Source organism: Emys orbicularis, chromosome 4 (genome assembly GCF_028017835.1).
Source record: "Emys orbicularis isolate rEmyOrb1 chromosome 4, rEmyOrb1.hap1, whole genome shotgun sequence".
In the NCBI taxonomy this organism is placed as follows: Eukaryota; Metazoa; Chordata; order Testudines; family Emydidae; genus Emys; species Emys orbicularis.
Window position 1 is genome coordinate 137,244,438 of NC_088686.1, and position 71,527 is coordinate 137,315,964.

Below are 71,527 nucleotides of genomic sequence, written 5' to 3' on the forward strand. Positions count from 1 at the left end.
CCTGAGAGGATCCGCCGTGGCAAAGGTGCCCCTCAACAAGGCGGACAGCACCATCCGGCGGCTGGTCAAGGAATGGCTGTCCCTGCCCCGGAGAGCCAGCAATGAGCTCATCTACATTAAGCACAGGCACGGTGGTGCCGGCGTCCCCCGTATGGGAGACCTATGTGACATCGCGGTCATCACGCACGCCTTCCGCCTCCTGACATGCCCGGACACCAAGGTGAAGAACGTCGCGACGACCGCCCTGCACGCCGCCACCGAGAAACGAATCGGCAGACCTCCCTCCGACCGAGATGTGGCCACCTTCCTGAGCGGCTCCCTGGACGGCGACTTCGCCCGGGACAGGGGCGACTTCGCTTCACTATGGTCCCGCGCCCGCAATGCCATGCGCCGCCTGGGGAAGCGACTGGGCTGCCGCTGGGAATGGAACGAGGAACGTCAGGAGCTGGGAGTCCTGATACCGCGGATCGGAACGGAGGACAACACCATCGTCGCCCCCGGAGCCAGAGGCGTGCTGGAGAGATCCCTGAAGGCCGCCGTCCACGCGCTCTACGTGGACACCCTGAAGAAAAAACCGGACCAGGGTAAGGCCTTCGAAGTAACCAGCAAGTGGGACTCCAGCAACCACTTCCTCCCCACGGGCAGCTTCACCCGGTTCGCCGACTGGCGGTTCATACACCGCGCCCGGCTGAATTGCGTCCCCCTCAACGGTGCCATCCGCCACGGGAACCGGGACAAGCGCTGCAGGAAGTGCGGGTATGTCACCGAAACCCTGCCCCACGTCCTATGCAGTTGCAAGCCCCACGCCAGAGCCTGGCAACTGCGACACAACGCCGTCCAGGACCGCCTGGTGAAGGCCATCGACCCGCGCCTGGGGGAAGTCACCGTTAACCGCACCGTCCCCGGCACCGACAGCCCGCTGCGCCCAGACATCGTCGTCACGGACGAGGTCGGTAAAAAGATCATCCTGGTCGACGTAACGATCCCGTTCGAGAACAGGACCCCGGCCTTCCGTGTAGCCCGAGCCCGCAAGCTTGAAAAATACGCCCCCCTGGCTGACACCCTGCGGTCAAAGGGCTACGAGGTTCACACAGACGCTCTGCTTGTCGGGGCCCTGGGTGCCTGGGACCCGTGCAACGAGCGAGTGCTGAAGACCTGTGGAGTGGGCCGTCACTACGCACGGCTCATGAGACGCCTAATGGTCTCAGACACTATCCGCTGGTCCCGGGACATCTACACGGAACACATCACCGGCCACCGCCAATACCAGGAGTGAGCCGACCAGACCTCGCCCACCTGCAAGGGAGAAGGGACTCACTAACCCTCCCCCCCCCTCCCCCCCCCGGGCCTGAGCCCCGAACCCACCCAACCTCACCGGCCGCCGCCAATTCCGAGAGCGAGCCGGGGAGACCCCACCCACCTACATGGGGGAAGGGTCCTTACCCCCTGAGCCCCAACCCCACCGGCCAGTTCCAATACCGAGAATGAGCCAGGGAGACTTCACCCACCCGCAAGGGGGAAGGGACCCTTAAACCCCCTCCTACGGGACCTTACCCCCGGAGCCCTGAACCCACCCAACCTCACCGGCCACCGACAACTCAGTGAGTGAGCCGGGGAGACCTCGCCCACCTGCAAGGGAGAAGGGACCCATATCCCCCCCGAACCCTGAACCAGCCCAACCCCACCGGCCACCGCCGATAACGAGAGTGAGCCGGTGGGACCTCGCCCACCCGCAAGGGGAAAGGGGCCTGTATACCCCCCCCCCCCGATGGGCCTTATCCCTTGAGCCCTGAACCCACCCAACCTCACCGGCCACCGCCAATGCCAAGAGTGAGCCGGGGAGACCTCACCCACCCACAAGGGGGAAGGGACCTATTAACCCCTCCCCCCCGCTGGGCCTCTTTCGCTGAACCCCGAACCTACCCAACCTAACCGAATCCCACCACGTGAGGGTCGCCCCATCACCATTACCCAGCCCACCTACTCGTACCCATGACTATTTGTACCCCCTATGCGGATGATTGACCCTCACCGCTTACCAACTGTGTCTTGATCTCGCCCACCGCTTACCCCCCCCATTGGAGACATCACAGTCTGTATGTATTATGTGTGCTGCCAACCCTGACATAACAACATCCCCCCCATACTCTGTATGTTCCCCCAATGACCGACAACTGACTCTTCAAATCTTTTGTACCGTTTATTTTTAAATATTCTCTAATAAAATTTAAATCTGTGAATTGGGCAAAAGCGAGAGTCAAGTGTGGGACGCCCTCTATAGGACGGCGGATGAGTTATTTACTTGGGATGCTGAATCCCCTGTTTACTTAAATTGCCAAGCTGTGAAAGTTCAAAACTAGGGCGTCAGACCCCAAATCATCCTGGGACTGGCCCCAGTGGATTCCAAACTGGTTTTGGTCTCAGTGCGGGGGTAGGCGTTGCTGTGTGCTGTTCCACCCGCCCTGTGTGTCTCCCTAGAGGTGGCTGCAATTAAGCGACGGGAGAAGCGGCTCCCGGCTCTGCAGACTGCCGGCCAGGTACAGGGCATGCAGCAGCAGGGACCCTTGCACAATGCAGAGCAGAGCAGGCTCACGCGGGGCTGTGACTCTACCAGCCGTGGGCCCCGCCCCCTGCGCTGCGAGCCCCGGTCACGCGCCTGCAGAGCATTCGCGCGCCTAAGAAATTTGACCCTCCTGAGCCGCAGTCCGGCGGCGCTACTAGCGTCTGTCACGTGGGTGGGGTTGCACAGGAGGAGCTGAGAGGGGCGGGCGGAAGAGAGAGAGACTGAGACCCCCCTCCCCCCCACCGGACGGCAGCGCAGCCGAGCAGCATGGAGGGGACGCTGGAGCAGCACCTGGAGGACACGTACGTGCCGCGGCCGGGGGCATTGATCGGAGGGAGGGGAACGCGGGGAGCACTGGGGGCACCAACGGGGGGCCGCATTGGCCGGGGGGGGGCACTAGCTGGAGGGAGGGGGAACGCGGGGAGCACGGGGGTTGTATTGGTGGGGGAAGGAGGAACGCTGGGGTGGGGGGGCATTGATCGGAGGAGGGGAACGCGGGGAACACTGGGGTCACCAGGAGCGGGGGCGGGGAGGAGGAGGAACGTTGGGGTGGGGGGCTCTGGCCGGAGGGAAGGGGAACGCGGGGAGCACGGGGAACACTAGCAGCGTGGGGGCGCACTGGCCGGGGGAGGAGGAGGAACGCTGGGGGGGCACTGGCCGGAGGGAGGGGGAACGCGGGGAGCATTGGGGACACTAGCAGCGGGGGGGGGAGGAACGAGCACTGGGGATGTTGGAGGCACTGGCGAGGGGAAGGGGGCGACGCTAGCAGGAGGGAGGGGGAGTGCTGGGGCACCTGACAGGTACTGGGAGCGGGATTGGCGGGGGGTTCTTTGGGGACACCAGGGGTGGAGTGCTAGGGTGGGGAGGTGGGAGCATTGGGGTTACTTGGATGGGGGCACATATTGGGTAAGCAGGCATTGGCATGGGAAGGATATGTAATGGGCATACCTGGGTAGGTGTGAAAAGGAAGTGCTGGGGTGAGAATGATTTCTGGTTGGTAGGAATTGGGGATTATTATTTTATGGGATACAGAGGGTAGGAATTTTTCAGGTGACTGGCAACTTTCGCTCTTTTCTCCCTGGTAATTGAGAACCCTCTCTTCTCCCTCATCTCTTTTCTCTCCTGCTTCCGTGGAGCAGGGTTTCCTGTTGACAAAAGTCCTAGAGCTTTTCTGCTCTCTTGCTCAGATGGAAGCAAACCCCCATTCTGAACAGGGGATTCTCAGTGAGGCTTACCCCACTGGCTGACTGAGATGTTATCAAGTTAACCAGCATTTCTAAATAATGAAATGCATTTTGCAGTTATGAAAGTTCCTGCTTTCCCTCCACCCTGAACTGTTTTGACACCCTTTCGAAGGGAGCTGTCATCTTATCGGGCTGAAAAGATGGCACTTCTTAAATTGTTTCAGATTTATGTGAGGCTCTCACTGCTGTCTTGATGTCTCATTTGTTTCTTTCCCATCTAATGCTTAAATTGCTGATCTCAGGTTTTATCTTTATTAGAATGAAGAATCCCTCAATAGTTGGAGTTCTGTGCACAGATTCACAAGGCCTGAACCTTGGCTGTAAGTAACAAAGCAGCTCCTTCGCTTCAGAAAATGGGCCCCTTTCCACTTTCATGTTGTACCAGGAACATTTTCGTGTTGAAATAGTGTGTACGTGCTTTAAAATACACACTAGAAAAATAAATCTCCTGTCTGTCAGCTTTGGGCAGATCCCTGCAGTTTCTGTTAAAAACTCTCCATTTCCTACTCCTTTAAAATCCCATGTTTTATTCTTGCTCTCTCCTGTCCCAATATTGGAAATATCAAAGTGTACATGGTCTGCCTGCCTGTCTTTACCAGTGGTTGCCAACTAACTCATTTTAAAAAACCCCCACTAATGTGTATAGGGGCAACAACTAGCCTTTGTTTCAATAATGAAATTATCTGTATTGCTGTAGCTAGGGTGCCTTGGTGCTATGGACCAGGTTCCTGTTTGACCTAGCACACACAACAATTGAAGTATAAGACACAGCTGTTGCTGATTTGGTAACAGGTATCATCTGATCACTGGCCAGTTAATTAAAAGGTGGGGACAAAATGTGGAATGAGGAGCCCAAGAATGAACTGTAATTGTAAAGCCTGCCATTGACATAGGTATCTTGATGGGTTTATAGGTAAACAGATTAGCCTCTTATTTCAGTCAAAATTAAAAGAATGGGTTTTCCTGAAATAAGGCAGCACTGGATACTGAACATTAGGGTATGCTGCAAATATGACTATATAAATCCACCAAAATCACAGTTGTGATGACCATATTTATCTGGGAAGGGTACAGATAATGTGGTGGTAAGCACTGGCAGGGAAAACTCCTTAAAATGCTTTAGCAATTATTGGGATAACTGGAAAATTGGTTCAGTTAGCGCACACAGTTCAACTAAATTCTTGGGCTGGCTGGTTACGTAGTTACTGCCATGTAATGAGGAGTTTTACACTTACATAAAGACGTGTGTATTTTATAGGTCGTGGAACCCTTTCAGATGAACATGCAGGTGTGATATCAGTTCTAGCCCAGCAGGCAGCCAAACTAACTTCAGATCCTACTGATGTTCCTGTTGTGTGTCTGGAGTCAGATAATGGGTGAGCATCTGGAGCTGTATCTCTATCATTGGGATCCTCTGGGAATATTAGATCTTTAGAACAGCCTCCTTCACTTCTACGTGGTTCTGCTCATGTGCCCCTGGTTACAATGACAGATAGAAGGCTAGAAAGCTTCACCCCCAGTGGCACATATGGCAGCAACTCTAGGAAAGTCATTCTTGCCTTTCTCTGGAGCTTGAATGTGGATTGCTTATTAAAATTGGGGACCTAAGGCATGGATGAATGTAACCTTGTTTCTATACATACTGCATGCTTCAAAAAGCAGAGAGGCTGCTGCCAGATAAGGATACAATACTAGCTATTAGTCATTCCTGCAGCATGTTTGTAATGGCTACTTCGACCTTATGATCCTGTTTTAATCCTCCTGAAAACTTTTCACAAAAGAAGGGAGACCTGATTGCCAGAAATCTCCCATACTTCAAGCTTTTGAAGTACGTAGAGGTGTTTGAGTTAGGTGGGAAGATTAGAGCCCAAATGTTTTCAGAGTAGGCAGAGATGGAAAATGGAGTCCTTTGTGTACAGGATCTAATCCAGGGGTGTTCTCAACAATTTTTTTGGTGGCCTCAGTGTGGCCACCATGACAACTTTTCCTAAAATTCCTAATTAACTTTAGAAAAAAAAAAAAATATGCACATATATATGTCCAAATCATAGTAATTTATATATGTAGGGGTTTTTCACAGACTGAATAATAATGTACAATTGTCTCTATTTACTGGACCTAAACAGAAAAACACAATGTGCTTTGCATGTTCTGGTTTTGTTTTGCTTTTTTGGCTGCGTTTTCTTTTTAGACTTGCTAGCTAGTAAGTCTGTATTTGTGAAAAGTAATATTTGTACGTGTAATCACTTTTCACAGTAGCAGACTTGTTAGTTAGCTAGGAGGTAGTGAAAAGTGATATTAACAAACATACAAATATCACTTTTAACTACAGATTTACTCAGCCCTGGCAAGGGGTGGGGTGGAGGGCAGGACAGAGAAATTAAGCTGTGGATAGGGAGGCAGCGGGGGATGGCGAGTCCTGCAGTTTGGGGGATGGAGCCTGCCAACATGCAGCTGCAGTCTGCCACCCCACAGCAGAAGCCTGAGCCCCACTGCCCCTGGGAAGGTGGGGAACTCACACTGGCTAGCTCCAGATGGGGGCAGGGGCTGCTGCTTTCCCCCCTCACTACCCAGGAGGCTGTGGCTGCAAGAAAAGCCCCTGGTGGCTGCATTTGAGAAACGCTGATCTAGTCAGTGCTTCCTCTCTAACAGCATGCAGCAGATACTAAACTTCTGTTAGTGACCTGCAGATTAGCTGCAGTGTGAGAACTCTTCTGGACTGTAGTAGCTATAGCTATCTTCAATAATGGTTTCTGTTTATTTCAGGAACATCATGATCCAGAAGCATGACAGCATCACTGTGGCAGTGCACAAAATGGCATCTTGACCTTTCATACATCTGCTTGGTTCTTTTCCACCCTTGGACCAACTTTTTGTTGTTGGACTGATCTATTTCCTCTGCTGATCTCATACAGAAAGTGCTTGCAGAACTAATTTTGGGCCAATCTTAAATATGTGGTAGCTTCCCTCCTTATTTAAACTGGTACTGTACTTCAGTCAGGGTCTAACTTCCAGCACAGCCCAGAACTTACTGTCAAGCATGGAATGTGGTTTAACTTACCTTGCTTGTGTAATGATCAAATACCCTAACCTGTGGCCTTACTTGTTGAATTCAATAAATTATCTGAGATGAAATACGCAGCTGGCTATGTAAGCTTCAGTTGAATGCTGGTTTGTCTGAACCTCAGTGACTAATACTATAGAGAGAGACAGACTTTTACAGATACATCATCCTCCCCCCTCCAACTAAGGTGGTCATCTTACAATAAAGATCCCTTGCACTTCCCAATGGTCCTCTCTCAAAAACATCAGGCAAGCTGATTTTTTCCCCCCTAAGGTAAACAAGCAGAAAGCTTAACTCATGCAGGTTGCCTTTATACATCAAAGAAAGAGCCAAACCCCAGTAAGATTCTTTGTAGGACACCTTTAATCCCATCTGGCTAAAAATACATACATTTATAAACCGTTTCCTTGTCTGTTACAAATGTCTTGGCTTAAAATTGAAGTTTTAAGTTCAATGGCACTACTTAGTGTTTTGCTTCTCGTTATTGTTTTGACACTGGAAATGGATTTGTCAAGCTGTCAATTTCACATCACGATTCTCGCACTTTAACCCCTAATGATACTGTTAAAATTGCAAACACTGCAGGGGAAACATTGTTTAAAAACTCCCTCCCTCGGTGTTCAAATATATAGGAAAACATTTGTTTTACGTATGGTAAAAGCTTACTTTCAAAACCTAGATATGGGGCCAAATTTGACCTGACAATGTCCCAATTACTAAACCCATGGAGGTACAAATATCTTTACTGCATGGTTTTAAATCAGTATGAGAAAGGTGACTTTAGTTCCTCTTCAGTATTGATAGATAGGTAGTGGTGGACTCAGAGTGGATCATGTCAACATCAATATACAATACTAGATCCAGTGATTTTTAGCATTCCATTAGCAGGAAAATGGTGCAACTATTAGTCCTAAATCTCAGAGCAATACAATCCCCGATAGGGACATAGCCAAAAGGATCTTTACTTTTCAAACTTCCTGTGTGACTGTTAAAAGCTGTTCCTCTTGCATTTGGTACCCTCCAACCTCCTGTAGTGCCAATGGGGACTAGGAAGTACTCTTACAGCTCTCTTGATTATGGTCTCTCGCCATTATAGCTTTGACCAATACCCCATTTCAAATCTCTTGTAAGGAAGTGAAATGTCAAGTAGTTTAATTTCCCAAGTGATCAATCATAGTTACCAAACAATGCATTAAAGTAAGTAAAGAGTATATTCTTAAACTGTCCAGGATGCATTAAGAGCCTCTTAGTTTCATTGTTATCTGGAATGAATACATAAAGTTCAGTGCCACATGTAGCTACAGAGTTACTTGAGGGGAAAAGTTACATTTGCTGAGGAGCAGACACAGCAGATGTATTCTCTTCCCCAGCCCTTCCATGCTTACACCAAACATATACTGAGAAAATCTGTCCACTCTCTGCTAGTAAGGTAAGTTGTCAAATTTTTCTTTAAATTCATTTTCATGTTTATAGGCTCGTTGCTCTTAGCTGAGTGAGGGCTGTGGTATTTTGGAGGGGGTTTAAACACATTAATGATAGTGAAACAGTTGAGGCTGCTGTACCAAATCTGAGATGAGACAGGATCTGTGCTGGATTTTTAAAAGGGGATCAGAAGCTTTTGGTGTTCCAATTAAAATAGGGTTGGGCACAGAATCTTTACACAGCAGATAACGGAATAAGGGAGGCTGAGCAACACATGAATACTACAGTCTGATTGTGGGGGTGGTAAGCTTGCTCCCATTGTGTTTCTGTTCTCATGTAGCAGATTTCCTAAGCCACTTCCAATGGGAGCCTCTACAGCCAGAAGAACCTCCACATTGCTGCACTGAAGCTTATGCCACTTTTTCCTGAAATGAACTGAGCTGCTGCGGGAGAGCCTAGGATTGCAGATGAGAGCTGCAGGTCTCACCTGTGGCCACTGCAAATTAATAATAATCACACTCACTGGGAGCTCTCCTCCCCCGTTTGCAGCACAAATCTGTCTGTGTATGATATGTCCACTGCAAAAAAGATGTTTTCCTTTGTTTAACAGTGTGATCATACACGTTAGCTAGCCTACATTAAAATCCTAGAGGAGACAAAGCACTACAGGATAACCATGTGACGTCAACATTATACCTCTATCAGTGGTTGACCTCATTGGAAAACTACAGTGCTTTGCCTCCACTAGGGTTTTACAGCAGGCTAGCTAATGCATATTAGTTTCACTGCAGTAAAAACACCATTTTTGGCAGTGAAGACATTGCTTTAGCCTGGAAGTGTTGGGGCAGGTGCCAAGCACCATGCCTCAGGAGGGTCTCCAGGCAGTCCGTGTGTCAGGACTATACAAACATTCAACAGTGAATTAAGGAATATGATCTTGCTTATGGTACCTGCTATACAGCAGGGAGGGAATCCCTCTGTCTCTGGTTCCCCATCTCTACCTGCTAAGATGGACACACACAAGTTCAGATGTGGCTCCTGTACTGGAAGCTGGTTTTGTACACTGATGCCACCTACTGGCCTGCGTGGTGACTAACAAGCAAAACCGCATGGCCGCCCTCAAGCCTTCCCCTGCAGTTTTTGGGCAGCACTTTAAGGACTCAAATTTCCTCCAAGCAGGATACTTTTAGCAGAGAGCTTCATTTCCCCACCCTCGGTCTTGGGTAAGGGGTGGGGCTGAAATGCCTTGAATATGCTAATTACTTTCTGAGGGGAGGGATAAAGTCCAAAAGGCCCTGCTCTTAGGGGGCTGTTTTTTTTTTTTTTTTGGCGCTAGGTCTGCCTCCTTTGCTTCGTGGCTTCTTTTAGAAGAATGAGCCCTGTGTTCCCTAGTGCAGAGAGGAATTAAGGAACAGACTTAAACGAACTAACTCAGGAGGCTGTAGCTAGTCCCAACAACAAATGAAGACTGATTTTCCTTAATCTTATTTTTGCAGCATCTTATGCTATGCATCATCCTGACGGTAAGAGAAAAGCTTTGGGTTACAATCCTGCTTAACCCCCTTGCAGGTCTCAGCTGCACTATGAGGCAAAACTCCTAGAGCAAACTCAGTAACAGACAGAAACCTCACAGATAAATGGTGAAGGAATAAAATGGCATAGATGCAATGGGGTTGGGAAGAGGTTCAGAGAGGCGCTGAGCAGGGTATTGTCACAGACAGATGGTGAAGCAGGCTCCCCTAGTTCTGGCACAGACTGAATTATGTATAAATACGCCAAAGGAAACATACCTGAACATGCAGGAGTCGTCCTTACTTGCGGACAGCTGTAGTCTAGAAATGAGTAAAAAGGTGGGAGTTAGAAGACCTGAGTTCCATCTCCAGCTCTGCCACAGTGTAACCGTGCAAACCTAAGTGCCTCTTCCCCAAAGGTATAACAATGCCTAACCAGCTTTAAAAAGCAACTTGTGATCGCTGACTAAATGCAAAATATTGTCTCCCATGTTAGCAGCAGCAGAGGCTGGTAAACAGGAGGAAGGATAGATGGAAGCAAGTGTCAGCTTGTTTTTAAAGTAGGTCAATACTGCAAAGTGAATTTTGAGTCTTTTTTACCTAAAAAAGCCTGATCAGTATGGTGAAGTGTGACTATTCCCTGAAATTCTCATTTGAAGGAGAAAGGAAGGGGGCAGAGGCAGAGAATCAGCCAACGGCAACGAAGGAGGAGGAACAGCAACCCATACCACCCCCTGATGGAGGATGGGGATGGATGATAGTGCTTCACTTCTTTCTGGTAAGTAGAGAACTCCCAAGGGTCCCACAAGGTTAAGACCTGGAGGAAAGAGATGCTTTCACCGGTTGTGTTCTCACACAATGCTTTTTAGACAACAAAACCAGCATATGATGCACACAGGGTTGATTCTAACATGCTCATGGCAGAGATTAACATTACCAAGGAGGGCAGGAGTCCTACTTTAATGAGTCTAGCACACTGGTCTGTAACTTTACAGGTAAAGATTATGCTCAGTGAAATGTGTAACTAGTTCTGAGAAAGGATTGATCTCTGTCCTTCATTAAAAAGCAGTTGGACTTGGTACTCTTTGCTTGTGAGAGTTTCCTTCCCCTCCCCCCAAGTCTCCAGAGATACGCATTGTCGCAGTAGAGATCATACAGCTTTCCTATTACTTCTGGTTAGCTTGATAACCATAGAGGAACCCAACTCTGGTCTCCTTCATGAGGCTCTGTGGGGAAAAAAGCTGCAGATTCTCAGCTAGTGTAAATGCAGTTGCACCAATTTAGAGCAGCTGAGAATCTGGCAGGGCTGGCATTTACCTGAGCAGTTTTTTAACCAGGTAAAATCATGGTTTTTACCAACTAGTTAGTCCCAGTTCAAAGTATTTTCTATTTTAAAAAACTGTTTCATTAATGTACACCACATTGCTTAACCTTAGTTACATATTCAAAGTGTGGTTCCATAAGGCAGAAGATTCAGAGATTAATTTAGGTTGTTGTACAAATACAAGTTAAAACTGCAGTATACATAATACTAAACATCAGAATATCTGTATACATTTTGCTCTGGTATTTTCTCATGGAACTTATAGATGTCATGACTTATTTTCATATTATGTAACCAATATATTTAGCAATTTGATAAGTTTTTTTTGTAATCTATATATTTCAGTAATTTTCATGAGTAGTCTAATAAGAACTTAATTTTTCCCAGTTTAAACTGGTATTTACCAGTGCTCTGTCCTAAACTAGTTTTTCCCAGGAAATTGCCAACCCTGGAATCTGGCCCACAGTCTGTATACAAGAATTAATTGCTAAGCCGCTGCAAAATGACAACGCATTTACCAGCAATTTGTACGTTAACATCAAGTAGTACATAGTTATCATTGCTATAAGCGCATTTTGACCATGGATGTCAAAGCACTTAACAAGCTTGTTTAGCTAAGCCTCCAAGGTAGGGAGTCTTATATTACCCATATTTCAGAATGTCACAGCTCAAAACAGTAACACTATGAATAGGAGCCAGGCATCCTCACTCAAGTGTGTTCAGTATATTATACTACCTGCTTATTTACCAGTCAGCTATTGGAAAAAGAAAATTAGGCAGCATGGCAGCTTCTGACTGGGAAATCTTTCCAATGCTCATACCAAAAAGCCAATCAGTTCTGATCTGTCAATGACTATTGAGATTTCCAAGAATTCAAACACTCCGGTACTACTTGTTAAATGACTGACAATAAGTGTTTAGTTATTTCAAGATTTTTTTCAGTCTCTAGTTTTTATAAGAACTAGTTACAGAAATATGCCAAACAGTTCAAAGGAATCTGAATTTTTAAACATCTCAAGTGCAATGCCATTCTGGTCGGTTGGAAAAATGCCCATACTGTGTAGGCTTTGCTCCAGTTAGAATGTGGGCACCACTGAGACCTAGTCACTGAATGTGTCTCTCACAATCCTACCAGACAAATGTCCCCATTTCTGCCACTAAGCAATGCTACTAGATGGCTTAGAAAGCAGCAACACACTGTCCCATCCCAATATCACATCTACTTGCAGTAATGGGTGGAGTGTGTGTATATATGTGGAGGAAAGGGGATTTTTTCCTGACTCTAGCTTGTCATCAGCTTTTCTCCCAATACATGAAGATTCATCACAGTCCTGAGGAACAGGGAGAGGATATAGTGGCCAGAAATCTATTTCCAACTATGTGCAGCATTTCACTTCCATCTTCTTTGGATTTAGGTAAATGTGCTTGTGATGGGAATGCTGAAAACCTTTGGAATTTTCTTTGTGGTCTTTCAAGAAGAGGTGGGAGGCTCTTCAGAACAAATCAGTTGGATCGGCTCCATCATGTCCTCTCTCCGCTTCTCAGCAGGTCAGTAGGGATACGTAAGGTTCAGAAAGTAGCAGAGACAGGTCTACAGTCTTTGAATTTTAAGTCCATTTGATCGCATTAAATAGCTGACATGAAATGACCTGCCAAACTCCTAGTGTCTACATGACAAACTAGTGCAATTGGCACATTTTTTGGCACTCCTAGAGAGTCCAAAAATTATTTGGGCCTGGACGCTGAACAACCCTCCAGGGCTAGAGGGTAATCACTCCAAAGCAGAGTTCAATAGCACTAAAAAAAAAGCTATCACTGGTACTATCATACCTGTTCTTTGAAGACTTCTGTCCAAAGGGCTGTGACCCTTGGCTGACTAATGGGGAAGCTTTCTTGTCTACACCAGCACTCTAGGGGAGCTGAACTGGTGGTGGTAGCACAGGTAAATCTTTAAAGAAGAGGGTTTGCATAAACCTTTGACAAGTCACTGTGCTTCTCTGTACAGGATTGGCTATGCTAGATCAAGTAAAGCAGTCTCTCCCACCACTAAATAATCCACCAATTTAACTGAGCAATGTTGTCTAAAGGGAGCAGGTTAAGGAACTCCTTCCTGACCATCTCCAAACAGGAGATTTGATTACCTTTCTCTCCACTATCCTACTTCATAGAGCATAACGTAAGCGCTCCTTGTAGCTCTGATGGAATTCTCAGAGCAGGGTAAGAGAATATCAAGAATGCTATTCTAGATGCTATTGTACCTTGAGCTCTGTGTGTGTGTGTGTGTGTGTGTTTTCCTCTAAATCTTCCAACTGCTTACCTCACTACTGACTTATCTTCCAGGTCCACTGGTCACTATAGCCTGTGGGAAGCTGGGGGACCAGCTGACTTCCATCATTGGGGCAGGCCTAGTTAGCAGTGGTTGTCTGATCAGCACACAGGCCACTAGTATCTCCTTCCTGTGTGTGTCTATGGGACTTCTATTGGGTGAGTGTAACCTCCTACAGCTCACAAGTTTCGCTCTGGCTGCCTTTTTGCCACTTTCCTGAGTGTTTGATCAAAGTGTTTACAACAGTGCACCCGCAGATCCAGATAACCATTAAGCCATGTGGCTGCTTGATTATCCTATTTATATTAGTGTATCACCCAAAGGCTGCAAAAAGAAGAGAGTTTCTTCCCTGCAGGTTTTACATTCAGGAAGGCCTAATGGAAGTTTTGACTTACTAGAGCCACTGTGTGAATTTCAATTTTTTGTAAACTCACTATGCATAGTAAAACCTGGCTTTTTAAATCCCTCATTGAAAAGGAACAATATGCAGCTGTAAAGAAGCCAGTTTCTAAATACCATGGGTAAAATCCTGATCCCCTGGACTTCACTAGGGCCAGTATTTTACCCCGTGCACCTTGGGGAGCCATGCCATTGCACTTTACCAGATTTCCCAGAAAGCACCATTGCCAGCCGCCAATCCCTGCTACTCTGCATTGTTTCTAAACATGCACAGGTTGGGCATTTCCTTGTGTGCATCACATGCACTCTCCTGCCACATCTAGCAAGGGCTCTCTTGTCTTCACAATACAGCTGTTAGTTGAGGTGACTCATTGAGGGTAGGTCTTGAACTAGAAGCTCTGCTCCTCACTTGCATGAGATGGAATTTTTACTCCACACAAGTCACTGCTTGGGCACTGACAATCTTTCTTCTTCTGTTTCAGGGCTGGGCTTTGCTTGCTTGTATCAAGCAGCTGCTGTGATGACTGCCAGGTACTTTAAAAAGCGACTGGCTCTATCCAATGCAGTTGCTCGCTCAGGAATGGGACTTACATTTATACTAGCACCTTTCACTCAACTTCTGATAGATTTTTATGGTTGGCAAGGTAAAGTGGTTTTACTTTTTCCACATTTCACCATCAGCACCTAGAAGGGATTGTTATTTTAAAGATTGGGGTTGGTTTTTGGCATCTTCTTCTGATAGAGGGGCTAAGCTACTTTGACATATCAGGAACGGCAACTCTGGTCATCTCTGGGATTAATTCTTTACGATATCCTTCTTCCAAAATGTAATCAGTCACTGAAGTTATATTGATGTTAACCAGTGACTATAAATTCCTCTCTCTCACTTGCTAAACTTTCACACTTTCTTGCAATGTTGTATTTTCACCACTCATCATGGAGTCTGCCAAATGAGACAGGAACTGAATTTTTAAGAATACAAGTAAAGGAGGAAAAAACCTTGAAACATATTTAGTTCTTTCCTTCCCCTTGTTTTAATTCATTAGGCAGGGCAATGAGACTGAGAGTAGCTATGTTTCTTATGAGTTTATCTGCTTCCCAGCTAGAGTCTCTGTTTGACATTTCACAAGCAGGAAGGTGACTTCACCTCGGGAAGAAGCCAAACAGAAGGATTGATGCAAGACAAATACTGTTTTTCTTGCAGCAAATCATTCCGTGTGTTCAGTATGAAAAAAGAGCCAATTCTAAACAATGTTTGTGTACTGATCAAACCATTATGGTGGGAAAAAACACACTTATCTTCCTTCCCTCTCTCTTCTCTCAGGTACCCTACTGATCTTTGGAGGGATCATGTTAAACCTTGTGCCTTCTAGTATGTTACTGCGACCTCTTAACATCAAGAATCTCCAAGCCTTTTCGGGTAGAAATGTAGACAGTGGATCATTAACACAAAGTAAACATCCAGCAACTCTTACAAGCCACCTAGATGAAATCAGTACCACAGAAATACAGTTTAATACTAGACTGGATTCTCCTATGCAAGATTCCACTGTCACAAACAGGCTCCAGTCAGCTGGAACATTAGGATCACTAGTTCCAGTGAACTCTGCTGGTTTGGAAGGGTCTGAGAGAGAAACCTCCAACTGCTATGCTCCTGCTGGAGACAGTGACAGGGACTGCAGCTATAACAACCTTCCACTGCAAAAGGAATGGAATTTCCACTCACGGCCAGTTCCCTGCAGGCAGCCTCTTCTTGATTTCTCACTGCTGAAAGATCCCTTCTTCTGTATTTTTGCCTGGTCATTTTTGTTCAGCCAACTGGCCTACTTCATTCCCACCTTTCACCTGGCAGCAAGAGCCAAAACCTTGGGCATAGACAGCATGGATGCCTCTTACCTCATTTCAGTGGCTGGTAGGCAAGAGTCTTCTAACCTTATTTTAAAAAGGTATTTATATTTACACAGTGATACAAGTAGGAAAGAAATGTAATAACCCCTGAAATCAAAAAACAGTGTAGCAGTCAGCCAATCCTAAAAGGGAATTGTTGCTCAGTGCTCAAGAGGAAGGCAAACACATAATATGTCCTGGGAGTAAATTCCTTTCTGCCCCTACATCTGGATTATACCCATAATTGCAGAGAGTTAATTTTTAATACTCAAATAGTGGCAGCAGTCTTTTGACCCCAAGTAAGATGCCTTCAGGCAGAGAAAGAGAATGTCAAGAGTCAATTACCCTCTAGTTGTTTAGCCCAAACCTTACTCTTTCATTTTAAGTTAAGCTACCAACACTCCTTTTTCAAGTCTTTATATAACCCCTTTTAGGTACTTACACACTCCATGAATAATTGCCTGTTGAGGAGCTTGGGGGCATTGGTGGCTAATGGGGAAAAGGATATACCACATCTGAGGGTAGAAGCCAAACTCAAACAGCTTAATGGGACCAAACTGAGGAACATGGCTAATCTCCAGCTAAGAATATTAGAGGAACTGGCACATGAAATTGCACCCCAATAAGGATTTTTAATGAATCTTTAAATGTGAGGGGGTCATACCCTATGACTGCAGAATTGCAAATATAGGCCCATTAGTTCGGCTTCAACTGTATGTAAGGTCTTAGAACAAATATTTTGAAAGAGAGAGTAGTTAAGGCCAAAGGTAAACGGTAACTGAGAAGTTATACATGATTTTACAAAAAGTTAAGCATGCAAGACCAAGCTGCGCTCTTTCTTTAGATCTACTATATTTCCTTGGTCTAGAAAATTTGGTATCTTAATCTACTTGGATTTCAGTAAGGCATTTGCTGCAGTTCCACTTGGGAAATTAGTTAAATTAGAGAAGAGGAGGATTAATATGAGAATCAAAAGGTGGGTAAGGAACAGCTCAAAGGGGAGACTACAACAGGTCATGGTGGAGGGAGGTTACTAGTGGAGTTCCTCAAGGATTGGTCTTGGCACACCACTTATTTAACATTTTCATTTGTGATCTTGGCAAAAAAAAGTAGGTGTGCACTAATAAAATTTGCAGATAACAAAGTTGGAAATATTGCTGAGGTGAAGGACCCCCAGAATATCCTACCTTGAAAACTGGAGTAATAGAAATGGGATGACATTTAATAGTGCAGAATGCAAGGTCATGCATCTATGGACTAAGAATTTTTGATGTAAGCTGGGGACATAGCAGTTCGAAGCAACAGGGGAGAGAGACCTGCATGTACTAGTCAGGATGATTATGAACCACCAGTGTGATAGACTAATACAATACTAGGATATATCAGTTGAGAGAACACTTTCCTGTTTCTACTGCAATTATTATAGAAGGCACTAGTGAGACCATCTAGAGTACAATTCTGGTCTCCCTTGTTTAAAAAGATGAATTCTAACACGAACAGGTACAGAGAAGGGGTACTAGAATGAGACTTTAGACTAACAAAACAAGCCAAAGAATGAAGGGACAAATGATTGCTCCCTATAAATAGCGGGATAAACAGCAGGGAGGAAGAGGAGTTAAGGACCTATGTTGGTACAAGAACAAAATGGACAAACTGTGACCATCATTAAGTTTAGGCTTGAAATTAGACAAAGGTTTAACCATCAGAGAAGTGAAGATCTCAAACAGCCTTCCAAGGGGAATAGTGGAGGAAAGAAACCTAACCATTTGTAAGACTTGAGTTTGATAAGTTTATGGAGGGGATGGTAGGATAAGACTGCCTACAATGGGACATCCATGACTGCTATTAGCAAATGTCTCCAACTACATGAGATGGGAAACTATAAACAGGGAAGGCTCTGAATTACTATGAAGAATTCTTTCCCAAATGTGGCAGGTAGGTCTTGCCCAGATGCTCAGGGTCTGATTGTCATATTTGGGGTCAGGAAGGTATTTTCCCCAAGGTTGGACTGGCAGAGAGCCTAAGGGGTTTTTAACCTTCCTCTGCCTTGTGCGGCTCAGATCACTTGCTGGTTTGAATTAGAGTAGATGCTGGATTCTCTGTAACTTGAAGTCTTTAAATCAAGATTTGAGGACTTCAGTACCTCAGCCAGAGGCTATGGGCCAGGTTCTGTGGCTTGCAATGTGCAGGAGATCAGACTAGCAGGTCATGATGGTCCATTCTGGCCTTAAAGTCTGAGCCTAAATCAAGTTAAGAGCACAACTCTTCTCTCCCCCCCCCCCTTTTTTTTTTTTTTTTTTTGCAGTGAAGACAACACCTTAGGGTGCTACCTTTATCTTCTCTCCTAACCCTCCCAGCCACTTTGTGCACAATGGCTTCTGTTGTGAAACACTTTGCATTTATGTAACAGTTGGAGAGATCAGAATGGCACACTACAAACAATGAATTTTACAGGCCAGCCTACTTTAAATACAGCTGTTGTGCATGAAGCCTGTCCACCTCAACAATCAAACCTTTCTAGTTTCAAAACATGCAAGTAACGTTACATTAAGGAAGTAGCTCCACTCTATCATTAAAGAGCCCTTTATTGTACAAAGAAAGTTTACCTAAAGTGAAATCAACATCCTTGGAATGTTATTTAGGGGATATTTGGGCTAAAGAGGCAACTGATCTAGATTAAGAACACAATGGTTAATTTGCAGATGACATTGGCAGGAATAGAGGTAATAAGTTGTTTGTGCTCAAACCACTTTCTAGACAATAGGATATTCAGTGGTAATCAGCACTTTCCTGAACTTGAGACTAGTTCATATAACATACCCATAAAGTAATGTATATTTTATTAAAAGTGGCCCTGCACTTTTAAAAATGTTAAATTTGTGCCCTTTTTTGCTTCTTCATGACGGATTAAGGTGGGGTTTGGTTTTGTTTGATCAGGAATGCCAAGTTTGGTCTTCTCTGATTTTGCTGGATGTCTTTGTGCATGTGTCATTTACTGTAACTGTCTCACCCCTTAATTTAATTTTTAAAAGAGCATCCTCTCTCAACTCCAGATGCCTGCTGGATGCTTACCAAGCACCTAAATGGAAAAAAACCACACATTTTAGAACAATCTAAGAATCCCATCCTCATCTCTTGTGATGTCGTATCCTAAATGTAAAATACAAGCAGAATTTTCTTGACAAACATTTCAAGCAAATGTTTTTGTACATTATGAAGAATCAAGAAGAGCACAAAACCACTACTGAACAATTTCTAAAAGATTTGGCTAGAGCCTTCACAATAATTTTCCGTTTCTCTCTAGGGATTATAGAGACAGTCAGCCAATTGCTTTCTGGCTGGATCGCTGATCAGAACTGGATCAAGAAGTATCATTACCATAAGACTTACCTTATTCTGTGTGGCATCACTAACCTGCTGGGTCCTCTTGCCACATCCTTCCCATTACTTATGGTCTACACAGTAAGCTTTGCCATTTTCTGTGGAGGATACCTGGCTCTGCTGCTCCCTGTGCTGGTGAGTAAAGGATCTCATCAAGAGGTAATACAGTAATGCTTTGCACTTCCAATTGAATATCTCAAACACCTGAAATCCTGTGGCCTGATTTTCAAGAGTATTGAGCATCCACAGCTGTCATAGATTTCACCCTGAGGGTCCTGTGCTCAGAACTCTCAATATCAAACCACTGGGAACCTTGTTAGTTTACTGGTTTTAGGATTACAGTGTCATTTGCAGGCCAGACACAGCAGAGGTACAGTATTGGGAGTGCCCTCACAACCTATTTCCAGTGACCTAACTCAACCACTTTGCTTCCAAGTCCTGTCTCTCAGTGTCATTGTTCCAGCTTAGGTATTAGTCTCTATTGGACAGAGTGTATGATGAGAACACTAAACTTCATTCATTTGTAACCTAAATCAATATTGGTAAGGTGAAGGGCTCTGAATGCCTATGACAAGTTAAGGGAAACTGCAGTATAACATTGCACAAGCAAGATTTGTATAGATATATAGCTACATGAAAATGCAGCAGCATCTCCAAAGAGAGAGAGTTTAAAATATCTTCAAAGATGTAAAGATTACTAATTTCAAATGTTTGTACAGCCCAGGGCTAGAAATGCATCAAGCATCCTAGCGATGTCAGTACTGATCTCAATCTTGGGTTTAATTCTGCATGGACAAACTCTTTTCAAACTATAACCGAAAGACTCCCCAGAGAAACATTTTTCATTCTAATGTGTCTGTACATTATATAAAGTAATAATAATTCTGGTTCCATGAACAGGTAGATTTTGTAGGTGTCCCCAGACTCCACAGTTCTTTAGGATTTGCCTCATTCTTTGCTGGGATAGCAGCCATCGCTGGACCTCCTATAGCAGGTAACATATAAGCAATATTTTCCCTCTATCCTCTTGATAGAATATTCTTAGTTCTTCTCTAGCATCAAAGTACTTACTAGGAAACATTTGAGAGTCAAGATGAAAGGTAGTTGACTTTTTTTCTTCAAAAGAAAACTAATTTCTAACAAAAACTAACATGCAAGTGAATGAGTTAATGGTGGTAAACCACAGAGCATTTTCTTTAGCTCTGACCCTCCCTTTAGGGGGAAGGAAGAGGAAAGAATTGTATGCATCTAAAGAAGAGTCAAAAAAATTATGACTTTACCAGACTCAAGTTGTTATTTCAGTTTGATGCTGAAGGGATCTGAAGAGGTGATAACATGGTCCCGGCAGCATGAGGGATAGGTGCTATATTTGTAGTGCTTTGCATAGAGCAGTTGTCATCTCCTGACTTGACTAAGGATTCAAAATCTCCACTGCTAAACAGCTTACGTAGGCTCAAATGTAAGTGGGAGCCTTCCCCCTCCCCTCCCAAAAAATACCATCTTATTCTATATATAGTGTGTGGCACATTTTGGGGGCTATATTAATATAAATATTCAGAGTCAGATATTTCTTTATCCACTTAGATTGAGAAGAAATTTGCATGCTGTTTCATGCACCTCTGCCCAAGGCAAAGCCTGTCCTTCACTGAACCTTTCACCTTACCTTCATACTTGGACGTGTGGTCAGCATCTTCAGCTATTCCCAGGGTAGCATTTTACAGTGTATGAATAAAGCTGCCAGGTCAAATACCAGTGGGTGAATGGCATTCGGTCACTCATCTATCTTGTAAATAGACCAGGAGTGTAGAATAAAAAATGCCAAACCAAATTTTGCATTTACAGTTTCTTGTATGCATCCCCACCCAATGATCTGCTGCGTCTCACCTGGTCACATACTTCGTTCCATGTCTGCCCCAAGTACCTTATGTAGTGAATTACTTCACTTTCTGCATTTTCTTTTGTCTATGCATCATATATGCTAATGTGGCTATTGCACTTTCACCTGCTTGTAACATCTTCATTAACTGGTGATGTCTCCTTTATTTCTAACAACTGAATTATTTTTAATAAAACACTAATCATTAATAGTTTATGTGGGGGGTAGGGAGGGGTGCGTGAGGAGCATGCAGGCTATACGTATTAATCTGGCAGCTCCTGGCAGTCCAAGTCCACCAATACAGCTGAGATGGGAAAGGACAAGCAACAGGAGGGAGAGGCAACCAGGAAGAGGAATGAAGCAATCTAATTTTTCCAGCCCCCTCAATTGTGTGTGCCAGTTTGTCCCATGAAGGGGAAGGGGATCAAGCACATGATTGTATGTTCAGGCTGCAATCCTATGATCCAAGATGAACTCTGCAATTTTTCCCTCAGATCAAGCCACTTAAGTGTGAAAGCTGCATATGCTAGAAAATATTAACTCTCCAAGATTGCAGAAGCATTTGTTCCTTGTACTTCACCTTGAAAGTTAATTCTGGTGAAAATGAAAGAGACTTGTTACTGCTATTAAAGATGGTTCTAGGGTTTCTCTTCCTTTGACTGTGATTAAATGAACTATTCTTAACTTATCTACAGTACTGAAGTCAAGGCTCATTTAAAAAATATTTCCATAAACTCAAAACATCTAGTACTCTTAGTATAATATACACTATACATAACACCAGTAAGAGGTGAAGGATGCATATTCGGCACAACAAAACAAAAAAATTATCAAAACATGCATACTAGAAAAAGAGCTACTTACCTGAAAGATTCATTTCCCCGATTCTTACTTCTAGGTCCAAAGTCAAAGCAGTGGTTGAACACCCAGAGCTAAAAAGTTTGAAGCTTCACCAGCAAGTAGGAACCACTTACCTGCTCATCATACAAGGGACACCTGTTTAAGCTGTGAATACTTCTGACATTCTAGAAACGAAATTAAAGATAACAGGAGAACAAATCAGGCTGATTCTTAGAGGCACAAAGAAGCATAGGAAGTGAACCATGTTAAGCTTCACAGGAACAATACCAGGGGTTCTCAAATTGGGGGTCAGGACCCCTCAGGGTGTTGCGAGGTTATTACATGGGGGGTCACGAGCTGTCAGCCTCCACCCCAAACCCTGCTTTGCCTCCAGCATTTATAATGGTGTTAAATATATTAAAAAGTGTCTTTAATTTATAAGGGGGGGTCACAGTCAGAGGCTTGCTATGTGAAAGGGGTCACCAGTACAAAAGTTTGAGAACCACTGAACAATACAAACCAACTACCATGCTTTTAACAAAACAGTTACAATTCAAAGCAAAAAGGCAATCTGCAGGAAAAAAAGTACAGCAGGCACCTCCAGCTCCATTAGTGGCGATAAAAGGAATGATAGCTATACTTAAACATATAGCTTAGGCATATGCTGTGAGGGGTTAGAGTGTTTAGTTATGGAACAAGGATTTATCAGCACTACTTACGTTTAGAGACATGCTGCTTTTCTGGATTTCCACAGGAAACTTTGCATCCCCTTTAGTTTCTCTCCAATTCACTGACTAATCCTTCTGTAACACTGAGTGGTTAGCTGCAATCTGCTTTCTCCGGCCAGTAAGCAAAAAAAGAAACCATTAAGACATCTCTCTATGATCAAAGTCTTTCAGATGCATGTGCTTCACAATATACTGTAATGCCAGCTGATAATAGGTGGTAGGCAGACACCACATACTGATGAATTTGAAAACAGCTGAGTTGAAGGGAAAACGTGAATTTGTGTTCTCTTTCCTTTATGTTAAGTAGGTATTTTTCAGTTTTTCTGTAAGCTCTACACATAATGGGTTTAAAAACTGAAGCTCATGTCACTTCATTCTGGACATCTTAATCCTGTGATTACAGAGCTTAAGTAACCCACCCATCTAAAACATAGCAAACTTTTCTACAATACGAAGTCACCACATCCTATGAAATAAAGCATTTACCTCATCCCACTAGATTACCGATAACTTGTCATTTAAAACCTACAAGTTCAGGAAGGGCCTAAACAATATCCCTGAGAAAATGAGACAAGACATCACCGTAGTGAAGTGATATGATGCAGGGAATTGAAATATCCCAACTAGTTAACTTGAGTTCAGAGCAGCAGTTAGTGAGATGCAACTACTGGCTCATGAACTCCTATTAGCCTTCATCCTCTTAACATGGCCATTAAAAACCTTAATTAAACTTACAAATATTGATTTTTTTCCTCTTCACATTTTCCTATTTTTATTCACATCTAAATTTGAAAAATTACTTGTTTTTCCATTACTGTTAAGGCTCTCCCCACACAGACAGAACCCCTGATTAAAATAGCCATGTGGCTAAGGAAAAGGAGGGGCTGTTACATATTTCTTCCTGATTGGAGACTAGTTTTAGAACCTCTGATATACTGGGCCATATCCTGAACTGGGGTAACACCACTGGTTTCCATAGATCTGTGTACATTTACACTAGCTGAGAATCTGGCTTATTGAGTCTTCATCTTGTCTCGGTACTGTTGACAACATGCCTTATATAGCCAAGTGTCTGTCTACACTGCAATCAGAGGTGTGACTGCAGCACATGCAGACGTACCCAAGCTAGCTTTCATTTAGATAGCTTGAACAGTGGCAACACAGGGATGTCATGGTATTTACCAGAGGTGGCTTTTACCAAGTAAAATCATGTTGTTGTTTTTTACCACTCATGGGGAAAAAAACTAGTTAGTCCCATTTTAAAGTATTCTCTATTTTAAAAACTCTTCCATTAATACACACTGCATTCTGCTTAGTTTTAGTTACATATTCAAATTATGGTTCCATAAGGCAGTAGATTCAGAGTAGGTATAATACTAATATACGTAATCTAATACTGAACATTGGAATGTCTGTATACATTATGGTTCAGTATTTTCTCAATGAAGTTATGAGTCATAACTCATATCAGTTTTCAGTATTATTAAACCCTGGAAGGTTACTATGTGGGAAAGTCCAGCAGCTTTAATAACCAAACCCTCATCCATTGCAGGTTGGCTGTATGACTACACTCGGACATATGCCTGCTCCTTTTTCTTTGCTGGAACCTGTTATCTCATCGCACCCATTTCCTTCTTCTTTGAGCCTTCGGCCCATAAATGGAAGCTACGGAAAGAAGAGGAGTTGAACAAAGTGACCACTTAGCGGAGAGGCTCTGCTGCAGTTGAAAGAAAAGAAGAAGCCTGACTTCAGTATATGATCAGAAGGTGATAATTAGGACAGACTTTTCACTAATTAATAAAAGATGGCAGAAAAATGAAAACTGACATTTGTCACAACAAAGACTCAAATGAGCTTATTGTCCATAAATGTTACTTCATGAGCGAGTGGTGTTTAAGATCAAGATGAGCCCAGCAAGATATGCATTTTGGCTAACAAGACCCTTTGTTCCTAAAATATCCTCAGTTTGACATGAAGTCTAGTCATCTCTTAAAACAACTTCACTGCTTCTGTTCTTCCCCCAGTGTATATGATCTCATATGTTTAACATGATTAGTAAGAGTCTTTGTGTTAGGCAATTCATTTCTGCTTTTCTAACTTGCTTAGCCAGTGTCCTTAGCCCAGAGGTAGGCAAACTATGGCCCGTGGGCCACATCCGGCCCACGGGACCGATCTCCTCCGCCCCTGAGCTCCTGGCCCAGGAGGCTAGCCCCCGACCCCTCCCATGCTGTTCCCAATCCCCCGCAGCCTCAGCTCATTGCGCCACCGGCGCAATGCTCTGGGCGGCGGCGGTGCGAGCTCCTGGGGCAGCGCAGCTGCAGAGTCTGGCCTGACCCGGTGCTCTGTGCTGCGCGGTGTGTGGCTGGCTCCAGCCGGGCGGCATGGCTGCCTGTCCTGGTGCAGCCGTGCTGCCAGGACAGGACAGTGCTCCGGCAGTGTGGTAAGGGGGCAGGGATGGGGGTTAGATAGAGGGCAGGGGAGTTCGGGGGATAGTCAGAGGCTGGGGGTGTGGATAGGGGTCGGGGCGGGGGAGAACAGCGTGGTTGAATGGGGGCAGAGATTCCGGGGGGGGGGGCAGTCAGGAAGGAGAGGAGGGGTTGGATGGGGGCGGCTGGGGGCAGTCAGGGGACAGGGAGAAGGGGTGGTTGGATGGGGCAGGGGTCCCAGGGGCCGTCAGGGGCAAGAAGCGGGGGGGTCGGATAGGGGCTGAGCCACGCCTGCCTGTTTGGGGAGGCACAGCCTCCCCTAACCGGCCCTCCATACAATTTCTGAAACCCAATGCGGCCCTCAGGCCAAAAAGTTTGCCCGCCCCGCCTTAGCTTGAAGGGCAATCTAAACCCAGTCAACCCAAACATATGGAGTTAAAAACTGATTCACCTTTCAACATAAAGCAGATAAGGCCCTCAAAAGTGCTAAAACAGAGGATCTTGTTAAAAATATCTGGAATAATGATCCGGGGAAGAGAGTGCTCTAAAGAGGATTAAATTTAAAACTTCAGAGAAACAGAGGGAGTCCACAAAAACCTGTTTTTCTGCATCAAGGAAACATTGTGACTGCTAAAAGTTCTCCTGACCATTGGCATGGTGCATCTTTGTTATAACACACAGGATGCTGGAACCAAAAGTAATTTAATTAAAGAAGGCACTAAGATATGATAAAGTTAAATTCAATCCTCTGTTCATACAATATAACAAATTGTTATTTGATGTGCTGGGTATATTTTCATTAAAAATTTAGCAGCACAGCTGAAATTCTTGAGTTGGAAAAAAAACCTTTAGAAAAGGAATGGACTAGAAAGGAGACCTTTCTGATATAGAGAATGGGGAAACCAGCAACTCTCACTTCTAGCCCCACAAGTTACCATACTCCCATATAACGCAAGAGGGAAGGTATATTGGGTCAGATGGTCTTTTCCTGTTATTCGTATAAAACTGCCCTGAGGCCCAACCCAGACTGTACTAGACACTGGGCAAATGACTTAAGATAATTTCTGGTCCAAAGATTTTACTATCTAAACAGAGAAAAAAAATGGGTAGAAGGTAGAGAGGTGAACACATTTGCGCAAGGTTACACAGAAGGTAAGCAGCAAGCTACAAACAGAACCCAGGTCTCTGGGCTACCCATTCAGGTGCACTGTGTACCAGGCCACACTGCCTAATATGTCATACAATAGCAGGTTTAAAAGGACTGTAAAGCAGATATCAACAGCTCCTCCAATCTCCTCCCCATCCCTCCAAGTGACTGGGGCATGTACACACTACATTCAGCTGTCAGAGCCAAGGCAAAAAACTTTAGTTTAACCTTACCTGGTTGGGCCTACGTATTAAATGAGTCTCCAGACAGTCGGAAAGGATCAAGAGGTGTGTGCACATTGCAGGGAATATACAATATATTCCTACTTTCTCCTAAAGGTGGGACCTCTGAATATTCCCTAGAAAGGCAAAAAACTCTAGATATCTGTGCATGTGCTCTAAGGGGGGAGTGAGGTGGGGGATTTCTCCCTAACTCATGGCAATCAGTGCAGTTCTTTCCACACGATCAAGAGTCACTATAGTTAAACATCTAATTCCATTTATGCCCCCAAATGTCGTTAGTATCCAATATGCCCCTTAAATATTTGGGCATATTGTATTACTGTTCTCACTTAGCCTCCGTTCTGTGTGTTTATCTAGACACTTCACACCAGTTTGAAGGTAGCAGCACGAGAATGTTTAAAGCGATCTCTGAAGGGCAAGATCTAATACAGCAGCTTTAGCTTTCTTCACACTACAGTGACTTCAGGCTTTGCAATATCTATCACCAGCTATTTGAAAACTTAATTGATCTGGAATCTGCAGTGTTTTTAAAGGAAAGCTATTTTGGTTAATGGCACAATCCACTTTCTACCATTAAAAGAATTTTTCATTACAGAAACATTTCTTTAACATGTAATTTCAAGCATGAAAGCAAGTGGTGTATATTTAACAAAAAACTACCAAACATTACAAGTTTATTAAGAATCTGAGACATTGCTGAAGGCAAGAAGATTCACTTAAGGATAATGGGCCAAATTCAGCCCTCATCTAACTCCACTGATTTCAAAAAATTCTGTGCCTGCTTATACCAGGGAAAAATTTGGCTTTAAATCTGCAATATTTGTCAAGTATAAATGATATTAAGGTGCCTGGTTTTTCGAAGATTCAGAGCACTCACAGCTTCGAATAATTTCAATGGAAACTGCAGGCAATGAACACCTCTGGTAGTCAGTCCATTAATCTCTAACCGTAGCATCAAATGTTACCCTATGATTTGGTTGTGTGAATTAACTCTTAAATCCATGACACAAGAAAGATGTACTGGACAGGGATTTCTAGGGGGTCCTCTTTCAACTCAATATGGTTCTATAACAACATGTTAAAGGCAAGGAAATTCTCTTAAAGATAGTGGGTCAAATTCAGCTCTCAACTAACTCCACTGATTTCAAAGAAACTGTGCATGCTGGAAGAGAAAACCCCAATGACTTAAATATGCTTCAAAATCTTTTTTAAAAGACAAGAGCAGGTATTTTGTGGGTTACTCTTAGGTTATATGTCTACACTAGCAGCACTTTGATGGTATAACTATACTGGCAGATTATACCAGCAAAGCTCTCCTAGCGAGGATGCAGTTTATAACAGCAGAACTGCCCTTTTGCTATTATAGCTTATTCCAGCCCCCTTGAGGAAAATAATCTCTACCAGCAAGAATTCAGTTTGCCGGTATAACTGTGTTTACACCAGGGGCTTTTGCCAGCACAGCTATGCTGGTCACAAATCACTCCTCATCTAATCCCTGACCAGCACAGCTATGCCATCAAGATTTTGTTGTGTAGACCTGACCTCAGATTAACATTTTGGGACAGATGCTTTTGTCTCAATTATCAAAGTGCCTGAGATTCTGTATGTCTAGAAAACTGCACGTTAGTCTAGTCAGAAATGAGTTAAAACAGAGCTAACTGTTTTGGACAGGGCTGAAGACTTTTTAAACACCTACTAATCTGAGGACCAAGCACACTAGCCTGGATGAAGAACACCTAGACTGCCATATACCTTGATCTTCGCTATGGGAAGTGAGGTCCTCGCTAGATGCTCCCTTCTTAGACCTCACTCCTGCTGCCAGGCGAGACTAGTGTGGCAGCTGTGTAACAGTATTCACTAATGCAGGATCGGGTTCCCAGGTTCTCTATCTTGCTTTTCACTTTTAAGTGGTCATTACGCTGCACCTGCACTGTGTATGATCAAACAAATATCAATAGGCCACTGAACACCTTTCAGGGAGTAACTGCTTCCATTAACAATGGTTGAATCAATGACAAAGGCTCTATCTCCTCATTATCTTGAACCATGCAGTTCATTTCTTCCTCTGCCAAGCCTACCCGTTACACATTCTTAGGCTCCCCTTAGATACTTTCACAAGGAAGAGCGAAATACAATTCGTATAACCAATGAGACTTAAAGGAGTTGATTCATATTGTTGTTCCTATACTTGAGAATCTGTCTAAGAGCAGCTTCTGGGAGATGGTGAAGTGAAAGACTAAAGGATAAATACAACATCGTAAGGTACGACCAGACTCAGAATGGCAACAAGACTCACTGGGGTTATAAATCATTCCTTCAGCCTGGATATTCAAAGGTGCCTAAAGGAAGTAAGCACTCAACTCAATTAATTTCAATGAAAGTAGCATTCCCTGAGTTCCCTTAGCCTTCATTGAAAAGCCTCGTTCTATTAGATACAAACTCCTTCTCAAAAAACGGTCCAAAGGGGAAGGTCTTTAGTTGGTATTTTTCATCAGCACAAGATTTAGAAAGAGAATGATCAAAGTGTGAACTCAGGATTTGTCCAATGAAATAGTCACAGTATTATTGTCCTGAATAAGAATTACTGCTGGGTTTTGGGCTACTCAAATGTGTCATAAATCATTAAAATAGATCCCAGGCAATTTAACCATTGTATGATATAACCCATTTTGCAAGTTACAGTAAAAAAAAAAAAAAAACAGGAGTACTTGTGGCACCTTAGAGACTAACAAATTTATTTCAGCATAAGCTTTTGTGGGCTACAGCTCACTTCTTCAGATGCATAGAGTGGAACATACAGACAGAAGATATTTATACATACAGAGAACATGAAAAGGTGGAAGTACGCATACCAATTGTAAGAGGCCAATCAATTGAGATGAGCTATCAGTAGCAGCAGAAGAAAACACTTTGAAGAGATAATCGAGATGACCCATAGGTGTAAGGAGAACTTAACATGGGGGGGGGGGGGAAATTCAATTAGTGTAATGACCCAACCATTCCCAGTCTCTGTTTAGACCGAAGTTAATTGTGTCTAATTTGCATATTAATTCGAGTTCAGCAGTCTCTCTTTGGAGTCTGTTTTTGAAGTTTTTTTGTTGCAAAACTGACACCTTCAAGTCTGTCACTGAGTGATTAGAGAGGTTGAAGTGTTCTCCCATTGGTTTTTGAATGTTATGATTCCTGATGTCAGATTTGTGTCCATTTATTCTTTCGCGTAGAGACTGTCCAGTTTGGCCAATGTACATGATGGCATATATCACGTTGGTAGATGTGCAGGTGAACATGATACAGTTCTGCGGTGACCTAGAATCCTACTTTCGCCGTCTCCGACTCAAAGAATACTTCTAACACACCTCTGAATAACATACTAACCCACAGAATCCTTCCTACCAACACTCCAAAAAGAAGGATTCTGCATGGACTCCTCCTGAAGGTTGAAACAACAGACTGGACTTCTACATAGATTGCTTCCGTCAACGTGCACGGGCTGAAATTGTGGAAAAGCAGCATCACTTGCCCCATAACCTAAGCTGTGCTGAACACAACACCATCAACAGCCTCAGGAACAACTCTGACATCATAATCAAAAAGGCTGACAAAGGAAGTGCTGTCATCATCATGAATAAGTTGGAATATGAACAAGAGGCTGCTAGGCAGCTCTTTAACTCCACATTCTACAGGCCATTATCCTCTGATCCCACTGATGATTACCAAAAGAAACGACACCATCTGCTCAAGAAACTCCCGGAGAAAGCACAGGAACAGATCTGTACAGACACATGCCTAGAACCCCGACCAGGTGTATTCTATTTGCTACCCAAGATCCATAAACCTGGAAACCCTGGAAGCCCCATCATCTCAAGCATTGGCACCTTAACAGCAGGATTGTCTGGCTATGTGGACTCTCTCCTCAGGCCCTACGCTACCAGCGCTCCCAGCTATCTTTGAGACACCACTGACTTCCTGAGGAAACTACAATCCATCGGTGATCTTCCAGAAAACACCATCCTGTCCACTATGGATGTAGAATCCCTCTACACCAACATTCCACACAAAGATGGACTACAAGCCATCAGGAATAGCATCCCCGATACCATCACGGCAAACCTGGTGACTGAACTTTTTGACTTTGTCCTCACCCACAACTATTTCACATTTGGGGACAATATATACCTTCAAGTCAGCGGCACTGCTATGGGTACCCGCATGGCCCCACAGTATGCCAACATCTTTATGGCTGACTTAGAACAACGCTTCCTTAGCTCTCGTTCCCTAACGCCCCTACTCTGATTGTACTACATTGATGATATCTTCATCATCTGAACCCATGGAAAAGAAGCCCTCGATGAATTCCATCATGATTTTAACAATTTCCATCCCACTATCAACCTCAGCCTAGACCAATCCACACAAGAGGTCCATTTCCTAGACACTACTGTGCTAATAAGCGATGGTCACATAACCACCACCCTATACCGGAAACCCACTGACCGCTATACTTACCTACATGCCTCCAGCTTCCATCCAGGACACACCACACGATCCATTGTCTACAGCCAAGCTCCAAGATACAACCGCATTTGCTCCAATCCCTCAGACAGAGATAAACACCTACAAGATCTCTATCAAGCATTCTTAAAACTACAATAGCCACCTGCTGAAGTGAAAAAACAGATTGACAGAGCCAGAAGAGTACCCAGAAGCCACCTACTACAGGACAGGCCCAACAAAGAAAATAACAGAAGGCCACTAGCCGTCACCTTCAGCCCCCAACTAAAACCTCTCCAGCGCATCATCAAAGATCTACAACCTATCCTGAAAGATGATCCCTCACTCTCTCAGATCTTGGGAGACAGACCAGTCCTCGCTTACAGACAGCCTCCCAACCTTAAGCAAATACTCACCAGCAACCGCACACCATACAACAAAAACACTAACCCAGGAACCCATCCTTGCAACAAAGCCCGATGCCAGCTCTGTCCACATATCTATTCAAGTGACACCATCAGAGGACCTAACCACGTCAGCCACACCATCAGGGGCCCGTTCACCTGCACATCTACCAACGTGATATATGCCATCATGTGCCAGCAATGCCCCTCTGTCATGTACATTGGCCAAACTGGACAGTCTCTATGCAAAAGAATAAATGGACACAAATCTGACATCAGGAATCATAACATTCAAAAACCAGTGGGAGAACACTTCAACCTCTCTAATCACTCAGTGACAGACTTGAAGGTGTCAGTTTTGCAACAAAAAAACTTCAAAAACAGACTCCAAAGAGAGACTGCTGAACTCGAATTAATATGCAAATTAGACACAATTAACTTCGGCCTAAACAGAGACTGGGAATGGTTGGGTCATTACACTAATTGAATTTTTTTTCCCCCCCATGTTAAGTTCTCCTCACACCTTCTATGGGTCATCTCGATTATCACTTCGAAGCTTTTTCTTCTGCTGCTACTGATAGCTCATCTCAATTGATTGGCCTCTTACAATTGATATGCGTACTTCCACCTTTTCATGTTCTCTGTATGTATAAATATCTTCTGTCTGTGTGTTCCACTCTATGCATCTGAAGAAGTGAGCTGTAGCCCACAAAAGCTTATGCTGAAATAAATTTGTTAGTCTCTAAGGTGCCACAAGTACTCCTGTTTTTTTTGCGGATACAGACTAACACGGCTGCTACTTTGTAACCAGTAAAAAAAAAAAAAAAAAAAAAAAAAGTCCTTGTCATTAAGTCTGATGGGCCATTTTAGTGTGAAAGAAAATGTTGTGCTCAGGAAGAATTCCTGTTAGACAGCTCTAGATGCTATTGACATCTCTACCCAGTGATCAGGCCGAGATACTGTGAGTTCCCTTACACCTCCTTGGCTGCTTGCACCTCACTCCTGACCCGAAGGGGCCATCTCTAAGCGTGAAAGGAGAGCTCATTAATCTTTGCCCTTGCTGCTGAAATTGCCAGTGAGGGCCAGTTAGGGCTATTTAGTGCCAAATGTGGTTGTAGTTTGTTATATGGACACCTGTCAAAGCTGGACTAAGACCCAATTGATTTCATAGGTCATGCTTAAAGCTGCACATTTGTCAGAGGGGTGAGAATGTCATGGATACCGTGACTTCTCTGTTTGTCAATGATTTCAATGTGGGAAGGCTCTAGGTGGGTCACACCCCATTGGTCCAGAGGGGAGGTAGTGTCAGAGAGTAAGTCAGCCCCACACTCACCGCACAGCAGGGGGGGATGGCCAGAAATTTGAGTGAGTGGTACTGTGGCCTGACACATGGAGTTGCAGCAACACTCACTGCTGCCCACGCCGAGGTGAGTACGGGTCGGGCTCACATTCAACTCCCAGGCCCATGGGACAAGAGCTGCTGCTGTCTGGGGTGAGTGTGGTCGGGCTCACTCACTCTCCCCTGCCACTCGGGCCATCCCCCTTCACCAGGCCAGGATTAGTATTATAGTGCCGGGGCAGAGGGTGCTAATGTGGGTGGTCAGGGCAAGGAGGAAGCAGCAGAGAAGGATGCTAGCCTATATTTTAGCAAAGTATAGTTTAATTTCATTTGTCAAAGCATTTTTTTTAATCAATCAGCACAAAATCCTTGACTTTTACTAAAAATTTACTGTGACTGCTCTGATTTTTGATGATAATGCAGTAACAAATCTAAAACCTTATGGCTGTTCACCATGACTGATAAAAAAAACCACACTCATCTTGGTGGCTTTTTCAATTGTTTCTGGAGAAAAAGAGGTCAAATTTGCAAAAAATAAAAAGTTAAAATACTGTATAAACTCTTGTTTTAAAGACTTACCTTACATATCTGAAGACCCAGTACCTGTTTCCACAAAAGCAGAAATCATTGTAAATTTGTTAGTACTCTGGCTCTCAGTTGCGGGTTTTCAGTTCCTGCTTCCATATCTGTGGAAACCTACATTGGATCATCAAAAGTCATGGTAAAGGTCTAAAGCTATATTTTAAACAACTCCAAGCTACACAAAACAAGTCTTATCCCTGCCTTATAGTTTGCATAGTAACCTTTTCAACCAAAACAGCCAAACAGAAGACCTTATGTTGTCAATGTCAGCTGCTGACTGCTTGCTAAGGTAAGGCCTTGTCTACGCAGGGAAACTGACTGGACTATTTATTGTAGAATAAGCACAGTGATTATTCCAGCATTAAGTGACTTACTCTAGAAGAGAGTATGCACATGGGGAGCTATTCCGGAACAGCTTATTCCAGTCAATCCCCCTGTGTAGACAAGGCTTAAGTGACAATTTCCAAAGCCAACCGAAGAATTAAAACTCACTTAACATTTAAAAAGCTGAAGGCAGCATGGCCAAGCAGTTTGAACACAGGGACGAAGTCAAGGACTCCTCAATTCAATCGTAGCTCTGCCATTGGCCAGCTGTGACCTTAGGCAAGTTACATCACCACTGTGCCTCCATTTCCCTATGTACAAAATGGGGCTAATGCTATTCACCGCCTATAGGGATACTGTGAGAATAAATGTTTGCACAGTTGTTTCAAAATGTAAAGCGTTTATAGTGAGCATTAGTTATGGGAAATAAAAAGCGTATTTAAAGTTTTACAACTTTTTAATAAGAACTCGTGATTTTTAGTGGCTATGTTGGACACCCACACTTTTTTTTGGCTGATTTAAGGTACACACCAATACACCCAAGGTTGAGTACTTGACAGAACTACACCCCTTCAGTTGCCGCTTACTTGTGCCCTAATTGAGAATAACATGATGTGAAAAATAATAAAAAGAAACTCAGGAAAAGATGCGACAATATGGCTTCCCATCACCCAGGAACTGGGAAGCAGGATGGTTCTCCCCTCCTCAGTCTGGCAAACGCTTTGTATGGTTGTGACTTGATTTGTCCCCATACACAAGCACTGATAACAGGAATGCTCAGAGCTCTACGAACAACATTCCCTAATAACATGAATGTGCATCTGTGTTCATCTTTGGTTTAGATTGGGAAACAAAAGTTTCCCAACAAAGTTCTCCAGAGCAAAAATGGAAAAGTTTTTCTTTTAAAAAAACCAAAACTCCGTAGTTTACTGCATGCTCGAAAACCCGAAAAAACGGAGGTAAGCTTTTCAAGAGTGCTCGGTGTTGGCTTAACTCTGTTTCCACGGAAGTCAATGGGAGTTTTACCACTCACCTCAGTGGGAACAGAATTAGGCCAACAGAGTACTTTGACTCAGGAGCCAAAGTCCCTATGTAATGTGGATTGAGGCTGCCTCCTGAGTCACTTAGGCACTTTTGAAAATTTTACCCTACATCAGTGATACTCAGACTGAGGATTGCGAGCCACCAGCGGCTCTTTAATATGTCTCCTGCAGCTCTTCGCAGCACAGGATATTAAAAAGCTGTGATTTAATTATTAACCAATCTAAGTTATTAACCAATCAGGATGCTTTTACTATGTTATTAACCAACTGTAGTTGATAATACTTGGTCAGTCATTTTGCTGTCAGAATGAGCATACACACACACACACGATATTTCCTGACATACCGTTTAAATATGAATATATAGTACCATAGTAAATGAAACAATGGATTCACACTACTATGGCTCTTTTGGGTAATGCTGATCACTAACTTGGCTCCTGAACCACTGAGGAGTGAATCATAGAATCTCAGGGTTGGAAGGGACCTCAGGAGGTCATCTAGTCCAACCCCCTGCTCAAAGCAGGACCAATTCCCAACTAAATCATCCCAGCCAGGGCTTTGTCAAGCATGACCTTAAAATCCTCTAAGGAAGGAGATTCCACCACCTCCCTAGGTAACCCATTCCAGTGCTTCACCACGCTCCTAGTGAAAAAGTTTTTCCTAATATCCAACCTAAACCTCCCCAACTGCAACTTGAGACCATTACTCCTTGTTCTGTCATCAGGTACCACTGAGAACAGTCTAGAGACATGCTCTTTGGAACCCCCTTTCAGGTAGTTGAAAGCAGCTATCAAATCCCCCTCATTCTTCTCTTCTGCAGACTAAACAATCCCAGTTCCCTCAGCCTCTCCTCATAAGTCATGTGCTCCAGCCCCCTAATCATTTTTGTTGATCAGTGAGTATCACTGCCCTAGACTATTTTTTCATCTGGGCCAGCAGGGACTAGGATCACAGCCTGGGCTAAGAGAGACAAAGAAGAGTGTCTATGTTGCTCAACAGCAATTCCTTCCCAGTCTCACAGAGTGGTGTCCACACCAAACAAAAAAAAAGGGGGGGGGGGGGAGAAGAGAACCATCCCGTCCAAGTACTCTTGAGGCAATGAGATGAAGCTGTGGGCAAAGAACAGCTGCAGCTGGTAAAATCCCCATGGACATAGAGGATCTAGTTTTAGATGCTAGAGTTCAGTAAACACGATGTGAACATTCTAGAGCCAACTGCTTTCGTGTGTGTAGAGATCTAGATCTATAAAGGCCATATATATGTGGAATCAGCACTGGGCAGTCAGGACAGATTTCACACTTCCTGGTCATGCCAGGTCCTTCTAGTCTAGTCCGGTTTGAAATGAGAAAGCCTAAAGGCATTTATTAAGAAATATTTGACAGCTAGGAAGCATGCTGATACATCCATCCTCATTTAAAATGAATTTGTGTGTTGATGAATAGATATGGGATTGATAGACACGGAGAATGAAGTCTTTCATTCATCCATCCATGCAATAGTGGCAGTTCAGGAAAACGTTAGCTTCCTTACATTGCCCCACCAATGTGCCTCAACCCTGACATGTCTTTATACCTGCTCCTGTATTTTTCACTCCATGCATCTGATGAAGTGGGTTCTAGCCCACGAAAGCTTGAATCTATTTCCCCATGTTAAGTTATCCTCACACCTTCTATGGGTCATCTCGATTATCACTTCAAAAGTTAAGTACTCCTGTTCTTTTTGCGGATACAGACTAACACGGCTGCTACTCTGAAACCAAATAAATTTGTTAGTCTCTAAGGTGCCACAAGGACTCCTCATTGTTTTTCCTGACAGAGTGGTGATTCTTTTAGGGCCAAAAGGAAAGTTCATTTTCAATTCCTTCTCCACTGAGACTGACAAGGAGTTCATAGCTCTGAATGGAGACTCATTTCACATATGCTGACCTGGGCTAAGTTTGAATAATTGACTAAGAGCAATTCCTTGGCCACAATGAGCTAGAGAGTCCTGAAGCACTAGCAAATACAGATCTTCACAATAGCTTTTGGAAGCAGTAGCCCATGGAAGGAAAGGTATTTCACACACCAGATATCCACCTGGCACCCTAAATCTAGTCAAGAAATAGAACAATTTAGGGTAGTCATGTCTAGATTTGATGTGATTCAAACGTGGTACCTGGAGATTAGAAAGAAGGTGCAGCCTAAACATGAAATACCTAAAAGCTCATTTGTTGCACATTGCAGAACCCACAAGGAAATAACCAATGCAAGGTTGCTTCCAAGACTAGACATCATTGTCACGTGCTGCAGAGATACTGCCCCGAACAGGACAGCACATGTATCTCTTAGTATTAATTTAGATAATGCTGCCAACATGCTAGATACTTTAGTCATTATAATTAAATAGTCAAAGAATTACACTGAGAATGCAGCAACTCTGAACCAAAGTTAAAATCTGAAGCCAGACTGATCTTCAGTTCAGGATGTAAAACTAATATGAATGTAACATTCTCCAGTCAAGTTTGTTTTTTGGATTTAAGTAACATCACTTGAGTAAGCACTTCACTGGAGGCAATACAAGGACTAGCCAGCAAAAGGAATCCAGACTGTTTCCCATATAATTAGTGCTCTGTTCCTGCTTGAGATGCCCTGACTTAATGAGAATTATGTCAATTAATATCCAAACATCTCAGGTCCCTCATACAGGGCCCAAGCTCCCATTAAAAAAGTCAATGGAAAGAATCCTTTATGGTCAAAATGAAGTTAGATTAGGTCCTCCATTGGTTTATGGTTTACTGGAGTGAGAGCTGAATAGTATCTTGTTATCAAGTGAGCAATAACACAGCTCAAGTGAATGGCTGGCAGACTCCTTCAGTTACGAAGTAGTCACATTCCCCACTCTTCTAAAAGTATTTGTCCAAACTACTCACACTCTGAAAACCACCACACATATTGTCTTTTTCAGTTCTCTGGGAGAGTGTCTCTCTATGATCTAATTTCTTGCCATTCTGCAATAAAATGTTAGCTGTATAGCGCTAAGTCTTACACAAACCTTACTGTGAATGTTAGCAGCTGTTCAAGTTTAAGAGCAGACTGAAATTTTGTACTTATTTACAACACACCTGCAGCAGATAAAGAGCACAGTTCCAAAGAAACATGGGTGTGAATTCAAATAGCCAATTCCCCTCTTGTTTGGCTAGAATCAGTTTACACAGCAGTGCAGTTAAATGATTCATCTTATAAATCCATTTTCCCATTAAACTTGTTTACCTGAAGTCCCACTAGCCAAATTAATTCAATGCATATAAGCACTGTTAACTTTTACAAGTATTAATTTTAAACAAAAGTGTGCAGTTACCTGGCACGTTAAGGCATCCCTCTAACCAATCCAGAGGGGCTGAACAATCCTGTGAAGAAATAACTCACTATTACAGAACAGCCATTAGAGAATCACCCTGCGCCACACACCAACACTAATTAAAATCACTGGGGTATAAGTATCTACTAATACAGGGAGAACAGAAATAATCTCTTAATTAAAGGAGATTCATACTGAATGTTGAATACAGCTAGAGGGACCTCTTATGGATTAGCCTCCAGGGGCACCACATTGCATTTGCAGGAAGTTCCAGCTTCTCACATCAAAAGGACATGAAAATCAGATAGTAAATACCAGATCACTGATCCACCCATCCAGACTGCCTGTCTCCATTATCCGTCTTCTTGAAGATGTCCCAATTATTTGGATCATATGAATAAAACTCCATCGCCCTGGCTGGGATTAATAACCCAGCCACGTCAATGCTGAAAGTGCTCAATCACACCTCTGATTCATAGTACTACTACAGGCCCAAAGTCTACATACCTTTTGTAAATGGAATTAAAATTATTGTACCAAATTTAAGATTTAGATGACATATCTGAGCAAGGTGGGAGAAGAAACACTGAGTAAAAATGTCTTATTCCCGACTACAATGAATACAAACTCGTGGTGGGAAACAAACTCCATATAAAGTTGGAGTTTTCTAGTTATCACATATCTAGAACAGCTCCAGGGCATTTGTGTTATGCAGCTTAATCCTACACTTATACCAGCATACCACAAACAGACGAGTAGCTTTGTTGAATCACTGGCCAGTCCTCAGTGTGCCCATATTCACAACACCCCCCCCCCCATGCCAGTGTTAGCCCATTGGGGGCCTTAAGCAGGAATATTTCCCACCCCCTCACAACATATACTAATAATTTATAGGGGGCCCCTTGAGCTGCTTGGAGCCCTAAGCAACTGCTTAGTCTGCTTATGCCAGTTCTGCACACGTGCGCACACGCACACAAATTAAGTAGCATTCTGGGTTAAGTTAGGGTTTTCATTCAAGCATTAGGTGAAGGATAAGGGGTATGTCTATGCTGCAAAAAAAAGACCCATAATTGCAAGTCTCAGAGCTTGGGTCTACAGACTTGGGTTCACACCACAAGGCTAAAAATAGTAGCGCGTACATTACCCCTCAGACACAAACCCATCACCCCCACCAGGTTTCAGAGGCCACGCTCTAGGCCAAACAGGAACAGCCACACTGCTATTTTTAGCCCTATAGCAAAAGCCCGTCTGCAAACCTGGGCTCCGAGACTCGTTGCCACAGATTTTATTTTTGAAGTGTAGACATACACTAGGTTACCAGAAAACCTGAGGTTTTATTCATGAGACCAGTGTCTTGCACCCCCAGTGCTAGAGGTGCTTTGCATCCTTTAATATGAAGCCCCCAGGACCAAACTAAAAAGTAGCATTGAGTGGTACTGAAGAGTACAGTCCAGTCCCCAAAGATTGGTGGTCATGGCTCTTTGACCTGGAGTGAACACGTTAGTAAAAATTAATAGGTATCCTCAGGGGTGGAGGATAAAGAACAAAAAACACTTAAATCAACATAACCTTCTCCCTATAAATCACAATTCAGTTTGACCTTTAAAACCCCCTTACCTGTTTATAAGAGATTTATACAGCTGTTTGCCACGGGAACGGACACCTTGCAGAACAAAATCGTGGCATCCTTTGTTGATAAGCACCTGTTGCCTAGCAATCATCCTGCATGGATGAAGGACAGGACTAGGGTTCTTTATCCACAGTAGATTACGGTTTCAAGGTAACCAGAGCAAGCTCGCATCTCAAGGTGTCTTCATCTGCATGTCAGACAGCGACTAGTTAATTCTAACAAAGACTGGCAAACATAACACGAGAGGTTTCTGAAGCCAACGATGCAGCAGTGTTAGCTTCCTCTTGAGCTCTGGTGTTGTCAAATGCCCCGAAGTCTCCTGCAGCAAACATGGAGTTGTACTCCTGTACTGGAACAGCCTTCCAAAACTCAGGAGCCCCCGTACAGGATAATGCAGGAACTACAGCATACATTTTTTTCAAAGGTGCCTCCATATTTTCCTCTCACAATCTGTACTACAAACTGAGGTGACCGCAAGCAAACGTGCAGTCGTACCTATGAAACGATCAGGGTGCATGCACATCCAAGGCGTGTGGAACATTTGCTTCAAAACCGGCCAAAATAAGGCACTGATACCAATGCAAACGTTTTAATTACAAACTCTAGCTCTCTGGAATTCTTCATCCATTCAGAACTAAACCCATCACTGCATAACTCTGGTGAAAAGCCCCTGGAGATGGAGGAGCTCCTCAAAGTGTGTCAGGAAAGGTTTTATTAACATCATTTAACACTTTTTAATGAGACTCATTTTTCTTTTCTTTTGGCAATTTGGTGCAAAGGTTTACGTGCATGATTCAAAGCAATTTCAAACTTTTTCTTCAAATTAAAAAAAAAAAATCAAAACTAAAGCCAAACAAGTTGGGTGAACAAAATAAATCAAACTTAAAATTCAGGAACTCCAGCTCTTCAAACCAGCGAAGCCCCAGACTTGCACACTGTTCTGAGGCTTTTATGGTGTTTTCCCTGCTTCTTGCATGCCCGCATCAGCACCGTTTCCTCGTAAAGATGAGGAGTTAGCAGCAAATGACCCCCTTCATTGCAATCAAAGGGAGGTGCCACAGCAACACAATGAACTAGATTCTTCAGATCTGATACAACAGGCTGGTCAATATGAAAGTGATGGTCTCCCTGCTTCTTGCTCAAGACCCACAACTATCAGATCAACAACTGAGCAGCAGCAGCAAGTACCCCTTAGCTGCAAACAAAGGGGTCAAAGGTTTGTTGTCAATTCACTTCCAGGCAGAAAAACATTTTCCTCAAAAGAAACAATTTATTTAGAATGAAACAAAATCAGCTCAACTGTGAGCGCATGTTTGAGTGACAGCTACTTTTAAGCTGTGTGAGCCATAAAAAGGGTATTCCTTTACTTTTCCAGAAATCTTGTGTACACAGCACAAAGCAAAGAGGTCATTTTTCCACTTTAAAACACGGGCATTGGCATCACAATAGCAGATACACAACTTTTTTTTTTTTTTTTTTAAGCTGCCATTTTAGTAAAATGCACAAATACTAAACAGATAAGCTTTCTTCCATCAAGAGGCCCATGTAAATTCCACATGAGCTACAACTTCTCTTCGCAAAGGTCCATTAGAGCTTGGAATCCCATGTTATCTTCCGCAGTCCACCAGCGTTGCTTGCAGGAGGAAAGAAAAGGTAAACATTTGTACTGAAACAACAACAGGTTTTCCCCTCCCCACACTATACAGATGAACATAAAGAACAACAAGGCCTTTCTAAGTATTCTACTTGGACTTCGAAAAGCACCAATACCACCCACCGGCACAAAACCTTGAAATGAAGTCACTTTCTATATATAAATGCATGACAAGTAGTGCAGGTTTTTTGGACTGCTGTTAAACTAGGTTTACAGGATTGAAGATATACAGGATTGAAGATATTCAACAGGTTTCTAACAGCTAACAGAACAAGTCAAAAATCAGCCATGAGGAAAACCAACTGAATGGTTTATAATTCACTTGATTTTCCTCAAAGGACATTTCCTGAAGGCAACTTCTCAATAAAAACATGAAATGTAGTGTTACATGTTGATATCTTCTCATTTTGCTGTATAATTCCAACAGCAGGATGCAACTCCATTACTGTAGCAAAGAGGTCAAATCAAGGATGCACCTAATAAACAAAACTTAAGATGTTACTATTCAAGTAGTATTTCTAATCCATCATTTTCATACAATTAGAACTGCATGAAATTAAATTCATTTAACATTTTCAAAATAATATGGTTTGCTTTGCTTAAGTCTTATACAAAGACTACTTTTATGTCAAGTTTAATGATTCATTGGAGTAGCTGTCCTTGGTTTTTACTTGTAGAAAGTCATTAAGAATGGGAGGCAGGGGGAAAGAATCCCAAATCCTCTAGTTACACGGCAATGATTTCTTCAAGTCTGGTATCTTTTCATAGTAGGCTCTTAGCAGGCTCCCGATAAGCACTGCTGTCAACACTGAATTGGGAAAGGATATCCCCAGCAGCCTTCACGCAAAACCTCAGAAGTCTTTAGACTCTCACCCTACCATTTTGTTCTCCACTCCCCACTAATACTCAAGGCCCTACACACCACAGCTAACATCAGCTAGATGGTTCCTTAAGCTACACAAGGAACTTGTGTTCTCTCTTCTCTGCCCTCCATAGGAGGCTGCCTCCAAAATACCTTCAACCACTATTGGCAAGAAAAGACATCTGAGAACTCATCCTTCTTTAAAAAGGTTTAAGACCTATTTGTCTGTGTTGCCTATACCTCTCATCTCCCCTCTGCGATCCTTGCAAGGGTGACATCACTGTCTAAACCACAGGAGTCTATTCCTTGCAATAGTTTGAGGTAGCCTTGAGATTCATGTCACAGTGCCAGCAAACAGACTGTACACTAGATTCAAGCAAACAAAGCCATTGGCTAACAGCCAAGAGAGTTGTATAAAGTTTGCGATTTGTAAAAATCTAAAATATTAACAAAAGTATGAGTCACTTGAGGTTCTTTCCCCAAAGCATAAAGCGCACTATGAAATGATGATTCAGGAAAGGGACATCCCTTTTCCACGCTAATTCAGTACATTGTAACTAATGAAATATAGGAACATCAGCTGCACACAGCATTAGAAGAGATACTGAGCTCTTACCAGAGCCACATAATGACAAATATAACCAGAAAATGTAACTCTGCTAAATCTGTTTTACTCTATACAGAAGTGGCATTAAATATGGACTTCTGCTAGCAGTCAGCTCTGGCAAGGGAGGTTTAAGTGGACAGTTACTCCAATGCTGTGCGCTTCTATAGCATAAGGGAAAATACAGCCAAAAGAGCTGTATTAGAATTGATGCAACCTGTGGCTAAGTGCTGTGTCAAAATGTTGCCTGTCACTTGTTTTGACTTTATGTACCCTTAAAGGGTGTTCAAATCCTTGTTTGCAAAACTGAACAGCAAATAAACCAGATTTAACAGAAGCAGATACCTCATTAAATAAGAAACCAAGAAACCTGGAGTTTGAAGTACAATCTTGTCCATTCCATGTTAATTTTCAGTATAGCACATCTCATAGAAGCCAGAGATAATGAACATGACTGCTTAATTTTTGAGGAAAAATGAAAGTGCATCTAGAATGCTCTTTCCTAGGAGGACTTCCCTAAGTGTTAGTTGTCAGAGATTTGCTGATAAGTGTACTTTGACCCCAAGTTTGGTTGGTTTCTTTTTAAAAAACAAAAACAAAAAACACACCAACAGGTGTCTGTTGCATATGACAGTAACAAACACTGTTCTTGGCAAGTTTAAAAGTTGAATACAAACAAGGTTACTGCTAGTATTTTACATTTTTGAATTCCCAGTGGTAAAGTTGGATGGGTGGTCTTTAAAACACTAAGAGTAATTAGCCCAGTACTTTAAAGTGATTCTAACTTCCTCCTGCATCACAAATACAATGAGGAAACTCACTGTAAATGCAACAAATGCTTAAAAGACAATGAAATGGGCAACACAGCATCTGTGATGAATTACATGATAATATGCAACGGACACCTGCTAAATAAAACAGACATTCTTTGTCACAAGTGGTGAATATGCTGTATTACCTACAACATATGGATCATCCCTTATGTAATTGGTGCCATTTCCAAAAATACCACAATTCTCACTGTTAATAGCAAGACAAACAGCTGCATTCTGCCTTCTATAAGCCTATTACATTCATACTGAAGGACAATCCACAAGTCCTGGATTTTACTTTCACTGAACATTAAGAGTATTAAATGAGGTTTGTAATTTTAGTTTAGAAAAATGTAAGGAGTAGCAAAAACTAGTTTTAGTCAGTAGTGAACAATGAATACACTACAGGGTCTGAGTAAGGCAGTGTCACTTTTACACAGCCACATTTCAAAAACCATAGTTTAAACCTAAGCAAAAAGACGACCCAAGTGCAAGATCATGTTCTTGTTTCTACAAAGAGGTTTGTACAGTGTAAATAAGTATATTCATATTTACACTTCGTTTGGGGACTACCTAAAGTGGGGGCTTTAAAATGATTTGATATCTGTTTTTTTCTAGGTTTTATCAAGATAATAAGGGAGAAAAGCATAGAGAAAAATTTAAATGAAAATGAACTAGGTTTGTTGAACAAGGTGAACTGCTTTTTCAACATTTTGGAGAACTTTTAATACTCTGCCAAGATGCTAAAAAACACTGCAGTCCAAATGACTATGAAACCTCACATAATGCCCACTCTACTGTACCTTAAAAAAAAGGTCCTCAGAAGACAGAGCAGTTTCTTTCTATTAACAAAGATAAAATGGTGATGAAAACTTTACATAGTTTAATTTTCACAGAATTAAAAGCCCTCTCTGAAGAGTATACTTGTTTGGAGTCTGCACTGTGGAATCCACTGTATCTGCAACTCTGAAAAAGGCAGTAAAAACAACAAAAAAACCCACCAAATGATTAGTTGTTCTTAAAGCACCTACTTGTTTCTTGCATACTAGAGTAAGCACAAGACATTCAAGGTTTGTAACAAAGTCCTCGCCTATTTACCAAAATGTTGTTACTGCTACAAACCCAAAGTGCATATCTGGGATACAATGGAACTCAGAACAGGAGGAACACACCTGTTAAAAGCACACCTTCTGGGCATGCATTTCTGTGGACTGAGTGAAATCCTCAAATTAATACCTACAAAGGAATTCAATGTTCGAGCTACAGTGTACCACAAGATGAGGTGCTAGTCACCTAAAAGAAATCAACCTTGAGTCAGTCAACTCAAAGTGAAACCATTCAGGTTCCTGATAAAGGACTTATTTAACATAGGGCTACTGGTCTAAGGCCTTCACAGAATTTCGAAGACTCAAAATGAGTCAATGCCAGTCCACTATCTGGTATGTGGTTTTCTGTTTAAACTACTTAGTGCTTTATATCTGGTCTTTTAAGTTTGTAATTCTAGAGAAGTTTTTAAACCTGCTTTTAAAAAATGATCAAATGAAAAAGAACAAAGTAAAAATTAAAAGTGGGAATTTCTCATTTTTAGTTGAAGCAGGCTTAACCTCCCTGCTACCCTCACTGATAAGGGATCCTCAAAATATCCTACTCAGGCTGAAGGCTAAACCTTCCTGGCTTCTAACTATAGAAAAATATAGTTACAGAAAAACAGGCGGGGAAAATTGGCTACAAATAACGATCTAATTAAAAATAATTGTGGGGTTGGCTAAGGCTGTATCCCATAGCACCTGGCACACACTGGAGGGGCTGTGTGGAGGAGAAATAGGCAGGGTTGGATACAGAAAACACAAGGGCTTTAGGATGCACCACGGACAATGATCATGACCAGATAGTCGTCCTCTGATTTGGCCAGGGCCTTGGCCGTGGAGTCCAGGAACTGCTGGGAGAAGTCGCAGGGTGGGAAGGCGTGCAGGACCCCGCTGTTCTCCTTGTCTTTGTTGCCCCCCACAGGGAGGCTGATCACTCCGGCAGCCTGCTTTTGCTTTAGATAGGACACGAGGTTCCTGAGCGGCCTCTGTGTGGAGGTGGTGGCAGCATCACTGGCCCCAGATGAGGAGCGGTTGTCCGAGGTGCCAGGCACAGCCAAGAGGATGGCATAACCATTGGGTCCTGCCACTTTAATACGGCGGGTGACCTCATCCAGCTTAGGCTGGTCCAGGCGGAGACGCTGGGTGATCTTGAGCTGGGCCACTTTGCCACCAGTTGCTCCCTCCACCAGGAGGCTGCTAGCTACACTGAGGTCCCCCTGAAGCAGGTGCATGTTGGACGGGAAGTTGCTATTCTTCAGCAGGAGCATCCCCTGCCAAGCCAGGCATAGTTTGGGGGCCCCGCCAGCCTGTGACGTTCCATCTTGCTGCTGCTGCTTCTGGGGTGGAGGTTTGAGCCGGGACCCTCCACCACTGCCCCCTTCCGTGGTACGCTCGTCCTTTTTGGCTGGGCTCTTGCACTCCTGGGCAGCAGCTGCTGTGGAGGTGCGGTGCTTCCTCTCTCTTTCAGCAGAGTTTTTCCGGTCACGCTTTTCATTCGGACCTCGTTCAAGACTGCCCCTGCGTGGTTCCCGGACAGGTGATGGCCGCTCCAGCAGGAGCAAACGGGAGGATAAGCGTTCTGTGTCACTAGCGTAGCGCTCCCTGCTCCCACCAAGGTCAGGACTGCGGTCTGGGGGAGAGGCCGTGGCCAAACAATGTCGCTTACGGGACACAGATGAACGCTCGCTATCTGGAGAGCGGTCTAAGTGCCGGCCACCATCCTCTGCCAGTCTTCGCTTCCTGGGTTGGTCCCTACTGCTGCTGGTGCCACCCAGCTCCCTCTCTCCTCGGTCCCGCTCCAGGGACCAGCCATCCCGCCGGCGCTCCAAACTTTCCAGTGGGTCGTAGGCAGCTGCTCGATTGCTCCTGTCCCGTACAGGAGGTGGTGGTGGCACCCAGTCTGCCTCAGGATAGAGATCTCTGTCGCGGTCTCTATAGAGCAGTGGTGGTGTCCTGTCCCGTGCCCCCCGAAGTGGGTCTGGGGGAGCCCCACGGTGAGCCCCAAAGGCAGCTGCCTCTGCTACTAGCTCATAGTGGGCAGGCGGTGGTAGGGTCAGCGGTTGCAAGTAGGGTTGCTGGTAGCGATGCTCAGTGTCAGCAAAGTCCACTCGGAGGCGGCGGTCTGGGCCACCCAAAGGGAAGCCACGCATGTGGGCACAAGCGGCCTGAGCTGCGTCCAGGCTCTCATACTGAATGTAAGCCCATGAGTCACCTTTACGATAGTCAATAGTGCGAATGGTGCCAAAACGGTCAAACTCCCTTGCCAGGGCAGCCAGTGGCACCCAAGGCCCAAGGCCACCCACCCAAAGCCTGGTGGTAGGAGTGGCTTTGCCATAACCAATTTTGATAGGGTTGCGCAGCAGCACCTTTCCAGACATGGCTAGCTTGGCCCGGTGTGCCATGTCCAGATTTTCAAATTTGAGGAAGCCATAGGTGCTGGTCTGGCCACGACCCGGACGCTTGATGTCCACTTCTGTGATGACCCCAAAACGGTCAAAGGCCCGGCGCAGGTCCGACTCGCTCACCGTGATGTCCAGGTTGCCCAGGAACAAAGTGCGGTTGGCTCTCTGATCATCCTCAGGACTGATCTCCTCCTCACCAGCAACTCCAGCACCTCCTCCTCCTCCTCGGAAGCCCCCAGCCGCTGCCACTCCAGCCACTCGCTCCAGCCCATAGGCTGGCCGCACACGGGTATCATAGAAAGCCCCGTAGTCCCGCTCCCTCTCCAGCTCCCTAGGCAGGGGAGGTGGCGGGGGCAGGCGGCCCAGAGCGAGTTGCTGTAGCCGGTAGTCTCTGTAGCCCAGGCCCCCTCCTCCACCCGCCGGCGACAGCGCCCTCTGGGTTGCTCCGGCCGGGGGGTGCCTGACAGCTGCGGCCGCTGCAGCCGCCACGCCCACGGCCGCGGCCCCGTAGGGAGAATGAGAATCCTTGTCCAGCAGGGCCGGGGAGCGGCTGCTGCGGCGCCGGCTGCTCCCCCCGACATAGACCGCTTCGATCTTGAGCGGCCGGTCGTAGAGCACCAGGCGGCCGCGGGCGTGTTTGGCGGCGCGGGCGTCCTCCGGCCGGCGGAAGTTGACGAAGGCCACCCGCTCGTCGCTGGCACCGGTGCCCGGCGGGAGGCGGCTGATCTTGACGCTGACGTCCCCGAAGCGCTTGAACTCGTGGAAAAGCCCGTCCTCCACCGCCTCGTCGCTCAGCGCCGAGCCCAGCTCGCTGATCTTCAGCGTCTTGTACTCGCCGCTCCCGCCGCCTCCTCCCGCCCCGGCCGACTCCGACGAGGAGGAGGGGGCCGGCGGCGCCCGGGACTCACCCCCGCCGCCCCGGCTGCCGCTGCTCCGGGACGACTCCGCGTTCTTGCTGCTGCTGTAGCCGTGGCGGCCGGAGCTGGCCGCCGCCCCTGACTCGTACTCGCGGCTCCCGCCCCGGCTGGCCTTGTCCAGGTGCAGGCCCCGCCGGCTGCTGCTCTCGCCGGAGCCGCCCGCCGCCTTTCCCCCGTTGCTGCCGCCCGCGCCGGAGCCGCCAGGCTTCTTGCTGCTCCGCTCGGCCCGGGCCGAAGAAGAGGAGGAGGCCGAGTCCTCGCCGCCGCCCCGGGACCGTTTGGCCTTGGCCGGGGAGCGCTCCTTGCCCTTCATGTCGGCAAGCACCTCCGGGACGGATTCCCTGACTAACCGCCGCGCTTACACACCCGCCGCCATCTTGGAACCTGCCGCGGAAATGAACCCCGCCCACCTGTCACCCATTGGACAGTTAAATCATCACCCGCTCCCCTCATTGGAGAATGAGTCTGTCAATAATAAGTGGCCCAGGCGTTCCCAAGGTTCACCAGCGGAAAACCCACCCTACAGCATCACGCTGAGGTTGTGATTGGCAGGGAGGTCTGTCTCTCGTTACAGATTCTCGCGCTCTCATGGCTCACTAGCGGATGACCCACCTCGAAGGCTCTTATTGGACAGCTATGGAATCGCAGCGTTCTGATTAGACAGTCAGTCTGTCAATCCTAACGGTTCTCGCGCTCTTGCTACTCTACTCTTTAACTCTCCTTGGTCAGGTGGCATAGTCTCCTTTCTATGATTGGTGGAACTATCTGTCATTTCTAACGGTTCTACTTGTGGCACCAACATCCCGCCCCGCCATTTCCCATTGGTCAGAGAACGTTTCACCCCCTACATTTAATTAGATGAGGGTTCCCTCAATCTTAACGATTCGTCGCGAGCCACAGTGATCCCGCCCCCCACTCTCACTGGTCACTCGAAGCCTTGCCCTAGCGATATGGTAGGATGAAGTCCACGTCTCTCCCGTCTAAGCGCGGGTCGCAGCCTGTCCCGCCCCAAAGTTATCATTGGACGGTTGAAATCTTCCCCAACCATCTGATTGGATGGTAACGACTGGCCCGCTCCACGGATAGGCCGCGGGAGATATCAGTCATGCTAAGGCTGGCAGTCAGGAAGAGGTGCACACGCACGTGTTGCTGGCTGTGCCTGGCCCCGCCAGCCGCCCCATGCTCCCTGCGTGCGCTGGAGCTGGGCGGGCCGGGAACTGGGTGTCTGCACACCCCCCCCCCCCCCCGACCCCGGCACAGTTCGAGATTTTCACATTTTTCTCCGAATCAGACGAAAAGTCAAAATCCCGAAAACGTTCACGAGCCGGTGATAGGGGGAGGGGGAGGGCTCAGGATCGGGCCCGGTAATCCCGTGAGCTATCCTGGGGTTGGGTCCACTAATCTGGGGCGGAGACCAGGATCGGGCCCAGTAATCCTGGGAGAAATCCTGGCATCAGGTCCAGTAATTTGAGGGAGCCTGGGATAAGGCCCAGTAATCCAGGAAAAAGTAGATCATGTCTGATAATTGCGGGGCGGGGGCAGGATCCGTCTGATAATATGCAGGGGAAACCCAAACTTGGGTCCAATAAACCTTGGGAACACCTGGGCTCAGGTCTGATAATCTGGGAACAAAATGGGTTTGGGTCCTGTAATTCAGTGATAGCCCAGGATTGGGTCTGATAATATGGGGGAAAAAACAGGAGTGGTCTGATATGGGAGAACCCATATCATGGCCAATAGTCTGGGGAAGAACATCTGGATTGGATCCAATAATATGGGAAATACAACCATATTGGGTCTGATAATCTGAGAAAAAACCCAGATCACATCCCTATACTCAGGGGAGGGGGGGGGAATCTAGATTGGTTTGATAATCTGGGGGGGGGAAAACCCGATTGAGAAAAAGGGATCAGGTCTGTCAACATGTTTCTAATATGACCTTTTCATTTGTATTAATTAACTAAAATTTTGAAATAAAATGTCCCTTTGAACTAGTAAAATGATATTTTTGCTTTGCAAACATCCAAACTGATCATTTCAACAATTGCCCATTGTTTTTAATTCAAATTTTTTTAAAGTGGGAGATTTGTCGAACCCAAATCTTTCCCACCAGTAGTTTCAGTCCCTGCCCTGAAGAGCTAACAATAAACAAGCGAGATAGGGTGGGAGAAAAGCATACAAGCTCCAAGCAGATGAGTGGGAGCTGAGCCACAGAGTCCCTGATCCAAAGATCACTGAATTCAGTCAGAGTCTTTCCACTGATTGAAGTTGAAATGGGTTTTGGATTAGACTCAGGGAAATTAAGCAACTCACTCTAGAGCCCCATAGAGAGTCTGTGGCAAAGCCAAGAGCCAAACTAGCTTTCAGTTCCACGCCTTAATCACAAAAGCACCACCCTTCTCTATTGTCTATGTGTCTGGAGAGCAGAGGCAATGAAATGCGTGAGCTTTCCTTTTGAAGGGGCAAGACTCTAAGGCTTTGTCTTCACTACCCGCCGATCCGGCGGGTAGCAATCGGTTTATCGGGGATCGGCTTACCGCGTCTAGTGAAGACGCGGTAAAATCGATCCCTGATCGCTCTGCCGTCGACTCCGGAAATCCACCTCGGCAGGAGGCGGCAGCGGAGTCGGCGGCAGCGCGGCAGCGGTCGACTTTCCCGCGTCCTCACCGCTAGGTAAGCCGACCTAAAATACGCAACTTCAGCTACGGTATTCACGTAGCTGAAGTTGCGTATCTTAGGTCGGACCCCCGCTGTAGTGTAGACCTAGCCTAAGTGTCTTTTTAAAACCCCGATTGCCAAATCCTCTTACTTCAAAGGGCATCGCCCTCCAAATGTGAGACAAGAGGCAGATGTGGATGAATGGGCTGATTTTCATCCTCCTTTAATAGCTGCCTTTCTAAGGAACTGCAGCAGCTGTTTCCTCAACACTCTTAAAAACATCACTAACCATAGAGGGCAAAACTAAAGGGGGATTATTAACTCAAATAGCTTGCTATAGATACGCTCTCCCTTACTAAATTTTATTGAGGGGGCTGCTGGGCCCTGGCCCCGCACAATTCTTCTGCCAGTTATAATAGCCAACGTTAGAAACAACCTAAGGGGAAGAAAAAGAGTGAAAAATTAAGTCACTGCTACAGTATAATGTAAGTATTATGTTTGCAACTTAATTTTCCTAATCCTGCCCCCACTCCTTCCCAGGTAAGAGGCTGAATACAGTGGAACTGCTGGTATTCTCCTGTGCTGGGACCTGCATCTCCTGCATGCAACACATAACAATAACTAGCTCTTATATAACATTTTTCATCAGTAGAACTCAAAATGCGTCACTATCTTTAATGTATTTATCATCACAATACCCCTGTGAGGCTGGATAATGCTATTAGCCCCACTGTACAGATAGGAAAACAGAAAGGCTAAATGACTTGTCTGAGGTCACACAGGAAATCAGTGGCAGAACAGGGAATTGAACATTGGTCTTCTATGATGCTTCAGTCATCAGCCATGCTCTGAGGAAAGCATATAACCATGGCAGTAGAATCCACAAACTTATAAATGAGGCAGAGAATTGCTTGAACTGGCTGGCACTTGGCGCCTGCAGGAGCAATGAGGTTCTCCCAGAAGATGAGATGAGACTCGTTTTGGAGAAAGCTCAGAGAAGCATTTGGAGCTGTGGAGAAGGCACACAGGGAAAAGTGATGGGAAGCGCAGAATGGGTGGGCAGTCTTCATGAGCAGTGCCCAATCACTGCACCATTACTTGCTAGAGCTTGCATAGCGCTCTTCTCACCCTGCCCTCCACCTCCCTCCCGCAGGAGCGCAGGGGGAAAGGGGAGCTCCAGAATGCCTCTCACACCCCCATTTGGACACCCCAGGCTCAGGGCTCTGTGTCTAGGGCATGCAGTGAGACTGCTTGTTCTCAATTCCCCACCCTGGTTTTGGGGGTGAGGCTCTAGCGCGCAGTGATGGGGCCTATTCTGCATTCCCCAGTGATCTCCGTGCTTGTGGTATGAACTGAACAACCTCTCTTTGGTCTCAGGGCTGTTTGCCTGAGTCATGTCAATTCTCAGCCCCCTTACAGTCGCCGAGCTGTTTGCCTGTAATACGGACCAAGTAGTCTCAGCTCCCCTCTGACTCAGCACACAGGGACTTAGGTGTGGCAATACGCAGTGTTACCAGCCCTCCGTTTTAAATGCTTAGGAAACCATTGGAAGAACAATGGGATCCCCTAAACCTGAGTTAGGTGCTTAGGCTCCCTCTTCAGTGAATGGGGAGAGACAGGCACCTAAGAATGGGATCCCCTGGAGATGCTGCCGAGGGGGTGGGGGGCCATGCTAAGCCCTGCCCTTCACAGAGTTTGGTCCCTATCTCTGCTTGCGACCCTACCTCTGCCGCCAACAGTCCTATGGATACGTTGCTGCTGCTCAGTTATATGAGGTAGAGCTGTCCTTTGCTCTGTATATTCTAGACGTGGGTGAAAGGATAGAAATGTACCAGTTTGCATGTGCTCCACATTCCCTTGTGTAGCTAAGCAGTGTGGTGGAAGAGTGTATTGATTCACACCGAGATTTCACGGGAATCCTTCTGAGAGGTCTCTAGGAAACTTTCCTGCAGGTACTTGCCAATCCTCTGCTGTAGGTTCCGTGGCAGAGCTGCTTTGTTCCTTCCCCCTTTGTAGGAAACTTTCCCTTGCCAATCGGCAATCACTTGTGCTGGGACCAAAGCGGCACACAGGAGAGCAGCATAGGGTCTGAAGCCGCGTGATGCATCCTTGCTTACCCTCTGGAGTGAGATATCGGCTTCAATGACCCTCGCCTGTGGAAAATGGTGGCAGAATTTACAATACTGTCCCTAGTTGCCTGCAGTGATTCCCTTAAAAAACTACCCAGACCAGCGGTTCTCAAACTTTAGCAACCCAAGGACCCCCATTTTGATTTAAAAAAATTTCACGGACCCCCCAAACCCCCTGCTCAGCCCCAGGCCCCACCCCCCACTCCACTCCACCCCTTCCCTCAAGGCCCCACCTCTTCCCGCTCCCACTTCACCCCTGTCCTTCCTCTTCCCCACCTCCTTCCACCCCTTCCCTTGAGTGCGGTCTGTCCCCACTCCTCCCCCTCCCTCCCAGCACCTCCTGCATGCTGCTGAACAGCTGTTCCCGGGTGTGCGTGAGGCGCTGGGAGGGAGGGGGAGCAGTTGAGGAAGGGAGGTGGAGGAGTTGATCAGCGGGGCCTGCAGACCACCTGGAGTACACTTGTGGAACCCCAGGAGTCTGCAGACCCCAGTTTGAAAAACTTTGCCCATCTTGAGCACCAAACAGCACTCCCCCCACCCCCTCAGGCCATGTTTAGGGTGTTCACCAAGATGTGTGCTTGCCAATGGACAGTGGGAAAGCGCTTTGTAAAAAGAGGTATATTTTATTATAATGATTCAATGCTGTGCTTGAACTAACAATCATGCTTCTGTTTCTTGTGTTTCAGCAGATGTGGCCTTCAGGGGAAACCCCTATACACCGGCGGAGTGCCTCTGCTAGATAAGGAAGCACCCAAGGTGCAACAAGGAGGACAGGTGCAGGCTGCTATGACCATGGGAATATTTTCCTCATTTAGGGCTAGCCAGCCATAAAGGCAGCACCAGCGCACTTTTAATCTGCCAAAGGCACATTCTTTGGTCATTCTGCACCTGCTCAGCCTATTGTTGAAGCACTCCTTGCTGCTGTCAGGTTTCCTGTATAAGACTTCATGAGCCATGGGAGTAAGGGGTACACTGGGTCTCCCAGGATCACTTGGGCATTTCAACATCCCCCATTGGAATCTGGGAAAGAAAGTCCCTGCTTGCAGCTTTCTGTACAGGCTAGTGTTCCTGAAGATGGGCACACAGCAGGTCAGGCAATTCTGATTCCTGTTCAGAGTGGGAGTTCATGATATACTGCATGACCATCCGTGATGTGTGCTTTACTGTGACCACAACAGTAGAGAGCAGTGCGGGATCCATCCTTTCAGACAGAGATGGCGGGTGCACAATAAACAGGGGCTGTTGAAAAATGCTGCAAAATGCAATCAGAAGCTCATGGAACGATGGGACAGAAAAAACTGCATCATGCGACGTTGAGCCTGCACCCATGATGCACTGGGATCCACTCCGCCTTCCTACAACTCCTAGCTGCAGAAGGTGGCGAGTAGCACAATGGGATGCTACCCACAGTGAACTGCTCTGACTGTCGATGCTAGAGCACCAACTGTGGATGCGCTCTGCCAACAGGAGTGTTGTGTGAACATGCCCAAATGATGTAATTATACCGTTTTTTGATTATCAGTGTAACTTGTGTCGACAAAACTGTGTAGTGTAGACAAGACCTTAGTGAAAGCTGATGGCTCTGCTTTAACCTGCCCTGCAGAGTGTTCACTTTTTGTGGGTTTAAATTACACACCCTAATCTTGATTCAAGCTAGTTTTTGCAGAGTCTCTCCTTTTATCATAGTATCAGAGGAGAAAAAGGAAAGGAACCAAAGGGAAACCAAGTGTGGTTTATTGATGCTTCAAACTCAAGACCCAATACTATTCAACTCTAGAGTTGGTTGAAATCTGTTCATCAGCAAAAAGAAAGAAAATACTGGGTTCTGTTGAAAAATAAAAAATTCTGTGCAAACTTATAAAAGTTTTGCGATCCTTTTGAATTTTTTCCCCTGAAAATACATACATTTTTTCACCTAGTTCTACTCAGCTCTCTGTTTACCCACCTGTGAAATAAGTTTGATAGTAGTTACCTATCTCACTGTGATGTTGGAAGCCTTAATCAATGGTGAGCACCTTAATAATACTTAAGACAGTGTTTTTCATCTCCATGCACTTCACTGAGGGGGTGGACCCAGTATCATTTCCCCTGTTTTACAGACATGAAAAGTGAGGTACGGAATGGTGAAATGAATTGCTAGCGATCACAGAGCAAGTCTATGGCAGACCCAGGGCTAGAACTCAAAACTCCTGACTCCCCGTTTTGGGCTGTAGACACTCTATCCAAATGAAACTTTAATAATAGTTAAAGGAAATACTGCAGTTATTTTAAAATGTCTACAATCTCTTCCAATGCTGGAAATCTAGACACTACAGCAGGGAGCTAATCAGGAGAACCAGAAAGTGAAACTGACTAGAGACAGAAAGTGAAACTGACCAGTTTTGTTTCACAGGTCAACCTGATGTACAAACAAGCAAACAAAGTGTGTCACAACAAGGGGGAGGCAAAGTTGCCATAATCCCGGGGGGGGGGGGGGGAAAGAGAGAGAGAATTCATTTGATAAAGCAGCAATTCTATCCAATCAGTCCTAAAAGGTCTGAAATATCCAGTTCTGCTCTCAAGAGCGGAAAGTATGATGGTCATTTACTGTGTTTCTGGCTGAAAAGTCCACATTAATCCATGTGTCACCTAGCCATGGAAATAAAATGGCTCCCCAGCTGCAGCTTAGTACAAACCAGAGGTGGAACTGAATGAGATTCTTTTTCCTGACAGTCCACTGGATGGCGTTTCTCCCCATCTTTATCATCTCTTTTCAAAGGAGCTGGTATCCTATAACACAGGGATCTGGGGGCTGGATTTCCAATGAGGGGTAAAGAACCCCAATGTGTTAGTCTTCTTTATGCACGATATGCCTCAGGTGGCACGTGACCAGGATTCATCACCAAATTTGGTCCACTGGTTGGATCATTAGCTTCCCCGTCTTAGGCCGGGTACTGACAGGGAGTGCGACATGAACACTGATCCATGCCCCACAAGTGTTAGTAGGGACCCAGGAGTGATCAGAAGTGTATACTGGAAATATAAATCTGGCTATGTCTGCGTCTATGGAAATTAGAGTCTCAAAGTTACCTTAAGATGTGTATCAGAGACAGACCCGCATGTAATTAGTTGCACAATCATAGGGGAGGTAGGCTCATGCAGATATAATTGTCCTGGGATGTATGGAAGACACATGCACAGAGGTATAGCCGGTGTCCTAGAAACAAATTAAGGGTTACTCAAGAATCTATTTCCAAATCACATTGACCATTATTGTCCATTTGGAGCTGCTTTGGAGATATCCTATCTCCTAGAACTGGAAGGGACCCTGAAAGGTCATCAAGTCTAGCCCCCTGCCTTCATTAGCAGGACCAAGTTCTGATTTTGCCCCAGATCCTTAAGTGGCCCCCTCAAGGATTGAACTCACAACCCTGGGTTTAACAGGCCAATGCTCAAACCACTGAGCTATCCCTCCTGGGTTTGGAGTAGGGTGAGGTAACAGGAGAACATATAAGACTTGATTTCAGTTTTATGGACTAGATTCTGAGCTGGTATAAACCGACAAAGCTCCCCTGACTGCTACATTACTTTGCAACAGCAGATGATCTGGTCCTGTGTCTATTCAGAATTTGTGATGGTCCTATTTTCTGCTGCAGTTTAGAAGTGAAATATACAGTAATTACTTAAAAGCATCAGATGATGATTCATAGTTTAAAAGACACACTGGGTGAGTAATGGCCATGTATCCTTGAAGGGCCATCCACAGAGTAATGTGACATTTAATGCGATTTCAATTTTGCTTCCAAGTTGCTCTTTTTAAATTGGATGTCCTGCGATTTTCCATCTCCATTTGAACTGCAGTCAGACGCCTGATTTCCGTAGAAAGAGCCCAACTGCTGGTTGTTCAGCAGCTTCAGTACATTGCGTAAGAGTTTTGGCACTGATGAAAGGAAAGGCAGCATTTTGGGAGCCCTGGAAAATGGAGGTTTTTTAATCAGCCCAAGAGGAGGGGTATACTGCAAGCAGCAATCTTCCCCTCATGCTTATTACAGAAGTGCTCTGTATCCGTACACAGTTAAGGTGTCAGCAGATGGTTCTTAGGAATATGTTGCATGGTTTGTGGGTTTTGTAGGACCAATGAAACTTGTCTACTGCAAGTGGCTTCCTTTGGTAGCGCTTTGCAATATTGCCCAAGGCGAGGGGGCATTTCAGACACCATGCCCCTGGAAACACAGCCTTTCTGCTAGGCTTGCCAACTGATGCTGGTTGTGGGGATGGGTTTTATGATGTGTGCACATGACCACCAAATTCATTTCACACAAGGAAACTCAGCACCTCCGTGACTGGGACTGGCACTAGCAACCTTGATTTTACAACTCAGGCTGCTCCCAATGGGCTCAGCCATTTAGCCCCCCCCCCCCGTTCTGCTACTTGGAATCAACTTTGACAGGGAGTTGAGAGCCACCACTCACCTGCTTCCCCTCATCCTAAGCCATATGCAGCTTGTGATGGGGTTCACTCACCACTGTAGCGCCTCCTGCTGGCTGTCTTGGGGATTAGCTCAGCATGTTAGTGCGCCCTCTTCGGGTGGTGCCTCACCACTGTCACTCCTGCTCTAGGACCCACATCTCTCCAAGGACCATGGCATCCTCTTCAGCGGCACAGCCCTCCGGCCCTGCCACACACTCTGCTCCCACCTTCCGGGGGACCTGCAGTCCGCTGTTCAGCCACTTCCCATAGAGGCTACTGCAACGAGTTGTCTGGCCACTTCCTTGTGGCATCAGCATCGTCTTTGCCCTTGCCTCAGGGCTCAGCCTGCAAACCCCAGCAGCTAGCTGGGAGCTGCCTCTTGCTCCCCGTTAGCAGCACTGCTCTGTCCAGGGTTCTGGCAGTTCTCTCAGCCCTCCAGAGACACAGTCCTTCCTCCCTGGGCTCCCAGCAGAGAACTGCCTTCCTCTGCCCTGCAGCTCCCTTTTTATATGGGCCTGCTTGGCCCTGATTGGCAGCTCCCTTCAGTCCTTCTCTGATTGGCTGCCTCCTGCACAGCCTCCCTAGGGCTCTATTAGCCCCTTAGAGCCCAGTGTGGGGCAGGCGCCCCATCACACAGCTGTTGCTGCCGCTCCATTCTAAAGAGTTGATCTTGGAAAAGCAGAACAATCAGTTTGACACGGGAGGAAATGCAATGAGGATTATCGGGCCAGATCCTCAGCTGGTGTAAATTAGTGTCATTCCATTGAGTAATGTTGATTTACACCAGCTGAGGATCTGTCTTCTGACTGGCTGGAACTGTTATAACCATCTAGGTTTCCATTATTCAGGAAGTTGCATTTTAGTCACAGCTGGTGCTTAGGGATGTCAAAATACATTAACGTCACTTAGACAAGGCCTTGAGAACATCCCAGGAAGCAAGATTCACTAATGAGCAGTCCTTCACTGTGACCAAGTGCTGGGAGGGAAGAGAAACGTTCCCCCAATTCACCAGCTGAAGAGGGCAAGTCTGTTGATGACCTTCATAATGTCCTGGGGCATCGCTGCTAGACCTCTGACCTGGGCATTGGAACAAAGGTTGCCTGGACAGGATCCTCCCCAGTTTGCCCCTGAGCCAAGAGAAGGTGTGATGCCCCAGGCTGTGTGGCTACCAGTGCCATGCAGAGATGTCTGTAAAGCTCCTACTTCCGTACATCACAACTGAGTCTCTTTCCCAGGAACCTGGGACATAACACCACACCTCTGCTTTTCCATCTGGAAGGAGAGGTGAAACCCCTAACCTCTAAACACACCCCTCTGGCTCTCTGTGCCTGGAGAGTTATCTCCCCCCTCCCCCACCTCACTCTCACTGGTGGGGAAGCCTTGTTCTCCTCCTCTGATTGTCCCATCTGGGTGAAGCTGTAGACTCCATTTCATTTTGAAATACATACTTGTGCCGAATTTGATTGGCATTTGGCCTTCACTTGCTGAGCTTCGGCCTGTAGGATGGCCCCAAAAGAAGGCAGCTCCTAACAGCAGAAAGAACAGGAGTACTTGTGGCACCTTAGAGACTAACAAATTTATTTGAGCATAAGCTTTCATGGGCTACAGCCCACTTCATCAGATACATAGAATGGAACATATAGTAAGAAGATATATATACATACAGAGAACATGAAAAGGTGGAAGTTGCCATACCAACTCTAAGAGGCAGAGTAACTATGCAAAGCTTCTCCTAATCAGTAGGTGCCTCTCCCTCTAGCTGGAGTAGCCAGGATCAATAACATGAAAATAGCCTCATGATTATCTATGAGTTGGTTTGTTTTCTTCCAACAGGTAGAGGCTTGATTCTCCTCTCATCCACCCCGGTGTAAATCAGGAGTAAGTTCACTTAAGTCACTGGCTAAAGAAGGTGTGAGAGAACAGGCCAACACCTTCCATACCAGTGGCCAGCAGAGGGCAGAAACTGCACATGAATCCCCTGACCCTGATTGTTCCATTCAGTGTCCAATCTCTTTCACTAGCCTGGGTTGGTAAACCTGGGACCCTCATCCTGCTGGAACTAAGGGAATTCAAGGGAGCCAATGGGCCACTGCAGATTCTCCCCAGTGAGACGTGTGGGGCTTGGAACATATTCTGTCATCAGGGTTATTCATTCTGATCATAGCCTTGGCATTGTTTTTCAGTCGTGGTTAGTGCTAGAGCTTAATAAATAATGAGGGAATGTATGGAGCCATTAGCATGATAATTTTCCACTTTCTACCCTAACCCTCAGAGACTGATGGAGGAAAAAGCAAAGAGAGGAGTAAGCCAGCTTACAAGTCACAAGGCCTGGGTGATCTGATCTCACATGTGACCAGAGAGGGTTCCAGGGTTGAGCTCTCTGCTGGGACGTGCTGAGCCATAGACCAGAGAGGAAGGATGGTTCAGTGGTTAAGGCATTAGCCTTGAACTTGGGAAACCTGGGTTCAAGTCCCTGCTCTAGCAAAGCCTTCTTCTGCGACTTTGGGCAAGTTACTTTGCCTCCATGTGCCTCCGTTTCCCACCCATATAACCAGGATAATAGCCCTGCCCTGCCTCATAGGGTAGATGGATGCATTTAAATCTATGAAGCATCCCAGTTGTATTAATCTGTATCACAATCTCCTTACATGCTGACACATCGCCAGAGAGAGACAGGGATGAGAGAGAGCAGGACAGTGTTGTGACATGATCATAGAATATCAGGGTTGGATGGGACCTCAGGGGGTCATCTAGTCCAACCCCCTGCTCAAAGCAGGACCAATCCCCAACTAAATCCCTAAATGGCCCCCTCAAGGATTGAATTCACAACCCTGGGTTTAGCCGGCCAATGCTCAAACCACTGAGCTATCCCTCAGGTTCTCCTGCTAGGCAAATAACAAACAGATGGCAGCTCTGCCCAGGAGAGAACCAGCACAATCATGGCATTTAGAACCAACCTGAACAATGGAGGTTTGGGTCTCATCTTGGCTCACCCTGTTATTTGGGCCTGTCAAGCGCCTGAATAAAGGCTGATTTTCTCCCTGCTCTGACCTGAAATCCAAAACCCCAGCAGGCCGCATTTCGGGGACAAACAGTGTTTCGCTCTCTAAGCAAATAGCAGCGTTCGTCTGTGTCAGGAGAAGCTGTGAAAATCCAGCCGGTGGCAAGATTCTCAGTGCTTAGCAGGAGCATGGCAGGCGGAGGTGTGGGAGGTTTTCTGGCTCAGCCAAGCAACCTTGTCGGGAGAGGAAGGGATGTGGCCAGTAGTGAGCACCATGGCAGTTACCTGAGTGGAGCAGCTGGGGGATGGGATTCAGGGTGAAAAGTTGATGAGCATGAGGTGCCCAGGGAAATGGCTGAGCTTGTCATCATCAAAATGGTACCAAGAGGACTCAAGAAACTCCTCCCCGTGTGCAGCCCTATAAACAGGCACTATAGGCTCCTCTCACTTATACCAGTATAATTTCATTGACTTGGGAGGAGTTACTCCTGATTTACACTCATGTCACTGAGAGCTACATCAAGAGGACGTTTTCCTGCTGGAAAATCCCAGGCCGACTCAGTCCATTCTGCTGCCTGTGGAATCCAGTGTCTTCATGATGCCCCACGTCTGACCATCTCCAGGCAGCTCTTCCCCAGGAAGCTAGGTGACTCAGGTCTAGAATGGTCACCCCCAGACCCTAGGGATGCCCCCCTGAACAGTTTTGACCGGCTGTCAGGACAAACTTGCCACGCTGCAGCATCGTGATGTTCACATCATGGTAGCACCTCACAGTGTAGTGCCCACATGCATGTTGACCACGCTCATCACATCACATCACAGCATGGCACAAAGGGCACTGTATCAGCATGCCACAGCAAAATGCACTGTCAATGTGTGTTTGTGTGTGTGGTGGGGGGCTGGAACCCAGAGCTGAAAGGAACGGAAGCAGAAATGCCACTAGAGTCATAGCATTATAGAAATGTAGGGCTGGAAGGGACCTCAAGAGATAATCTACTCCATGCCCTCATGCTGAGACAGGACCTAGTAAACCTTGCCCATCTCTGACAGGGGTTTGTCTAACCTCTTCTTAAAAACCTCCAATGCTGGTGATTCCACAACCTCCCTAAGCAACCTGTTCAGTGCTTAACTACCCTGATAGTTTCCTAATATCTAACCGAAATCTCCCTTGCTGCAAACGAAGCTGATGATGTCTGTCTTACTACCCCTGTGGACATGGAGAACAATTGAACACAGTCCTCTTTATAACAACCTTTTGGCTTCGCTATTGCTATTTTAGAATTGCTATTGAGTTTTACGTGGAAAATGCTCAGAGACTCTGGTGATGGGGGGCAGAATAAAACCCTAAGAGAGAGAACCACGCCTTGTGGTTTTGCACCTGGTTCAGAACCGACACTGCTGTTGGGGGGGTGGGGGTTTTCCCAAGTGCTCAGGACCCAGCACCTCCCTTTGTGACACTTAGTGATCTGATTTTCCACATTGCTCAGCACCCACTAGTGCCCTGAGGGTGCGTGCTGAGCCCTTCTGAAAATTCTGGGCCATCCAGACAAGGTGGGAGAAAGGAAGCAGCACGTTAGAGATGCAGAGTTAGGGCACAGGGAGATTACGTGGTTTGCCCAAGCTTTGTACAAGGAACATGCAACAGAACAGACGACGGAACCCACATCGTTCGAGCACCTTAAACACTGAGCACCCTCCCGCTCTGGTATGGAGGCAGGGTTGTCCAGTGGTTAGGGCATGAGCCCAAGCTGTTGGAGACCTGCACTCCATCTTCCCCAGGCTTCCTATGTGACCTTGAGCACATTACAGTCTCTCTGTGCCTGGGTTCCCCAGCTGTACAATGGGGATAGTAGTCCAGGGGTGTTATGAGTACTAGGTTTTGGGATGTGTCAGATACTACAGTAATGGAGGCCATATGAGTAGCATAGATAGCGAGCACCTTGCTACTTAGGCATCGGCTGTGTTAGCCTGTGTCTTGCTTACTCAGCTCTCTATATTCTGCCGTGCTGCACCAATTCTGTGCCCCCTGGCTGCAGCTCGATTGCCCAGCTTCTTTGCCCCCCGCTCCTTTCACATCTCCGTCCCCTACCAGGGGGCTTTCAGAGAGGTCGTTTGCGATACACCCAGGTGGGAGCATAAAACAGACACAAAACAAACCTCTTCATCGCCTCCGAAAGGTGCCAGGTCTGTCTAATGCCTCTTAATGAGTTGGAGCGATGAGTAATCCGGGCAAGGTTTCACTTTGCAGAAGGAAATAAAAAATCAAGAGAACCCAGGGGCTGCCAGCTTAATTTGTCATTTTAATGAGTGAAATCAGAATGCATGATTTGAATGCAGCTTGCCGGCAATCAATAAACTCTGCGGGTCTGTAACAGGACACTCAACAGCATTCAGACTGCCGGGGCCCCCAAAGTCACTGCAGGCATCTAAGAATCCCACTTGTCTTTATTAAAGCATCCACCGTGTCTTCTTCCGTGCCGCCTCGGGAGAGCGAAGAGACGGCATGTCAAAGCAAATGAAACACAGGGAGAGGATGCTGAGAGCCCCTAAGGTCTTGGGTTTCCATGAGAGAGCTGCTGGCTCTCGGCAAAGCTCCGCAGTGTTCAAGGAGACCCTTTCCTGCAAAGGAACTGAATCCTCCTTGAGAGGATGGGCTGTGAATAATTCATGGCCTCCGGTTAATCACATGGCCCTCCTGAGTTCCAGGACTGGGAGCTGAGGATGAGGGCTAGTCTCTGGGAGACGCGGGAGGAGATGTACGGTCTTCTAGTCCTTCGCTCCACCCTGGTGTTAGGACTCAGGAGATCTCTCTCCTGCCCTTGTCCTCCGGTGTGACCAAGTGAAGTGTCTTCTCTCCTCTCCCAACCTGATGTGTAGTGAGAGGGGGCCAAATACATTCCCCCTCCCCACCTTGAGGATAGAAAATCCATTGGACCCTTCTCAGCCGTCCCAGTGTGGCTGGAAAGATAGATAGGAGATAGCCCAATGCTTCGGCCAAGGGCGGGTTTTGAGCCCAGGCCCTTTGCAGTGAAAAAGAACAAGGTACAGTCACCTGAGCTAAAGTACTAAGTCTATTTGCCAGATGCAGTGTCAGATACCGACACTGCCTTTGTGGACCAAACAAGTAGAGGACAATGAATCACACTCAACCAAGGCGGGTTTCATAGACACAGCTTAGAGGAACAAAGAGCAGCCTGGGGGAAAACTACAAGGGGAAAATGGCATCCCTCCCGCTTTCCATACAGGACGTGGCATTTTACCTCAAAACGTGAGATGGGCGGAAGGGCACGTCTTCCAGGGCACCCCTGGGAAAAGAAGGATGAACTCCAGGCAGGGCAGCCAATGCAGTCCCCTTCCCAGGGTGGAATTTGGTTTCACTGTAGGCTTAGGTTCCATTCTTAACTTCCCCCTGCTCTAGAGGAGCTACATGGAGCATGTGGGCTGCATCTGCCCCGAGGACTGTAGGGAAGTTTTCCATCATCACTGGAGCACCAATGCAGATGGTAGCAACGGTAGCAGTTGAATAGGGCTCAGGGATCTTTATCATTGTGTTCTCTAACCACGCTCTGTAAGACATGTTGGTAAGAAGGCTGATGGCTGGTCTACACTAGCGCTCCTATTGTTGATGCAATGGGGTGAGAGTTCCCTAAAATCCTCACCACAGACAAGACCAGAGAGGGCGTCATTCTCCACTAGGTGGGATGTGTCCAAAGTGGGATCTTGCAGCTAGCTTAGGTAGGGGGACTTTCTTCTGCACATAGGGGGTGTAGATGAAAATTGGGAGTTCCCCTCCCATTATGTATGTCCCCATCAATTCCCAGGCTGCCTTAGACAGTGATGGCCCAATTTAGTGGTGATGTGTAGGAAGGCTTCTGATTTTGACCCTATGGGACAGACCCGCAGCAAGGGTGAAGTTTATTGACTTCAGTGGAACTATGCTAAATTTACACCAGCTGAGAATCTGGCCCCATGTCTCTCGACAGGCCCAGAGGGGATACATGGGGGAAAACACACACGATCATGTCAGCTTGTGGTTTGCTTTTTAGTTCTACTGTTATTCAGCCCTCAAAGGTCTGATGCATTGAGTCCCTGGCTCCATCACACAGCCTGGGCTTTGTAGGGTAAGGCATCATTATTTTCCAAGACCTGATCATCTTACATTTGGAGGCCTTACTGTGCCTAGGGCCAGGGGCTGCGAGTCAGGACCCCTCCCCAGTCCTCCTCTCAGTTTTGTGCCTTGGCTTCTCCCTTTGTAAAATGGGAACCGTTACCTCCTTCTGTATGAAGGGGTGTGCAGCTGACGTATAATTAGTTAATGTTTGGAAAGTGCTTTGAGATCCTCGGATGAATGACACTGGCCTAGCGTAACTCAGTGTCGCTCCACTGAAGTCACAGCGACGTCAGTTTACAGCAGCCGAGGAGCTGGCGGGCTGCATGACAGCTGAGTGCGATTACATTTCCCTTTGCTGAACTGCAGCTGCCGCTCATCTGCCCATGTTCCTGGTCTCTCCAGCTCGTTAGGCATTTCATTACCATTTCAATGCTGCACCTTTCTGTGCTTTCCGCCCCAGTTTTGGATGATCAGCAGTTTCATCAACTTCTGCACATTCCCTTTCCAGATCACAGATGCCCAAATGGAATAAAATCCCTTCTTAAAGGGACAGTTGCTGTGGGGCTCTTCTAGTCACCTCCTTCCACCTCAAACTGCTTCTACTCAAAGCACCCTGGCCCAGATCCTCAAAGGCATTTAGGTACCTAACTCCCCAACCAATGGGGAGCGAGGTGCCTTGGGCATATAAATCCACTCCCAGTCTCTAACCACCAAGGGTGATGGCATCAGAGGGGCGAAGCCCTCCAGTTCTTACTCATGCAAATTGCATTGGGCCACATTCTGCTGGGGAATGATGTAACACTTTTAAACTATATGTTGCATCCCCACCCACAGTCCATGTGGAGGAAAACAGCCTACTACTGATACCAGCTGAGGGAGTTACTCCTTTAGCTCAAGCAGTAGACACCTGTGCTTTGGCACAGAAGATTTCAGTTTCAAACCCTGCTGATGATCTAGTGGTGGGGGGTTACTGTACTGGATTCCTGAAAACCTCATGGGGGGTCAATAGGAGCTGGATGTGCTCAGGATCTGGCCCACAGACAAGGTCTGAACCTGGAACGAACCTTTTTAGAGGCTCTGATACGTTTGCTTCACTTTCCCCCCCTTACTTCCATACTTGCTGCTGCCTCTGCCTTTCCAGGATCTGGCAAGGATGGGGAAGTACCAAAATTTGATGGGAAAGTGCTCCCATGATATTTCCACCCCACTCTGGAAATAGCAGAAATCTTGCCAGGAAGCCTGTTCTCATATCACTACTGCAAAGCCAAATTCATCCCTCCTAGGAATAAGTGGGAACAGCTCTTCAGGTCAACAGAACTGCCCTCCACTTCTCACACAGGGCTCATGTTGGCCCAGTGGGTTCAGATAGTTGGGATCAACTTTGAATGACCATCCTCATTTTCTGGAAGCAAAATGCTGTTCTCGGTCACACTAGGTGCAGCTCCTTGACTCCAGTTGGGTGGGTGTATTTGACCCTGGGATTTTACCCCACCCTTTCGAGATTCACCCACCACTAGCCCAGTCACCTTCTCCCTCCACTCCCAGCTCGTGCAGAATTGTTGCCTACAGCGTATGCTGCACACTACACTGCCACATTCCTTCTCGCTGACCTTGTCAATTACCCCACTGTGCTGCTGTAGCATAAGCCATTTCCAAAAACATTATTGTGTCCAGAGCTCTCTCACCCACGGACGGTGAATTCTTGTGATTTTTTTTTAACTGACTCGTTGGTATATTTTTAAATGACCCATGAAGCTATTTCGGTTTAATTTCCCTTTTGCTTTTCTCCCTCTGTCGGATCGCCTCACTCTCCAGAGACGGCTTATTTTCATCTCTCCTGCACATGAGACAAGCTGGTTGGATTAAGACAAAAGCCTTCCCCCAAAAAAGATTAGACACACATGAGTACAAATAGCATCTGCAGCTCTCCAAGCTAAGAAAACAATGATAAGGGCTCTTGACCCTCATGCTTCAGGGTATAAGCTGATTACCAGCTGGGGGATCAGGATGACATTTTCCATTCCATGGTATGCCCAGGTAAGTGAGTAATGGCGGGCAGAGAAGAGGTATTTCCCTTTCCTCTGAGTACAGGCGGGCTAGGAACTGAATAGGGTGTTATGGGTTCCATACCCAAGAGCAACTCTGAAACAATTTGATTTTAGAGTAAGGGAAAAAACAAGAAAGAGCCAGGGTAAAAAGTGTCCATGGTAGAGACCACAGCATCTCTGTGTGTCTTCTCTATAATAGTCTAAGTCTATCTATCCCTCCCTTCATCCTCTGTCTTGGCACTTAAGGCATTTATATGGCATCAGTCACCTTTGTAGCACCTAGACATGAGTTGGTCTTTACCCTTCACTGTAACGTGAAGGCAGGTCAGCCCAGCCACTCTGACATCTTGACCTGCTGTTATTGTGACTGCCTTCATTAACTATTTCCCCTTCCATAGGAAAGTTTGTTTCTAGATACTGGTCTCCTCTTCCTCTGGTCTTATGTGTGAGGCCCAAAGAACTGGATGTGAGGAGACCAGGGTTCTATTCCCGGCTTTGCTACTGACTCACTGTGGGACCTTGGTCAAGACACGTCAACTCTCTGTGTCGCAGTTTTCCCATCTGATAGATGGGGGTAATCGTACTTCACCAGAATATTGGCAATCTGGTTATTAATCTATGTAAAGCATGCTGAGACCCTCAGGTGGAAAATGTTGTATTTCTAAGAGCATGAGCTCTTTGGGGCAGGGACTGTGTGTGTGAGTGTTTGTGTATATACACAGCAGTTAGCGTATTATAGATACTACCAGAATATAAATAAAAATAAGGGGAAGTGAGATTATTACTTGGCACTGCTTGAAGAGAAATCATTTAATGTACGTAATGTGCTCAGCTCCCTCTAGCAGTCCCACTGCCTCCTGCTCTTACCTCTGGTTACTTATGCACTTGAGAAAACTTCTTATCATTCATCAGCGCTGCAGATGCCATTTGCCTTTCAGCCAGTGCCCCTTGGGCTTGTGCTCCGTTCCTTTCACACCCAATTAACTTCACACTGTGAACTCCATTCCTCGCTCCTGCCCAATGCTTTATCACTCGCATCGGAGTCACCCTCACGCTGGATTGCTTTTATTTTTCGTATTGCCTTGTTCAATCACATTGGCCTGTTATTTGTGCCCTGTGCATGTTTATTAGGGGGTGGCATCTGCAGCCCTTGGCGCTACCACCGTAGATGAAGAAACGCATTCCACTTCTCCTCTGTGCATTTCCCTCCATCGTGCCACTCTGTAGATTTCATCCAACACGTCCTCCTTCATTCCAGACTTTCCTCTGATGAAATCCAGAATTAGTTTTACCTGCTACCTTCGCCTCCTCCTCAGTCACCTCCTAGCCCTTCGTATTCAGTGAAGTGCTGCATCGCTGGTCTGTGTTATCCAGCAGGAAAATGGCAGCCACGTAACCCCCTTTGAAATTTGTCAGCTCCTGGAATCATACTGGATTGAGCCTCTAGGGGAGGGGACCTACCCTATGGACGACAACAACCATGGCTCCAGAGCCTCTGGACCTTAGAATCTGGGGCAGGGACAGAATCGATTGGAAACTCCTGCAAAACCCAATAGGAAGGCTTCTGCTGGGGTGATTGATACAGGCAGTTTTCTGGGCCAGTTATGAGATAGGACTGCTCAGTCCCTTGGTGTGCAGGCACAGACTGACACAGAGGCAAAGAGTCTAGATGTAGTTAGTGTCGCTCTTAGACTCACAGACATTAAGGCCAGAAGGGACCATTATGATCAGCTAGTCTGACCTGCACATCGCAGGCCACAGAACCTCACCCACCCACTCCTGTAATAGACCCATAACCTCTGGCTGAGTCACTGAAGTCCTCAAATCATGAATGTCATGTTACAGAGAATCCACCATTTACACTAGTTCAACCCAAAAAGTGACCCATGCCCCATGCTGCAGAGGAAGGCAAAACACTCCAGGGTCTCTGCCAATCTGACCTGGGGAAAAAAAATTTCCCAATCCCAAATACGATGATCAGTTGGACTCTGAGCATGTGGGCAAGACCCATCAGCCAGATATCTGGGAAAGAATCCTCTGGAGTAACTCAGAGCCTTCCCCATGTAGTGTCCCATCACTGGCCATTGGAGATATTTACTGCTAGCAGTCACAGATCGGCCATGTGCCATTGTAGGCAGTCCCATCATACCATCCCCTCTATAAATTTATCAAGCCCAGTCTTGAAGCCACTAAGATTTTTTTGCCCCCACTGCACCCATTGCAAGGCTGTTCCAGAACTTCACTATGATGAAATCTTCATCTAATTTCAAGCCTACCCTTGTTGATGGCCAGTTTATATTCATTTGTTCTTGTGTGCACACTGGTGCTTAACTTAAATAACTCCTCTCCCTCCCCAAATGTATTAATAGAGAACGATCATATCTCCCCTCAGCCGTCGTTTGGTTAGGCTAAACAAGCCAAGTTCTTTGAGTCTCGTCTCATAAGGTAGGATTTCCATTCCTCTGATCGTCCTAGTAGCCCTTCTCTGCACCTGTTCCAGTTTGAATTCATCTTTCTTAAACATGGGAGACCAGAATTGCACACAGTATTCCAGATGAGGTCTCACCAGTGCTTTGTACAACAGTACTAACACTTCCCTGTCTCTACATTCTAGGACTGCATTAGCCTTTTTCACAGCCACATCACATTGGTGGCTCACAGTCATCCTGTGATCAACCAATACACCCAGGTCTTTCTCCTCCTCTGTCACTTCCAACTGATAAGTCCCCAGCTTATAGCAAAAATTCTTGTTGTTAGTTCCCAAGGGCATGACCTTGCACTTTGCACTATTAAATTTCATCCCATTTCTATTACTCCAGTTTTAAAGGTCTTGGGGCTTTTGAGTTTGGAGCTGATTAGAAGCAACAGAACAGCTCAGGGAGTCTCTACTTAGCTCCTGGTCCCCACAAAGAAAGTGCATGGTCAAGCAGTTCCTGCCCTATAGAGAGCAGTGGCCAGAGAACCAGTCCAAGGCTGCTACTGAGAGCCACCTGAGACCTCCACAAGACTCCGAACTAGGGAGCCAGGAGAGGGCCCCATTCATTTTCTTTAAGCAGACAAAAGTTTGCAGCGCTGCTACCCATCTCCAGACACATCCTAGGCATTCCATCTGGCTGGAAGAGTGCCAGGGTGGGAGCTGGGGGTTGTGGTACAGTTGTGAATGGGGGGAAAGTTTTGTTTTATTAATGTAGTATTTATTAATTAACCTTAGCCTTTCCTTCCCTAGAGCCTCTATTTCCTGCCCCCAGTAAGGTCCCCTTTGTTATATTGTTACTTAGGGGTGTGGCATTTATTTGTTGGGGGTGTGGATGAATGTATTTTGTTGTTTGTGCACTGGGTCATAGGCCTTGTTAAGGGCGATAGCATTAGTCATTTTCCCCAGGGACAGCAGCCTTTGTGTTCCAGGCATAGTGGGGGGTCACCATGGGTGGAGGCACCATGCGTCACAACAAAGAACCCAGGACCCAAACTCCTACAAGGAGAGTGGAGAAGCCACTCCAAGTGATAGGCATTGGGGAGGGGGCTTGAGCCTCACATTGGGGAAGGGGCTACAGACAAACAAAAAGGGTCCAGTACTACACTGGAAGGCAGGGATCCTGGTCTCTGCTGAAGGTACTGGAATCCATCATAGTAAGAAATGAAGTCAACACTGTTCTTTCCCCCTCCCCTGGGACACCCTGACTGTGAGTTTTGTTCAGGAGAAAGTTGTACTAAATATTTGGCAACAGGATGAAATTTACATGCCCTGAGCCAAGATTTAAGCCTAGGTATCCAGAGGCAAAAGGCTAGGGTACTGACCCACTGTGCCACCTAGTTCTCGATTCCCCTGTCTTTTAGGCCCCCAATCCCACAGTCCCCAAAGGTCTCTAGAATTGAATGAAAAAAATTATAGCATAATGGTCAATTACACCCACTTGATATGTTCAGACTGTGAGGGGGGGGAGGGGCTCAGATATGCTGCCACCTGCTGGCCAGCCAGTAGTTTTACCTTTTCCTGTGATGTTTTTGCTAGCCAAGTGATCAAAATAATGAATTATTGCAAACTGTGTCATTCCAGGTTCGGAGTCAGAGGTCCCCCACCCTTGTCGCTCTACACAAGCATGGAGGCAAGGACTGAGTCCTTTCATAATCCAGGAGTGTTCAGATCTGGGGTTTTGCTTACTGCCTCTCTCTCTGTAATACCACATCTTAACTGTTAGCTTGTCCATATTTGAAGATCTCAGAGTGCCTCATGAAATATAATGAAGCGAAGAGGAAAGATGCCTCACTGAACAAACACCAGACCTAGAATGTAAATGAGCTGCATCACTGGGCATGGGATCAGAATCTGAATTTAGTTAGTGCTTTAAAAAAAACCACAGAGAGTTTTGGGAAGGGATTTATAACCTCATGCTTCAGGTCTAAAGCCAGTCTCTGAGGAGACTTTCATGGGTGGTAGAGTGGTCCACATCTTCTGTAGGTAGAGTTTCTGGCTCTTCCCTCTGAAATATCTGTTGCTGGCCACTCTCCCAGGCTGGAGACTGAGCTGGTGGACTATGGGCAATTCCTACGTTCATGTGTAATCAAATAATGTGTCACTCTGCCACCAATATCAGCAATTTCTCTTTTGGACAAATGTCCCAATTAATATCACTGAAATTACACTCCCAGTGGGTTCTGCTGTAGCCTGATTAGCAGCAGCACTAGGGCTCAGCCCCTGTGATCAGAGCTCACCTAACTAGGTCTGAGTGCCACCACCATGGCGGAGACCTGCTGCCAATGAGCGGAGGATCCAGCACTCTAGCAATGGGGGAGAATAGGCTGAATGCTGAAGATCAAGACCCATTCATAGATTCTAAGGTCAGAAGGGACCACTGTGTGACCATCTAGGATCATGCCCATCGCTATTAAAAATCTACCAGCCTCATCCCAGCCACCACCTTCACTCCTCATGTCAGAGAGAGGCTGTCCAGGTGAGGCACAGACCTATTGTCCCTTTCATCTAAGGATCTCAAAGCACTTTACAATCACTGCATCGCATTCATCCCTGCTGTAACTCAACTGAGGCCTCAGTACCAGAAATCAATCTGGCCCATTCATTCATTATTATGAGTAGTGCTGAGGAGCCCCCATCCACGACCACATACCTACACACTGTACAAACATAGAATCGTTACACATCACAACAGGGAAGTGTTATCCCTGGTGAATTAATTGAGATCTGGAGAGAGGAAGTTACACATAAGAACAATATTGTCAGACATATAGATGAACATAATTT

The 71,527-nt window shown here is 45.8% G+C and overlaps 3 protein-coding genes and 1 long non-coding RNA gene across 4 annotated transcripts; 2 read left to right on the top strand and 2 right to left on the bottom strand.

The window, feature by feature from the left end:
* The first annotated feature begins 2,713 nt into the window (after positions 1–2,713).
* On the top strand, positions 2,714–6,949 carry LAMTOR5 (late endosomal/lysosomal adaptor, MAPK and MTOR activator 5). The gene is made up of 4 exons (XM_065403628.1): positions 2,714–2,865; positions 4,066–4,127; positions 5,066–5,183; positions 6,574–6,949. The coding sequence occupies exons 1-4, from the start codon at positions 2,831–2,833 to the stop codon at positions 6,632–6,634; spliced, it is 276 nt and encodes a 91-aa protein (XP_065259700.1). The 5' UTR covers positions 2,714–2,830; the 3' UTR covers positions 6,635–6,949.
* A 2,708-nt stretch (positions 6,950–9,657) lies between these two features.
* SLC16A4 (solute carrier family 16 member 4) lies at positions 9,658–24,376 on the top strand. Its single transcript, XM_065404042.1, has 9 exons — positions 9,658–9,816; positions 10,464–10,582; positions 12,544–12,676; positions 13,469–13,612; positions 14,336–14,497; positions 15,178–15,765; positions 19,045–19,256; positions 20,022–20,115; positions 24,118–24,376. The coding sequence occupies exons 1-9, from the start codon at positions 9,801–9,803 to the stop codon at positions 24,267–24,269; spliced, it is 1,620 nt and encodes a 539-aa protein (XP_065260114.1). The 5' UTR covers positions 9,658–9,800; the 3' UTR covers positions 24,270–24,376.
* An 8,850-nt stretch (positions 24,377–33,226) lies between these two features.
* LOC135877567 (uncharacterized) lies at positions 33,227–43,268 on the bottom strand. Its single transcript, XR_010561371.1, has 3 exons — positions 39,520–43,268; positions 37,903–37,951; positions 33,227–33,310 (listed from the first exon to the last, which is right to left on the bottom strand). It is a non-coding gene; the product is annotated as an uncharacterized LOC135877567 (long non-coding RNA).
* A 1,863-nt stretch (positions 43,269–45,131) lies between these two features.
* RBM15 (RNA binding motif protein 15) lies at positions 45,132–48,184 on the bottom strand. Its single transcript, XM_065403917.1, has one exon. The coding sequence runs from the start codon at positions 48,182–48,184 to the stop codon at positions 45,320–45,322; it is 2,865 nt and encodes a 954-aa protein (XP_065259989.1). The 3' UTR covers positions 45,132–45,319.
* Between the last annotated feature and the right edge of the window lie 23,343 nt (positions 48,185–71,527).

Bases quoted from the DNA above. Each gene is read 5' to 3' on its own strand.
- LAMTOR5 (XM_065403628.1), top strand. From the start codon at position 2,831: ATGGAGGGGACGCTGGAGCAGCACCTGGAGGACAC. The intron at 2,866-4,065 runs GTACGTGCCGCG...TATCTTTATTAG, and splicing joins GAGCAGCACCTGGAGGACAC to AATGAAGAATCCCTCAATAG. The intron at 5,184-6,573 runs GTGAGCATCTGG...TGTTTATTTCAG, and splicing joins TGTCTGGAGTCAGATAATGG to GAACATCATGATCCAGAAGC.
- SLC16A4 (XM_065404042.1), top strand. The intron at 13,613-14,335 runs GTGAGTGTAACC...CTTCTGTTTCAG, and splicing joins GTCTATGGGACTTCTATTGG to GGCTGGGCTTTGCTTGCTTG. The intron at 15,766-19,044 runs GTAGGCAAGAGT...GTTTCTCTCTAG, and splicing joins TTACCTCATTTCAGTGGCTG to GGATTATAGAGACAGTCAGC.
- RBM15 (XM_065403917.1), bottom strand. From the start codon at position 48,184: ATGAAGGGCAAGGAGCGCTCCCCGGCCAAGGCCAAACGGTCCCGGGGC.